Source organism: Gordionus sp. m RMFG-2023, chromosome 2, assembly GCF_954871325.1.
Source record: "Gordionus sp. m RMFG-2023 chromosome 2, tfGorSpeb1-WG-v2, whole genome shotgun sequence".
NCBI classification, from domain to species: domain Eukaryota; kingdom Metazoa; phylum Nematomorpha; class Gordioida; order Chordodea; family Parachordodidae; genus Gordionus; species Gordionus sp. m RMFG-2023.
This window is the reverse complement of record NC_088776.1, coordinates 34,108,262-34,169,209: the sequence shown is the minus strand read 5'-3', so window position 1 is coordinate 34,169,209 and position 60,948 is coordinate 34,108,262. Positions and strand designations below refer to the sequence as shown.

At 27.8% G+C, this 60,948-nt stretch overlaps 2 protein-coding genes and 1 long non-coding RNA gene across 5 annotated transcripts; 2 read left to right on the top strand and 1 right to left on the bottom strand.

Annotated features, from left to right (window-relative positions):
* Positions 1-3,175: 3,175 nt before the first annotated feature.
* Positions 3,176-25,607, bottom strand: LOC135925487 (E3 ubiquitin-protein ligase makorin-1-like). Of its 3 annotated transcripts, XM_065460840.1 has the most exons (10): positions 25,520-25,607; positions 25,173-25,298; positions 24,870-25,129; positions 19,210-19,401; positions 14,074-14,184; positions 13,241-13,443; positions 11,376-11,608; positions 10,240-10,350; positions 4,568-5,337; positions 3,185-4,468 (listed from the first exon to the last, which is right to left on the bottom strand). In XM_065460840.1, exons 1-9 carry the CDS (start codon positions 25,543-25,545, stop codon positions 4,575-4,577), a joined length of 2,025 nt encoding a protein of 674 aa, XP_065316912.1. In that variant the 5' UTR covers positions 25,546-25,607; the 3' UTR covers positions 3,185-4,468; positions 4,568-4,574. The 3 variants fall into 3 exon arrangements, with proteins under 3 accessions (XP_065316913.1, XP_065316911.1, XP_065316912.1); XM_065460841.1 differs by having other exon boundaries at positions 3,176-5,337; positions 19,216-19,401; XM_065460839.1 differs by having other exon boundaries at positions 3,184-5,337.
* A 12,519-nt stretch (positions 25,608-38,126) lies between these two features.
* On the top strand, positions 38,127-39,118 carry LOC135924822 (uncharacterized). Its single transcript, XR_010571419.1, has 3 exons — positions 38,127-38,624; positions 38,671-38,960; positions 39,004-39,118. It is a non-coding gene; the product is annotated as an uncharacterized LOC135924822 (long non-coding RNA).
* Positions 39,119-43,402: 4,284 nt separating this feature from the next.
* LOC135924278 (zinc finger MYM-type protein 6-like) lies at positions 43,403-44,008 on the top strand. Its single transcript, XM_065459332.1, has one exon. It carries the CDS (start codon positions 43,403-43,405, stop codon positions 44,006-44,008), a length of 606 nt encoding a protein of 201 aa, XP_065315404.1.
* Positions 44,009-60,948: the final 16,940 nt, after the last annotated feature.

Below are 60,948 nucleotides of genomic sequence, written 5' to 3'. Positions count from 1 at the left end.
TAAACATGTTTTTAATATTTATTTTAACATATTTTCTTCAAAAAAATTCATAAAACTTTAAAAATAACAATTATGACAAATGTCACTTTTCATTGGTACTTCTTCACTAAATTTATATTTACACATGTTATTAATACTTATTTTAACATATTTTCTTCAAAAAAATTCAAAAAACTTTAAAATTAACGATTATGACAAATGTCACTTTTCATTGGTACTTCTTCACTAAATTTATATTTACACATGTTATTAATACTTATTTTAACATATTTTCTTCAAAAAAATTCAAAAAACTTTAAAATTAACGATTATGACAAATGTCATTTTTCATTGGTACATCTTCACTAAATTTATATTTACACATGTTATTAATACTTATTTTAACAAATTTTCGTCAAAAAAATTCAAAAAACTTTAAAATTAACCATTATGACAATTGTCACTTTTCATTGGTACATCTTCACTAAATTTATATTTACACATGTTATTAATTCTTATTTTAACATATTTTCGTCAAAAAAATTCGAAAAACTTTAAAAATAACGATTATGACAATTGTCACTTTTCATTGGTACATCTTCACTAAATTTGTATTTACACATGTTATTAATACTTATTTTAACATACTTCCTTCAAAAAAATTCAAAAAACTTATAAAAGAACGATTATGACAATTGTCACATTAAAATATTATCCTTAAAAAGATCATATAAAATAACATCAAAAAAGTTTCATAAAATCCACCTTATTTAATAATAAATAGATAATTTTAAAAAAATGATAAAAGATTTCACCTAAAAGATTGTTTATTTATCTAATAAAATTTACAATATAATTCCTCAATAAAAGATGTATTTACAAAGAAGATTGTGAAAATCACTAATAAATTATATTATAAAGAATATTACATTTTTACAATATAGCAGCATATTATTTTTTTTATTAAAAAAACATGAAATAAATAAATTTATTTTCATTTCAAAATATAATAATATAAATAAAAAATATTAAATCATATCATGTTTATTTGTTGATAATAATAAAATATTTACATTAAATATAAATAAAATAAATTATTTTACTAAAATAAATAAATAATAATTAATGCTAAGCATCGATGCAGAATTTTGACTAATTTATTTTAGCCAATTTTTAGGCTTAGCCGATTTTTAGGCTTAGCCTAATTAGGTTTAGCCGATTTTTAGGCTTAGCCTAATTAGGTTTAGCCGATTTTTAGGCTATACCTAATTAGGCTTAGCCGATTTTTCCACCTAAAATCTCGGCTAAGCCGTTTTTAGTCGGCTAAAATTAGCCGATTACGCAACACTAGTTGTAATTGACAATTCATGAAAAACTAGGGAAAATCTGAAAGTGAGGAAGTGGGGGAGTTATTTTCTTTATGAATTTTATTATTTCACATAAATAATTTAAAAAGATTAAAAAAATTATATAAATGAATGAATGCAACAAAAAACACAAGGAGATGGGCAAAAATAAAAAATATGCCCAATAGAGAGTTGACTAATTTATCAAGGCTTTTTCTAATAGTAGTTAATAGGAATTTGATTGAGACTTACAATTTTGGACAAATTGGGGAATTATCCAAATTATCAAAAGCTCACATTAGGCATTCGTATCCTTTTTTTAAATTTTGAATTCCAGGATACTAGTTTTTTTAAACAATATAATTCTTTTTAAATATTTTTATCTAATATAATTTAAAAAATATGTTGAAAATAATATAATATAAAAAACTTGTAATATATTTTTTATGTGATAAGTATAAAAAAATTTCCTTTATATAATTGTAAAATATTCCATCATTGATCACTTTTTATATAAACTGAATAAATACTCATAAATTTGGTTTAAATCGGATATGCTCTTATACTCATATCGTCTTTTCATTTTTGCTACCAAAAGCCAATACCCAAAAAAAAAATTGGCCTATTATATTAAGGGATAAATACAGAAACAACCTTTATTTTTCATCATCCAAAACAAACAATCAATTTTTTATAAAACAAAAATATATTATTATAATATATAATAATACTATTAAAAAAAAGAAGGGAGATGGTGTGGCGCAGGGAAACAAAAATGAAAAAGGGACGTAAGTGTTGTTTAGGATAGCTCTTTGGCTAGAAGACTACCATTGAAACTGATATAATTAGCTTTGAGAATCGCTATGGATAGTCGTTGACGAAGAAAAAAACCCTCTCGAGGTTCTTCTGAGAGTTTGCTGATTTGTGATCCTAAGTTTTTGAAAAATGCTAAGGCGAGTTTGCCGAAGGTGCCAAGAGTGGTTGATATGATTGGGATGAAGCAATGATCGTTCATTATTTCTGTGTATTTAGAAGTTTTAAGTTGTTCCTCCTGGTCAAGGATGTTGATGGCGTGGTTGGATGGGGCCAAGGGGTCAATACAGGAATAGACCCATACCAAAAGTTGGCCTCTCCTCCATGGGATTTGAGAGATCCCGTCAGGACGTTTACCGTTGATTTTTAAAAAAATTTATCTACTAATTTATAAACCTATAAAAGAAAGTGTTGTTATTTTTTCCCCTATTTCTTGCGTCACTAACTTTATCATGAAGAATATAGATACAAAAAAAATGAATCAAATGAATAAAATATAACTTTGCCTTAATTTTTCAATAAACACATAATAGGCTAAAAGAAGTGGTCGGTTCATCTCTGGTATAAATTATAAATTTTTATTGGAGGGAGCGATTTTTTGGTTAACAACCCCTAACAAGAGTGTTAATATGACCTAAGTGCCATTTTTATAAATTTTTGAGAGAACTAAATATACTTAGTATGTTTGTGTATAACCAAGCGTTTTCTCAATAAATAAAAAATTTAGAACAGTTAAAAATAACAAATTATAAGATATGTTTTTGTATTATACTGTATTGGGCTTGGACAAAAGACGATTTTGGATTAAACAAAAGCAAGCCAGAAAAAACAATTTCCAATTTCTTTTTTTAAAATTGAGCCTAAATAAAAAGGTCACATTTTAATAACCAAAACAAATATAAAATTTTTGGTATTAAAAAGGTATGTAAATAAAGTTTGACACAATCAAATCAATTAATGACATTTATTATACCATAGTAAAAAATTTGCTTAAAACATAAATTGAAAATTTATTAAAAAGCCTTCAACATATTTGTTGTAAAATTTATTAAATAAAATATAAATGAAATCATTTTTTTGTTCAAATCATGTTTTAAAAAACTTCTAAATTTAAAAAAAACATCTACAATAAAAAGTTAATAATTTATGTCTAAAAAAACGGTGATCATAAGTTAAGGCTAAATTAAATTTATGATTTTGATGTAAAAGAACCCAAGATAATCTTTAATACAAAGGTATACATATATTTTTGGAACAAAAAACACAAATTTATAAATAAAATGCCAAATTATTTGTATATAATTTAACCATTATATTTAAATGAAATAAAAAAAAAATACGGGGCAAACCTAATAGGTCATGTGTAATAAATTTTAATAGATAAGGGATGGGACTGTTCATTTATGCGCACAATATTGGCTATACAAATATATTTAAATTAACAAGTTACAAGAAATTGGCGGCACAATCATTTGTATATAAAATTGTGTATGGTATATTATATTTATGAATCAATGTGTAGAATAATAATGAAAAATATTTTTATTAAGTATTGAGCTGTGAATAAAATTATATTTCTTTGAGGGAAAGGGGGGTGTGAAAAAATAGCAATAATAAATATAACAATTATTTATATAAATCATTCATTTTACAAGCTTTCCCCCACCCTTATTCTCATAGAACATATAATTTTGAGGATGAATTGTTTGAATATCGATTGAAAAAAAAATGTGATTAAAAATATTCGAATTTGCAAATTTAAAAAAAATTAAAAGGTATGATAAATAAAGTTTCATAAAAAAATATTTTTATTTATACAATAAAATTTATAGTATACTTATGGATCATAATGTTGGATAATAAATTTGTTTGATCTATGCAAAATAAAATTTTGTTATAAATGGCTATCACAGATGCGGATATATTATACTCATATATTCAGTATAAATAGGAAATGAGGTTAAAGTGAATTCATAATGTGATGAGTTTAGCATTGGCATAAGATTTTAAATACAAAAAGTGTCCAATTCATCTTAAATTATAAATAAATACTTAAATAATATTGATTAGATTAATCATGTCGAATTATTACATCTTCAAATATAATTACATATAGAATAAATTAATTTTTTTAAAATTTATAAATAAACGGGAGAGGGTAGATTGTGATTAATTACGAAGTGGGAATTTTTTGATCATGAAAACGAAGCGAATGGATGAAAGAGGTTCGAACGATTTTGAGAAAATATTAAACAAAATTTGATTATTTCGTTGGAGGAAAAATAATTATTCAACATCTAAAATCTGTTCAATTTTCGTTTTTGAAAAGGCTAGAGCGATCGGAGGTTAACGAAAATAAATTATATATATATATTATGTAACGTATATAAATTTCAAAATAAGACATTATAATAAAGGGTTCAAATAACTGTTTCTTCATCGTCTTTTCCTAGATTCATTATTCACACCGGAGCGGGTTAAAGTCGAATTACTATTCCTATCATTAACATTTGTGGGATTGTTTCCGTTATTATTATTTCTGTTATTATTCCGATTTCTACGGTTGCTTCCACCACCATTTCCTTGATAATTATTTACATTATTATTTCTCCTGCTATTTGAAGTGTTATTATTACCCGATGTTCTTGTTAAATTATTTCTGGGTGCATCATTGGATATATTTGCATTCCTGTTATTACTATTAATGAGAGAATTCCGCCGTTCGTTGTTCAAACTTTGGCCATTGTTTTCTCGGTCGTCATTATTATTTCTCCTTATATTTCCTTGATTATTACGATTATTGCTGGTGTTTATTAAAACCATCGCTTCACTCGAATCGCTCAAATTATCATTAGAATTATTGTAACCAAAATGACGATTAAAATTATTGAAGGCTGGGTAAAAATCTATGTCATCTTCCTCGCTTTCACTAGTAAAATCGTCTAAATTGTCTTCCATAACTAGATCGACAAAATTTTGCCCTAAAAGTTCAAGTGAATCAAATCTAGCAGCGAAAAAGTCCCAAAGCAGGAGTTCTGCAGCCATTGAAGATCGCCCACTCCGATTAGATGATCTGTGATAATTAGAAGAAGGAGCCCGAGATGCTAATGTACCGTCGGGATAGGCGTGCTTGTAAAAACATATGCTATTAAGTGGGCATTTACCAGAGCCCTTGAGGAAGTATTTGCAGTGCTTGTCACTTTTAATAAAAAAAAATATATATCAATCAGAGAGGAGGTAGAATTTTAGGCTCAGTTCCCGGATTTTAAAAAAACATATTTTTTTAGCATGGCTTATGTATCTTTGCCTGCAGTTTTTCCTTTTAATTTGGGATCATTTTAAAACCTTGTCTAGATTATTAAAATTTAGCTATTTTAAATTTTTTTAGCGGCGTATCGTAATTGTTAAAAATTCATTTTTAAAAAAATCTGACCTGGTCCCGCTTTTGTTAAAAAAAGAATTTTTTATGCTCGGCTTAATTTTGCAATTGATTTTTAAACCAAGCCTGCCATTTTTTATGAAACTTAATCATATAAATTAATTGAAAAAAAAGTGTTTGAAACTTTATTTGGTTTGGATAAGGAGTAGTCCGAGTTGTGTTTACAAACACCTTAATCGAACTCATATTAAGCTGAGCTTAGCGATCATAAATTTCCAAAAGACACACGAATTATTGTAAATACATGTTAACGCAAATTTACCATCCTCATCTTGTAAAGAATCTTAGGAAATAAATTTACAGTGTATACACAAGCCACGAGCGTCTCCTTACTATAAATTAGTTTTTCTGGTAGATCGCCACTCGCAATCAATCAAATTATTTTTTAATCGGCGCCATCTTTTGAGATGGTGAAGCGGAACGCTCTTGGTCTCGGACCTTCCCGGAAATAGTAAAGTCCCGCGATTAAACGAAAATTTGCTCTTCCACGTAAGGTGCTCTAACCCAAAATTTACAAAGTTTCAAACTTAAATTGTAAGTATGTGGAAGTTATGATTATATAAGTAGGCCAGAATAATTATGAGACGGGTATAGTGGCTTATGACATTCTTACGTTCGACACAGAAGAATAAATGTATTTTTTACTCATGAATATGGTATTTGATTGATTTAATAATATACCGAATATTGTCGGATTATTATAATGATTTTTTCAATTTTATTTATAATTGTATCCTCAAATAAAACATAATATTAATTAACGCCATCTATTTTAAAATGGAGAAAAATTTGAATTTTAAATTATAAAGTCTAATACTATAAACAGGCCCTTAAAATCTTGGTTATTATTTGACTATATTCAACAAGAATGCTATAAAAATTTATTACTTGGAAAAAGATTCTCTATGAAGACTGATTTGTAAAAGAATAATTAACTTGCATAAGGAGAAATAAAATATTAGAATTTTAATTATAATAAGTCATTCTTTTTGAAATTGACTATTGGTTTCATCAAAATAGGTACTTAATATCAGGGTTGAAAATAGTTTAATTCGTTTAAACCACTTTAATCGGCTATATAAATTTTTTGGGTAAAAAATTTATTGGATTTATCAAGTAATTAATTTATATAAAATTAACTAAAATGAATATATAAGTTAGAAAATAAATCATCTTGCTTTAATTTTTCGCGTCATAGATTCTTTCAAGTCTTGGAATCATTCAAGTGTAATTCCCGTTTCCTAAATATTTGCCTTCATTTTATTTGTAAGACATCGTTTTTTCATTTCTTTTTTCATGCAGACATATGTTATTAACCTATTAATGGTCAAAAATTTTCTGGTCGATAAAAATGTTCAATTATTTCAAATTATATTGATTAATGCCCAAATATGATATTCTAAAAAAATCAGCCATAACAAAATAGAAAATCTAGCCTGGTGCATATCTGAACCGCTAACAATTAAGAGGTTAAAAAAGATAAAAATTATGTATAATACCCAAAGAACAAAAAACAACAGGAATCTTTTTCTTTTTTTGTAATTCATAATAAAAAAAAAGAAAATGTTTATGAAAATTCTTGAAACATTTAATATGAAGTGAGATTTGACATGTTTGGCACATATATATTGAGTGTGTGTGGCAAAATCTGCATCTATGTCTTTTTCCATTCATAATTTTGGATAAATAATGTCCATATGAATTAGTAAGGTATTTCACTTTGTATTGCAAACTGGCTTGTGTGCCATGTACTTATTTTTTTTTCAATTTTAATTGGTGTTCAAAAGAGGTAGTTAGTAACTTCTCGCCTAAATACAAGCAAACTCTTCTTGTCATCTTGATTCACGAATTCCCAGATTTTAAAGAATTTACCAAGGCTAGATCGATAAAATTGGTGAATAATGGCCAACATCTTTTTTTCCCTTTTATTTTTATTCTATATGTAGATATGAGATTATCTCAGAGATTGACTCCACCCATGTGTTTGTTTTTGTTATAAGCAGTGATCATATTTGGCTGAGGAATTTTTATTTTATAAGATATTTTCTTGAAATACCTTGAAACATTAAGCGAAGAGCTGGTGTGGCATGTCGATGCCGGTCACCATCGAATTATCATTTCAACAAATAAATATTTTTTTAGATTTTTCGACAAGATATCTTCTCTTTTTTTTTTGCTACAGCCTTTATAGATTCAACTGGGTAATGCTCTATTCTATTACACTCATAGTTCCAGTTGTAAAATATCCCATTTGTTTTAAGTATGACAAAAGTTTAAATGAGATAAAAAAAAATTATCAAAATATATTTTATGATAATTTGGTTTTTGTAATGCAGTTAATAATTTTATTATTACAAGATTTATAAATATTCGATTTTTGTGAAATCATTCCATATTTCGATATTTCATTTTTATTTTCAGTGACATTGTTTAACACACAGGTGATTATTAGGATCCAAAATTGAAGATGCCAAATTAATTTATTAAAATATATAATTAATCAAATTCATTCTAAAATAACATAAATAAAATAAAAAGTAAAAATATAAAATCAAACAATCAAACTAAAAAATTATAAAACTTTCCTTTTCTTTTTCTTTCTTCAATTATTACATTTTTGATCTCAATATTTACTACTAAAATTTACATATCATCGATAATTTCATATAATTGTCATTTTTTATTACAAAATTAAAATTTAAACATTTCAATTACTGTCTATTTTTAAAATTATAAGTAAGTTTTCTTTTTCAATACATGTATTTGACAATTATGATTTTTAGGCGTGATTTTAGGGTTTATAATGTTAAAGAAATGTATTTTAAATTGTAATTTTATTTACAATTAGGAGCTTCCCTATAAAAGGGGATCGAATTATAATAAATTAATTATTGTTTTTATTATATTTGAATAAAAATTTGTTGCGGTCTTTTTGGTATATTCAAGGAGAACAACTAATAGTTAGTGCCGAGACCAAAGTAAGGAAAGAACCAATTTTTTTGATAATACATCATTTTTCGGAAATATTGTGGAGCACTGTGGTTATTTGAGGTATTAGTGGAAAAAATTGTGAAGCAGTTTACCGCGGTTATTGGAAGTGGTAGTAAAAAATTGTGAAGTGGGTTACAGTGGTGATTAAAAGCGTCATTTCAGTGTAATTTTATTAATTATATCATATTATTTAACTTTATAAATTGTTAAAATATTTTTGGTAATATTTTATAAATATTTGGAAGTAAACTATTTTGTAAAAATATTTGGTGATAAATTAAATTAATGGATATAAATTAACAAAAATTTTGGACCATTTTATTTTAATATTTTTACAAATTTTAATGAAAAGTTTTAAAATAACAAAGCACGCGGAGTTACAGTACAATGTATTGATGGGCAGTGGTAATATTACTGATATGATTGTGCCGTTTATTCTTTGGTAGGAAAATAAGGAGAAAGAGAAGTATTCGAATTCGTGGGCAGTCGTTATTGGTGGAGGGATATAATGAGAGAATGAGTGAATGATGAAAAATGAAAATGATGATGAGAGGTATGGCCGTTTATCGACGACATCGATAAGTATCACTTAAAGCTTTAGTAAAAACTTTCATTTAGTATTGAAGCACAGAGGGGTAGAAATATGATTTGTTAGAAATGTGGCGTTAGGGGACACATTGCGGTAAATTGCAGAGTTCAATGTTTTGAATGTGGAGAAAAGGGTCATATTTTAACATATTGTCCGGGTAAAAGAGAGAGATTACGATACGCAAGATTTGGGCATGCAAAAAATGATTGCAGAGTTGGAAAGAGATACAAGAGGAGGCTTTCCACAGAGGGGAGAAAGTTCGAATGTTACCAATGTGAAGTATAGCGGAGGTAGCAGCGAAAGGAGAAATGGATATCGAATGTAAAATCGTGTTTCAAATGCCAATAAGGGCATTGGGCGAGAGATTGTGATATGAAATGACTATATGGTTGTGAGAAAAAGAGTTCAGGCTGAGGCGTTGAGAACAGAGGGGGGGAAGAGATGGTAGTGAGGATGTTATAGTATTTATAAATTTAAGACTCTTGCAATTTGGGTTAAAAGAATCATCTAGTTATAAGGAACCCTTTTATATTGCTGAATTCTAATTCGTCACTAAAAACGACCTAAATCCACAGAGATCACTCCATTTTTCATATTGTATTTGCCTTTTAAAAAAATAATTCTCTTTATTAAAGAATAACTCATCTAATTTTTGCAATCTACTAGAGCGAGATTTTTGACAATAATCTTCCTGATGTAAGAATTCTATTCAATTACGATATTATTAAAATGGTGTAAAATATCCCTCTATATGTGTTTCCTTCGAATTCTTTTAAATTAGAAATAGAGGAAATATTTAAATATTCTTGAAAAATAAATACTTAATAAAATCCGCTATTTGTAATCAAAAATTAATATATCAAGTAAAATGGGTTCGGCTTTTACTCTTGGCAGGTAGAAATTAACCTAGTATGTAGAACCGTTTGTTTATATTAAAATTAAAGGTATTATTTATAGAAACTGATATTGCAATTTTTATAATTACCTTAAAAAAATGCATCACGATGTGTGATTAACAATTTGATTGAAGTTTGAAAAAATAAAATTCAATAACGTATTCAAAATATCATGCTTTTTTTTACCCCAAAGTTTTTTTGTATTCTTCGATCATTCTTTCCTTTTCCAACTTTTCTTCGACCCATATCCTACTTGGCATTATGAAATAAGACTGTATCCTACATTCAGGACATGATCTAAAAAATATTTTAGTCATTTATTTTATTTGCGAGAAAATATATATTATAGAGTTGACCCCCTCCCCAAAAAATAAACACGATAATAGAAAAGAATAAAATAAATTAAGGGAGAAATTTCCTCAAAAAATGACTAAATCTTTTGAAATAGAAAAATTAATATTTTTTTATTGTAAAATAATTTATTCTTTATTTTAGGATTAACATTATAAAATTCTCATTTAATTTAAATGGTCTAAAATGTTGATATATTATTTTATTTAAATTTTATATTTAGAAGATTTTTCTAGTAAAAGACCGTTTATTTTAAAGAATTTCGGAGTAGTTATAATATTTAGCATTTTTGATTTAACCCAATTAACCATTATCACATTTATGTAATAAAGGATTCATTTAAAAAATAAGCCCTAATAACCAGTAATTTTTTTTAGTAGGAACCGATTGGTAAATATTTTTTTGAAAATGTATAATCAAGAAGACTCTTAAAATCATTAGTGCTAAGAAAAAATATTTCATAGCAATTAAGTGACTAGTTTTTAGCATTCACATATATTTGTAAGTAATTCATTTTTCAATCTAAGACTTTTAGTTTAAAATTCGAGCAATCATTATTTTTTCTAAATTCAGTTTTTTTTTATCTGAGCTAAAGCTTAGATATAAATTGGCACTCTAATTCTACCTCTAGAGAAGAGTTTGACTCTGTTAGCGCTTCTCTATTTGTGTACTAAATTTAGGATTTAGAAGTTATTTACCATATTTCAGAAGTTAGGTTTTTCATAAAATTAAAGTATTTTACGAGTGTTAAGTTTTGTTTAAGGATTTTTTTAGAGTTTTAGTTTTAATTCTGATTTATTAAGTAAGTGCCTTATTTAAATAGTAATTTTTAAAAATTAAATTAACCAAAAGTTCAAGGTCTTGATTTAATAAAAACAAATTTTTTTTAATTTCTTGTTTACCCCCCTCCCATTTTCCGTCAAGATGGTTCGAGTTTATCTAACTTCATTTTCTGTTAATTAATATCATACCTAATGGTAGAATGATCGATAGTCTGATTCTTAGTTTTCCTCCAGTTCATGATACAAGGGAGGCAGTAACAATGCTGGCAATTTGGTAGTATACCGAAACGTTTGTCGGGATTGTTGTCGTAATCAGACGTCGACTCTAGCACTTTTTCGTAGCAGATACCGCACGTCTTTTCTTCACTCCTTTGCACCGCAAAGGAGAATTCCATCTCTAGCTGCATCTCTTTGAGGCACGCCTTTATATTTTGGTGAGGGGAGAGAGTTTAACATAATTATATATGAGTAACTTGTCCCTTTTCAATAAACGCCCGAATTTTTAGCCGAAAATATCATTTTTACCAAGGAGTTTGTATTAAAAATATAGCTGCTCAAATTTGAAAGAAACTAATATAAATTAACGCTTTAATTTTAAAGGATTTTCTCTGACACATGCCTGTAGATTGAGCCGAATTAGTCGATATTTAGCCATTACCCAACTATAGTGATAACAGATTTAATTCTATTTTGAGTCAAATAATTTTATTAATTCCTCAATTTATAAAAGCTAGTAGAAAATAGTTCTTTCGTTGCACAATTTTTAACCCCCAAGGAAAAAATTTATCCTAAATCATTTTCTACATCATTTACATAGAGGACGATAATCATTTTTAAATTAGTTATGATACAATCAGCACAAATTTTTTGTTTAAATCCAGCAAGCTCTTACTAAAAAGGTCATATTTCTCTTGCGCATATTTGTGACCGAAAAAAAGAAAATGTGGGCAGCTCCGAATTTTATAAATTTATTTTTAGACCACAGCTTTGCCCAGAATCTTTAATTAAAAAATAAAAATTAAGCGTATCTTCAATTAAATAAATTAAAAATAACGAATTTATTCGTCTTAATCACAGAGAAATTATAATTATCGTTACATCTTAATTATGAAAAATGTCAAAAAAATTATTTTGCCTTTTTCAGAAATGGCGTCTTTTTCTAATCAAAAAATTTCTATTTCCGAGCTACAAGGGCGCAGTTTATCTTTTCAAAAAAAAAAATTGTGTTAATGGAATTTCAATTATTAAAAATTATATGGCAATGCAACCACTCACAGCTGATTCGGACAAGTTACAAGATGAAGATATGTGATACATTGGGTTGGAAATTGTGCCCCAATTATATTTTAAAAAAGTGAGCACTTTAACTTGATCAATTGAATATTTTGCTTATAAAAGATATTCTATTTTTCTAGATTAGAGGACTAAATAGGCGACCTGCAAATTTTTCTTATAAACTAGAATTCATAGATATATGCCTACATTTTGGATATAAAAATTGCACTGATAAATGCCATGATAAATTTTGGATATTATTATTCCTTGTGTTGTTTGCCACCTATATGAAGTTTGTTGGGAAAAATAGAATATAAAGATTTTTTTAAAAATATTTTGTAATATTTAGGTTATACATTAGTAAATCTTTCAAAGTAACGAAGATTAAAATTTTTTTTAAATATATCTTATTAAATATCCCCTCTCATAAAAGTAAAAAACGAAACGATAAATTTAATTAACAAAAACCGGTTTAAAATCATTATTTAAAACCGGTTCGTAATTTAATTTACTAACCATATCTAGTTAACATTCTTATTTTAGGCTGTTAATCTCAGCAGCTCAATCATGTTTTTTTAAATTATATATAACCACTAGCCAGATATATTTTTATAACATCTATGTTCCTCCTTGATAGTTAGCGCGATAATTTAAAAATAAACTGGAAGAGGAAGTTAAAATTTGTACTTTATAACTGCTTAAATTTGATAAGTATGAGGCAAATTTTAATGAATAGGATATTATTATATAATATATAAATACTTTTTTTTAAAAATAACCTCTTGGTGGCTTTTGCTTTGTTCTTCGTCATAAGGATGCAGAACATTCTTCTGACATACATCACACAGCAGCCCATGCAAGTAAACGCATCTATCCTTCCCGAACATGCACTCACCTTCAAGAGAATAGGGACAAAGCGGTCTGGTGTCTAATGAAGGTGTGGTATTCTCTAAATTAGTCCGAACTGCTTCTGAATAACTCACTTTTAGAAATATAATATTTTAAAAATAATAATGCCTTCTTAATTTGATTAATGATTTAATTTAAATAAAAATACAAAAATAGTGAATAAATTTATTGGTCCTATATTATATTTCATCTGAAATTCCGATAATTACCATTATATCATATACCCTGTTTGTTTTATAAGATTTTTTTTAAACGTTATGAAACTAGCAATTGTAATATAAATTGTTAGAGATTAATAACTCTGCTTAGATGAAAATTTCAATTAATTTAAAGAATTTTATTTCAAAGAAAAGCATTTTTTAGAAGTTCTCTATAATTTTTAGACCTGTTTATTTTTATTCAATCTACTTTTCACAAAAAAAATATTCATATTAAAACAGTATAAATATCAAAACAAAATCAATATCCTATTAAAAATATAAATGTAAAACAAAATCAAATAAAGGTATGACTGTAGGAAATCAATTTTATAAGCAAAATTTAAATATTACAGATGTTGATCTCTCATCATAATTTAATGTTTAATAAATCCCACTTAAAAAAATGGGATCGGTTTAATTAAAATAATGTCGATCCAATATTTTCTTTAGACGGCGCAGCTCCAAATTAAAAAGCGGTATTATATCAATAATTTAAAGCTTACTCAATGTATTGTAGGCCGGATAGAATTCCTTGGCGTTAACGTTTAGAATCTTTTGTTTGATGGCTTTTTTTACTTCATCACTTTCTTCGGTGCCTTCCTCAATGATAGTTACTTTAAATTTATGTATGTTAACTCATATTTATATACAATTATAAGTTAACAGTAATAAATATCATATCAAATTATGAATATATATCATAAAGAGGCGATTTGACAAAAGAATGGGCATTCATCATCGTATATGGGATTGCTTAATGCAATAAACTAGGGAGTACAATTGGTTCCCAATTTAAATCAGGTTTCACGTAAATCAGAAATTTTAAAATAATATACATATATATATATAGTAAGAGAAAAGGGTTAATTGTTGTAGAATAAATAATAATTTACTACTACATATATATATAGGGGCCATTCTATTTTAAATGAGAGATAAAATTGTAATTTTCTGCCAACCCCTTTCGATTTCGATAAAAATTTGTAGACGTATTACATATCCTAGTTAGATTAAAAATTAAATTTTATCTAATTAGCAATTATTATAATTTGGGATAATATAGATTTAAGTTACAAAAATGAACTTTTTACCTCTTGTGGCTGTTAAATAATTAGCTATTAATTAAAAACTAAATAGAAAGAAACGTATAAGTGGCGCTATATATAAACGTCTCAACACAATTAGGGCTATTTTTTTATTGTTTAAAAGAATTTTTTTAAAAGTAATATTTTGTGTATTTATAAAATATGGCAAAAAAAATTAATCAATATGCATAATATATATAAATCAATTATAAATAATATTTAGATGGGTTTTAACGCTATAGCTTTTTTTTATTGCATTAAAAAAGTTCATTTGTAGCGGCATTTATACTTTTTAAACATTATTCGCAATAGGAATAAGCCGCCGCGCTAATTATTGAGGAAAATATTAGTAAAATAGAAACGATCAGTAGGAATTTTTTTTTAAAAATTGACATTTTAAAAATTAAATCATAAATCTTTAACTAGACATTAAATGACCATGAAAACAAAATTTTACATTTTCCCCATAATTATAAATTATTGGCTTAGTTATAAACATTGGCGTACGCAGCGGGGGGGGGGCAGGGGGACAAATCATCCCCAAAGCCAAAAAATGCAGATGCCGGATATATTTTTCAAAATATTAATGTTTATATTTATTTATATTTTTAATATTTATTCCTATCTCATATTAAATATATATTTAATTACATTTATTTATCACTTTCATCTATTAAGTTATTTTATCAATTAATTTCTATTTCAAGTTTTCATTGGCGTAATATTTACCTATTATTTTCAAATTTCTAGTGGTATAATATTTATCTACCATTTTCATATTTCTAGTCAAATAATAATTTTTCTGAAACTCCTTGTCCAACAGGGAGAAATAAAGTGCAAATTTGTCCGAGATAAAGTCTCCGCCATCAAGCAGTAACAGTTTTTATGGAGTTAGAAGAACCGATTATTAATGCTATTACTGAAATATCACAATAGCCTGAAAGAAATATTTCCTCAGAAGCAAGAAAATTATTGGATTCAATACTTATTTCAATTTTTTTTCTCTCATTAGAATGTATTATTTAATTATACAATTATTTTATGTAATGCTTTTCAAAAACATGGCATTGACTTGATTAAGAAGATGAGAATAGCGGAGAGCATTTTATTAGAACTCAAGGAAATTAGGGCTAATGTTGATGAAGAATTTCAATTTTATATGTTATCGTTGAGTCAAAAGGAGAGCTATACGTGTTTAATATTTGTCTCACTCGATTTGCAGCAAGGCAAGCTCATCGTCAAAACATTAGTATAAGATCAGTAGAAAAGTATTAAAAAACTATAATCCAAATAAATGAATGGTTTTTAATTCATCATGCAGCACTTACCAATCTGCAGATATTACTTCCACAAAAGCCTTCCCAATCTTTTTCAGATAGTGATAGAAAAAAAAAATATTTGTTTGATGCCTTATTAGCTGAATAACTATTTTTAAAAGATTAACTAAGATATAGTCTCAAAAAATGCTATGGATGCTTTGTATAAAATCAAACACAATTTAGATTTTATTCCCAATGTATTAAAATGATTATATATATATATTAGCAACTCTTCCCATTAGTAAAGTAATGAGAGAACATTCTCTTTTTTAAGAAGAATAACAGAGCCCTGCAGAGATACAATTTGCAGGGCTCGGCCTTGATTTTTTTTCGGTTTTCAGGCTAGGCCCGTTCTGGCCCGGCACGGATATTTTTAAATAAATTATATTTATTTTTGACTTTTATAGCTAATTTCATATATTTGGTTTTAAAAATATAACCGGGATGGATAATTTTTTTTAAAAAAAATCAGGCCCGGCCCGGGTGTATTTAAAAAATTAAAATACGGTCCCGCCCGGGAACCGGGCCTGCAGTTCTCTGAAAACATACCTAAGAAGTACAACTTCTGAAAGTGGATTGAATGGTTTGGATCTTTTAAATATTTATAGGCATTTGACGCCAAGCAAGGATGAGTAATTGAAAAATTAGCTCAATCCCAACGAAGATTGGATTTTAAATTGTAAATATTATACAAAATACAATTATTCCTAAGAAACATTTTGTGTATTAATATTTATATTTCCAACATTAAAATTTTTTACTTTATATATAAATTTTAAAGGCTCAAAAAATTCAAATTTCTATTTTGGGTTATTTAAGTGTTTCATATGGTGGTTATATTCACTTTATATTTTTTAATTCACATTTATTTTATAGTTTTTTATGTGCCGGTTTATATGTATAATTTTTTTATAATTCATATAATTTAAAATTGTGTATTAGAAATAGTTATTAGTCCTAATAAATTTATGCTTGATATTTTTAAAAAACAATAATATTTCTTAAAAAAATTTATTATCCCCCCCCCAGACCCAATTCCTGCGTACGCGCCTGGTTATAAAGTATAAAATTCAAGGTTCAAATTTATTTAGTTTATCGCGATAAAGGGTTTAAAAAAACTTGATTTTAACCTTAAATCTCCATTAACTCAAATAATATTTTTAATTTAATTAAAACATGATGCACCTACAAATCAAATTTTTATCGAAATTGAGGTAGGTAAGGTGTTTGATTAAAGTGAATAATAATTATATCTTGTATGAATGTATACTATATAATTTGGGAATAGACAAAATAGTCATTTGTTTGAAATGTTGAGACAATTATGATATTTCAAAATGATTAATTTAAATCTATCATAAGCATGAGTATCTAGATCTTCTTTAATATTGTTATATACTCCCTTACCAGGTTTTAACGTAATTATGATATTATTTATATTTCTTTTACTTATTCTATTTAAGGACTTTTGAAATGGAATTGGCTTGATTATGTCTTAGCATACTGTCCAAATAATTTGAGTTTCTTATAAGTTATATTATCTAATTTTATGGTAATATATTGTATACCTTCCAAAATCTAGAGAAATATATTGGTAATATTGTTTATGATTTATGTGTAATTCGTGATATTTCTCGACAATTGACTCATTAAAATTTGGGATTTTTTTAGATTAATATTTTTGTTGTCACAGGTTTCAAGCCCATGTGTTTGGTTTGTGCAGATCAAAGAAATACATGTTTTAAAGATATCTATTTATATTAAATTTACTTTGTGTTTTTTTAAATATTGATTTGATATAAGGTTAAGTCGAACCTTTATAGTCAATTTACACTCTTGGTATTTAGTTTACTTTGCAAATATTATTGTTTATTTTAATATATAATTTAAATATTTTAATAATACAAATATTTATGAGCAAAATCCATATATTTATCAATAAATTGTGAAGAAATGAAGCAATTACTCGAAATTAAAAAAAAATACCATACAAATCTCTGGAATATATATGCAATATATTGCAGCCAAATAATCCTATAAAAACTTTAAAAAAAATTTTAAATATTATAATTCAGATTTGTTAATGATTCTTTAAAGTGTATCGAATAACAATATCAATAAAAATGATTTAAAATATGTAGCACAAGATGTGTTTAAAAATAATAAGTGGATTATGTTTTATCTATTAACATATTTTCATATATACTCAATATTCATTAAACAAGCTAAAATTAATTTTCACTATTCTAGATTATTATTTATTTAACAACTATATTTACATATTTTTCTCTAATTAGGGCTGGCAACAGTACCAATTCTTGGTTGATAAAACGAATATCAATCCAATAGAAAATTAGATATATTGGTTTTTACAACGATTACTCAGTGCAGTGCCAATACCAATAGTGATAAATCGCTCCAATAGTAAAGAAATGATATATTATTTTAAAGGAATAATAGCAATATCATTCAAAAAATTAACTGATAAGAAAACCTTATATTTTTAAAGATATTTAGTGACTTTTTGTTAACACTAAAAATGTTTAATTAAATGTCTCATATACCAAGTGATATATTTGCTTTGAATTTACCACAAAATATATGGGCGCAATAATTATTTTATAAAATTAAATTATTCTCAAGAGTTATTATCTTCAGCGCTTATAATTTTGTGATTTCGTTAAAATATACTTTTCAATAGTAAAAAAAAATAGGATCGGATATGACTTAGACATTTTCTAAAATAAAAATTTCAAAACGTACATGGATCTTTGAAGAAGAAAAAATCTCGAATTGGATTGATAAAGCAAATCTTAAATTTTTTTTATCGGATCGGGTCGGACTTAAAAAAATAAGTCGGGCTCTATTTTAAATGATAATAAAAAATGATTTTTTAATTCTTCTCTTTGTTTTATGAATAGTTATTAAAACCAATGGCAACAATATAATATAGATAAAACATTGTTTAAATTATTACAAAAGTTTAAAACCGTAAGCCAACCCTAACTATAATTTTTAAGTTCGGTTTATGTGAAACCTGACTATTGGTTCTATCAAACCAGTGTACTATCGATTATATTGCATGTGTCCACTTTAAAGGGGATCGTCACCCCAGTACATGCGTTTTTTTATACTATAGATCAATATATTAAATAATCACTAAGTTCATACTAATAATTTTCTAAAATCGAAAAGTGAATCAATGCCAATATATTATGAGGCATTTATAAGAAACCTTCACTTTTTGTGATTGATGTTAGGTCTTTTCGGTCAAACGCTTCCTCTCTATATGCGTTCTCTATCTCGTTAATATAATGTCCTGGGTCAATTTGATTGGGCAGTTTGGTGATAGATTTATTAGTACCGTTATTATAATATACAGTATCATTGAGGACGTAGTAGGATGGCGAGGGAGAAATAGATAATGCTTTTAAAATTAATGATTCAAAAAAATTTAATATTATATTGAAAAGTTTGAGGTAACTAACATTAAAAATAAAACACGGTAGAATTATTTAAATGAAATAATAACAAATACTTTAAAATTTTAAATAATAACAGTTAAAATATACTCTATATGAGGTAAATAAATCAGCTTATATGTGACTAATTAAAGGTTTACTATATAAAAAAATCAAACGTAGACAATTAAAAATCCTAATTGATTTGATAAAATGGCTATTATTGGACCCCGCTCCAATCTGATATTGAATATCAGGATATCCCAGTTATAATATTCTCAAAGATAGTCTAGTAAAATTGAATATATTTACTTTAAATTAATCAGGTCGTGAACAGAGTTGTCACGTCTCCCACGTAGATTGGGAGATTATAGCAATTTAAAAAAAAAATGAAATATACAACATCATTGACCAAACTTTCACATATATCGCAGTTATAAAATTTCCATAAAATTAGAAAATCTCACACGTTTTCATTCAAAAATAAATCTTTTTAAATAAAATGTCTATTTATGTTGTACTATTTCCTTTTGATATAGCTAAATAAAGAAGGATATTATTTATTAGACCAGTAAATTCTGTTTTACCAGCTGTAAAACTTTATTAATGGCCTCATCGTCAATTTAAAAAACAACTAACCACTTCAACGCATCGACAGATTTTTATAAAATATTTTTTATCAATATATTTCAGATAAAATAAGTACATAAATAAAAGACACCATTAGTTAAATCTGGCCGAGGGCCAAGTAAAATATGGCCAAAAGTCGGCAAAGTGGAATATGGTCGTAACCCCCATGTAAAAATATAGTTAAAATTAAAATTTTTATTATCTGGCAACCCTGATCGCGAACCTAACTCATTTGGAGGATTTAGTTATCTAGTCCAACTTAAATAATAAAGAGTTTTAAGCAACTTTATAATTAATATTTTTAATGGGAATGCAAAGAAAATTTGTTTTAAGCCTCTTTAAACAAAATCATTAATTAATAATTCTCACCATCTAAATATGAATACTAGGGCTATTCAAAAACGAATCGAATAGTAACAAATACGAATAGTAAATTATTCGTTTCGTTCTAATATGAATTATTTAAATTAACAAAACAAATAATTTGAATATTCGACAAATTATTTGAAGAATTCGTTTCATTCATATCGAGTTATTTGGAATAATTATTAATATTAATCATTTGCCATTTTTATTGATAACCTAACAATCCGATAGGTAATGTGATTAACAAAAACAAGGTATACATCAACTTCTTATGAGAGGATATTCTTAATTGGAACTAATTTGCTTGCTGTCAAAAATCATAAGACTTATAAAGAAGAAACAAAATAAAAAAAATTCTTTGTCTTAAAAATTGGCTAGGAATTAATTAAATTATTAATATGCATTTTAATTTCGTCAATAACTTGATGGCATGTTCTTTATCGACAGATTATTTATTACAATAATTTTTTCTGTTTAAAATTAGATGTGCAATACAAAAATTTAAAAAAAATTTTGTCGATATATTTTTTTATATGAATTATTTTATACTTTTCAAAAAAACAAATTATCCGAATAATTCAAATCGAATGCAAATAGTAAATTTATCAATTCGTTTAAACGAAATGAATGCCAATAATGAACTATTCGCTTTTTGAATAGATTGTATTACGTACCAAATTATTTACTTTTTATAACTTAACTAAATATTTGAATAATTTAAATATTAAAAAGGTATTGTTATGAATGTATTGCACTAAATTTACCAAAATTAAATATAAATAAACTTCTTTAATATTTAAATCACTGAATTATAACCAGAACAAATCTAGCGACCGAAATTTGAAACACACTTATAAAATTTATAGGAATCACTCAAAACCCATTTTAAAATTTCCAGGAACCGGTTCTAAAAAGGTGCGTCATTTATATGATAATACTGTTTAAAATATTGTGTAATTCATTTTTGAAAGTTTACCTTTATTGTTTATTTTTTGGTTGCTTTAACAGTTTGGAACAAAAATCCTCAAAAATATGTCAAATAACCCAAAACCAGGGATCCAAACTGAAACAAATATCGGTTCGGTTCAGGTTCGGATAAAAATAACGGTTCAAGTTTTAGGTTCGGTTCGTAAAAAATAAATATATAGGTTTGGTTTGAACCTTTAAAACCGGGTTTGAACATTTTTTGTATTCAAATCTACATTCGAAGTATGTATAGGGAAGTATATTTTTTTATTTCATCATTAAAATAAAAAACATACATAAAAACTTCATTTTTATTAATTGCAGATTATAAAATAATATTTAAATTATAAATAATATAAACAATTATTAATTTTAATATGAACAATATTTAACTTTATTTACTTAAAAATTTTTTATTAGGCCATGCAATTAATATATTTTCAAGATTCGTCTCACTCATATTACATCTATAAAGAGATAGTATAAATTTAATTGTTTAAAAACATCTTTCCACAATAATTTGAGTAGTTGGCACTGCCAGTATGATATCAAACAATTTACATAATTCTGGGCATCGATTACTCTGATTTCTCTAATAGTCTAAAATGTTCATAGTTTGATTTAACTAGGTTTTTTTTTACCAAATACTTAAGGCTTATTCTGCAACATTAGATTTAATATTTTGAGAATTAATTTTAATTTTACCCACGTTTTCTAATATAGGATCAAGATTTTTTAAAACCTCTATCATCGATTAATTTGAATGGTCTGCCATTAAAAGTGACCAACTAGGTACAAGCATCGATTATTATTTTTTATTTAGTTTTACTGATATTGTTTGTTCTTTTAATGCTTCTTCCATCGTCTGTTGTCTTGATGACATCTCAAGCTTTTCTATTTTATTAGACTCCTGTTGTGATATTTTGTTAATTTTATCGAATTCTAGATGGTGGTTTTTTATGTGACGCTCAAGATTTATAATGGCTTTTCATATTTATTTAACAATCAGTAATATTACATTATGATGCGTCATTTATATTACTATTTGTAAATAATTTATATATTGGATTTAATTTATAAGCTTAAAAATATTGAAAAAATGCTATAAAATGGCAATATACTAAAGTTTATAAAAATTATGGCTGACACTTATCAATCAAATAAGAGTGATTATAATCTTTAAAACAATTCGAATATAATTAAAAATTTTGCAATAATTACACATTATTTTATAGGCATAAAATCATGAGGCTCGAACCGGTTCAGAGGCATTTTAGCTGTTCGGTTCAGGTTCGGCTAGAAATTTATTTAGCGGTTTAGGTTCGGTTTAGATTCGATAAAAAATACCAATTTTTAGCGGTTTAACGGTTCGGTTCAGGCTCCTGCCCAAAACCAACGTTTTAAAATTTTAAGTTCCAAAAGCATCTTTTTAAAAATATTCAGAACGTTTTTTTAAATCCAGTTTCTAAACTCTGCTTAACAAAAATTACATGAACTTGAACCTTAATATTAATGACCTAAGTTTTTTTAAAAAAAATTTGTCCTGCCCGGCCCGAATTCATTTAAATAATAGAAAAATTTAATTTTTTTTGCAAAAAAATATTCTACAAATAAAAAATATTAGCGCCTTGTTTCTTTCAAGAATTTTAAAATATATCATGACAAAATGTAATAATCATTTATAAAAATTCAAGCCCGACCCGACCCGGAACGAAATTTTTAAAAAAATATTAGGCCCGCCGACCCAGACCAACCAAAATTATTTTTTTTAAATAGACCGCCGGGTCGTAATTTGCAGATCTCTATTTAATTTCATGTGTGGACTAAAAAATTCAAAAACTATCTTAAAACGTGAGTGGTATTCCGAAAAGGAATTATTTGTTATTTGATTCGTATTATGAAAAAGAAAAATAATATTATCTGTCGAATAATTTTTTTTAACTATTATTCTATAGAATTATTCATATAATTTAAAATTATTCATATTATTCGAAATTATTTGTAAATATTTGAAATTAATTTAGTACTTGGGGATTTTTATTTTTTTCTCCACATCTATAAATCACTTTTCAAATTTAAATAATCCATTTTCATTTTTTAAAATATTTTTAAACAATTAAATTTTCGAATCAAATCGAATGTTTTTATTATTCGTACTATTCGAATCGCACGCATACGAATAATACAATTCGATAAAAAAGGAATCGAATATGAACATAGGAAATATTAGATTCGATTCATTTTTGATTTATAGTGAGTGTTTTAGCTTATTCTCTATGTTAAAACTGTTATCACACTGACATTTCAATATAAAGATTTGATGTTTTAAACAGTTTTTAAAACTTTAAAATAATTATAAATATAAAATTTTCAGGATTCAATATTAAATAAAAAAATTTTTTGTAAAGAGTGTCATAAATAAGAAAAAATTGCCTTAATTACTATATATAAAATTTTAATGCAAAATTCTATGTAAAACATTAGAGATGCCTGTATCAAATTTTTTCACTGTACAAATTCTGTATCCTAAAAACTTTTAATTACCTAGCCAATCTGGTACCATAAAAAATATTTATTAACGCTTTATATACATAGAAGGTAAATATAATTCAATTATAAATTGATTAATATATCATCAAGTTCAGCAGTAGAATAATTAATTAACAATATTCAATATTTATTCATATGTTTATAAGGTTCATTTATTTTAAACAAAATAATATTAAAGAAATAATTATTTTTAAATATAAATTCTTCTTTTAAAAAAATAAAGAATTGATCAAGGTCTTCAATGTCTGACTATTATAAACGAAAACTGACCTGATCAAAACATAGAAGATCCAAGTCCATACCAGTACATCTCTATTAAACATCTATAATCAAAATTCTTATTTATTTAATATTTAATAATTGTTATTAGATAAGTGAACAGCAACTGGGCCATTTATTATTATCTTGCATTGGTATAAACTTATTTTTATATAATTATTATTAGGTAAGTGAATAGCAACTGGGCCATTTATTATTATCTTGTATTGGTATAAACTTATTTTTAAATAATAATGTTTTTTTTAATCTAATAATTAAAATTGGCATTTTTCCTTCCCATCTTAAAAATAATTCAATAAAAATATATGAAATATTGTAGAAACATAGTTTGGCATAAAATAGCAGGTTAAAAATGTAGATCAAAATATTGCCAATATTTTTTGTAGTAGAAATTTGAAACTATGGGGTGTTGTATAAATATGCCTCAGTATAACATTAAAGGCAGTGGTCTGAAAATGGCAAAATTCTCAGGCCCAGCCCAGTAAAAAATTTAGTTTTTGCCCAGCCTGGAAATTTTTTGCTTGGTCTAGTTTCAATTCTTTTACTAAGGTTGACTAGCCTGGCTCGGTGGGAATTTAGTTTTTGCCTGGCCAAAAATTTTGCCCAACACAACCCAGTTTCGTTTATAACATATAAAATATACCATTGTCAATGTTAGTTATAAGGTTATCATTATTTGTAGGGGAAGGGGTTAGTTTTGATGGGGATTGAGGAATTATGGATGTTAAGGCAGAGGATATTGTGACAATATTATTAGGTTTATCTGAATCAATGAATATTGATGATTCTAAGATTGATTCAACATCAACAGATTGAAGATCATCATTATTTGAAGTAGCTTCATTTGTAAGTGCTTGGGTGCAAGATTGCTTAGTTTGTGATTGTGGTTTAACATGATCATACCTTGACATATTTGATATTGAGTAAAATTATCCAAATTATTTACCTGCATCTTTTTTCGAAGGGGCATTTGCCATTTAAGTAATATCTGCAAACTTGAGTTGGTTCACAAGATTTATCGTGTGAAAATGTGCACTGTGAACCCAAATTACAATATCCATATAAGAAATATCTTGTAAAATAAAAATTGTATATATTAAAATTAATATAAATTTCTATATCTTCAAAATAAATATGGTTTAAAATATTAAGAGTATACTAAAAATTACTAGAGTACATCTAAATCTAGGCTATTTGAATATTTGGTAAAATGCCAAAAAAGGTACATTTGTATAAAATATATGAAACATAACTATAAATTTTACTTTAAAAGTATAAATAAAAAAATCTTACCGACATTGGATTTTTTTCGTAGACATTAACAAACTCTCATCACTAATTGTTTATAAATTAAAAGCATAAGAAAATGATAATATTAAGCTCTCCTAGGAATATAATAGTAAAAGAAATAAATTATATATAAGAATATGTTGTAGTGGTGGCAGGCGCGTACGCAGCGGGGAAAAGCCAAAAAATGCAGATGCCGGATTATATTGTTCAAAAATATTATTGTTAATATTAATTTATATTTGTTAATATTTATTCCTATATCATATATATATATTTAATTACATTTATTTATCACATTCATCTACTAAGTTATTTTATCAATTAATTTCGATTTCAAGTTTTCCTTGGCGTAATTTACCTATTATTTTCAAATTTTAGTGGCGTTTTATTTATCTAAATATCTAGTTAAATAATAATTATCTCTGAAACTCCTTGTCCAACAGGAAGAAAGAAATTGCAAGCTTGTCCAACGAGATTGAGTCTCCGCCATCAAGCATAACAACTTTTATGGAGGTAGAATAGCCGATTATTAATGCTATTACTGAAATATCACAATGGCTTGAAAAAAATATTTCCTCAGAGGCAAGAATATTATTGGATTTAGTACTTATTTCAATTTTATTTCTCATTAGAATATATTATTTAATTATACAATTATTTTATGTAATACTTTTTAAAAACATGACATTGACTTGATTAAGAAGATGAGAATAGCAGAGAGCATTTTATTAGAACTCAAGGAAATTAGATCTAATGTTGATGAAGAATTTAATATTTATATGTTATTGTTGAGTCAAAAGCAGAGTTATAAGTGTTTAATATTTGTCCCCCTTGACTTTCAAGTTGCAACAAGCTAGCTCATTGTCAAAACATTAATATGATCAATAGAAGAGTATTATAAAAACTAATGTCCCATCTCTTAGATACATTTATAACCCAAATAAATGAATGGTTTTTAATTCATCAGGCATCACTTACAAATCCGCATCTATTACTTCCACGAAAGTCTTTCTGGTGATAGAAAAAAAAAAATATTGGTTAGATTTTTATCATGAAGATGTATAAGTATCTTATAATGCCTTATTAGCTGAATAACTATGATTAAAAGATTAACTATGGATGATACAGTCCCAAAAATGATATGGATGTTTTGCATTATTTCAAACACATTTTAGATTATATTCATGATGTTAAAATGGTTATATATATTAGCAACTCTTTCCATAAAAATTCTCTTTTTCAAGAAGAATAACAGAGCCCTGTAGAGGTACCATTTTCAGGGCACGACCCGGATTTTTTTTAAAAAAATTTTTAGGCCCGGCCGGCAGCGTCTACATGGCCGGGGGGGGGGGGGGTAGGAGACAAATGCCTCCAAAATATATTAGCATTTTTGGGGGTAGGTATCGATTTTAAGGGGTTGATATTAATTTTTTGGGGGTAGGCATTATTTTTTTGGGGGTAGGTATTGATTTTTGGTGGGTAATTTTTGATTTGAATTATAATCTTTTTTTAATCCATTAATTGATACGATTATGATGGTTATCGTTTGATTTTCTGAAAAATGTCAATTAAAGTAAAGATATTTGTCAATTAATAAATAATATAAATTTTCTTTGTCATTTAGCATTTTATCAAGTTAATATTTACACATTTCCTATTTGGTACTTTTCTTAGAGGTTAATATATTTATATTATGTTTTTTAATAAATTTATAGATTTTAGCAGGATAAATTTTAGGTAATTTTTTGAGTCATGCATAAAAACATATATCAGCAAGCAAAGAATAATAAAAAAAACATTTTATGTAAAAAATTATATTATAATTATTATTTCTTTCTAGATGCCAAGTAACAAAACGATATTTAAAGTTAAGTGCAATATTATAAATTGTAAAACTTCTAAAATAAGAAGTGACAAGATACATGAACATTATAAACATAAACATCCTCATGTCAAGCCAGCTGATATGAAATTTACAAAGGTAGCCATCAAAAGAGATAATAATAATTGGGTATCTTTAAATTGTGATATTCCATATAATATCACAAATGGAGTTGAAACCCAGTTGCAAAAAAAGACAATAACATCTTACTTCCAAAAAGTAATATTTTTATTTATTATTGTAACTATAAATTTGTGAATTAATAGAAACTGATTTAAAATTTTACCAGAATAATATTAATATTAAAGTAGTCAGGGTATAGAGAAAATAAATTATATATATTATTATTTACAGTTTTTTAACTGTTTATCACACTATTTTTATATCTATATATACTTTATAAAATTCAATTTAATAATATGTTTAATAAGTTAATAATAATAATTTAAAACCAAAGTAAACTTATTAAGTTAATATAATGTAATAAAATAAGGTAATGTTAATTTCTAGGAATTTTTAAATTTAAATCTTTTCATCTTTAATTGAATTAAGACTTCAAATTCTTTTACTTTTTTTAAATATAAATCTTATAAAATATGATTTGGATTCAACTATTTTCAAAATGTTATCTGTGTGAGTTTCATCCCCTTTATTTACATTATGTGTTATATTAGGTATGTTTATTATCATTGTTTTATTTAGCTATTAGAATTTCTTTAGATAATATACTTTCATCATGAATTTCACAATTTTATTTATACTTAATATTGTTTTTATTTTTATAGTCATTATAATATTGTTTTATGATTTCTTCATGTGATCGCAGTTTTATATTAATCTGCATCTATCATGCCTATGAATCTTTCAAGTATATTTTAAAAATGTTTTTACATGATCTAACAAAGTCATATTGATGTTTATGATTATTGCGTTCAAAATATGTGAATTCCCTTTGTATTCTACATTCACTTGTGCTTTACCTATTACTTGTATCATCTTTCCATTGTAACCTGATAACTTTATGTTGGACTTCATAATATTTTTAATACCTGTTTTCTCAATCATGTATTCATGTAGAATTAAAACATTTATTAAAAATTTAATTATAATGTAGTTAAAAAAAATTATCATTTGCCTAAAAATTTATTAAAAATATAGTTATCATAAGGAATGAAATTAAACTCCTCTTTATTTATAGAAAATCTCAGTTATTGAAGATTCACAAATTGTATTATCTCCTCATCCAATCCCCAGTTCCAGTGAGGTGTTTACTTTGCATGATGAGGTATTTAATTTAAATATGAATTATATGATAACTTTTGAAAGAAATAAATTATGATTATGAGGTTAATTAAATATTTCCAACCTTTATTAAAAACTTAATTATAATGTAGTTAAGAATAAAATGACCATTTGACTAAAATTTTATTAAAAATATAGTTTTTCATAAGTAAACAAATTATACTCTTTAACGCAAATCTCCAATATTGAAGATTCACAAATTGTATTATCTTCTCATCCAATCTCCAGTTCCAGTGAGGCGCTTACTTTGCATGATGAGGTATTTAATTTAAATACGAATTATATGATAACTTTTGAAGAAAATAAATTAGGACATTTAAATATTTCCAACATTTATTGATTAACTTAATTATAATGTAGCTAAGAATAAAATGACTATTTGGCTGAAATTATATTAAAAATAGATTTTCATAAGTAAACAAATTATACTCTTTATTTATAGCAAATCTCCAATATTGAAGATTCACAAATTGTATTATCTCCTCATCCAATCCCCGGTTCTAGTGAGGCACTTACTTTGCATGAGGCATTATATTTAAATAAAATTTATATAATGACTTTTGAAGGGAATAAATTATGAGGATATTCAAAGTCCAAGTCTTATTCAGCTATACAAAAAAAGGAACCAAATGACCCTTTTCACTTTATATTATTTAGGATGACAAATATTTTGATAAATTTCATAATTGCTGTAGGCCCTTGTCAGCCATGTACAAATAAATTTCAATATCCTGTTACTAACAAGAGGTTTTAAATAATATTTATTTTCATTAATTTTTACCCATCCATTATTTCTATACTGTTATAAATAGTTTTATTATTTTTTTTTTGTATGAGTCATGAAATATTTTTTTGTTTGAAATTTTATTTTTAATATTTTTTTTTAGTTTCGCGCAGTCATCTTGAACGTCATTATATAAATGTTTTTAATATTTATTATGTAAAAAAAAAATAAATAATAATTTAATATTTATAAAAAAAAAAAATATCTTATATAAACTAAAAAAAAAGTGGAAATTCATTATTAATCAATTATACTTTTTTTATATTTATTGTTTTAAAGAAAAATAAAACCATATATTCAAAAAAAAAAAAAGGGGTAAAAAAAAATATACTGTTAAGTTAAACGTTTCTGTACAGAGAAATTTTGAAATTGGTGCCGTGTTTATACAAAGCAACCTGGTTAGTGCGGTTGTCGTAATATCATATAGTGGTATTTGAGTCTTCGAGTGGAAAATATCATATAGTGGTATTTGAGTCTTGAAGTGAAGTGTACATCGTCTTCATCTACATCTACGGTAAAATATCATATAGTGGTATTTGAGTCTTCGAGTGGAAAATATCATATAGTGGTATTTGAGTCTTGAAGTGAATTGTACATCGTCTTCATCTACATCTACGGTAAAATATCATATAGTGGTATTTGAGTCTTCGAGTGGAAAATATCATATAGTGGTATTTGAGTCTTGAAGTGAATTGTACATCGTCTTCATCTACATCTACGGTAAAATATCATATAGTGGTATTTGAGTCTTCGAGTGAAAAAATATCATATAGTGGTATTTGAGTCTTGAAGTGAATTGTACATCGTCTTCATCATCGACATCAGCTGTCCATTTATTTTTTTTTCTTTTCTCTTCTCTCTCAAAATAAAAAAAAAAGTCTTATCGTACGGAAGTGCTGTCCGAATTTTACGAGTTGTAAATCTGTTACACAAAATTTGCCCAAATTTTTGTCGTATCTTCAGACTTATTAACTGTAGATGTACATGTGTATTATTGGGTTGTTTACACTATTAATAATATCATATCTATTAACATTACAAATAACAAAAATTTTTATTTTGAAATTAATTATAAATTTTTTATAAGGTCGAAATGAAAAGTTTAAAATTTGTAAAATACTGGGAAATACAGTATAATATTTTTGGGGCATTGGTTATATTAGTAATATGGATGTGTAGCTTAATATGGGGAAGAAAGTTGAGAAGAAGTCGAAGTGTGAAAATAAACGGGCAGACATTGACTATAGAAGGACATAATGGGGAAGAGGATGTTATGGGAAAGGTAACATGGTTCCCAGTGCAGGAGTTAATTAATGGGTGGACGGATAGCGAATTAGATAAATTAACCTATAGGCCTGAAAGGAAAGATTCACATACTAATCAGAGATTGGGGACATATAGGGGACCTAGAGAAAGTTCACAGGGAAGGAGAGGAGAAATGAGACCCAACTTTGATTCAAGAGTAAGGGGGAGAATGAATTGTTATAATTGCGGAAGACAGGGACATATGGTCAGAGATTGCCAAGAAACGAAATGTTTTGAATGTGGAAAATATGGACATATAGCCACGTTTTGTTTAGGAAGACGTGATAAGCTACGATGTGCAGGTTGTGGTCGATTTGGTCATAATAGGGAGGAATGCAATGTGGGTAATTTCAAAACTAGAGGCGGTTTTCCGCAGAGGGACATGGGGCAAAGTGCTCCAAATGTTAGAATTATAGAAAGTGAAAAAAATAAAGAGGTAGGAGTACCATTTTTGGCTGTGAATAAAGAGCAGAATAGAATCTGTTTCCGTTGCCGGAAGGAAGGACATGGGGCGAGAGATTGCGAGTATTTGTGACTATATGATGGCAAAGAGCATGCCGCAAAGGTCGGGGGGCTTTGGGCGAAAGAGATGGAAAGATTAGATTATAGTGAGAAAGATTGGGTATCAAAGGGCATATATATGATACAAGAGGAAAGGATACATGATCCTTGCCTTAGAGTTTGGATAAATTTGAATGGAAATATGGTATCCATGTTATTTGATACCGGGGCAGCCATATCCGTGATGGGATATGAGAAATATCAGAGTATTTGGTCGGAAGGGATAATTAAACGGGAGGACATCAAGATCCGTCAGTTGGATGGATCAGAAGTCGCAGTGATGGGAAGGGTGGAGTTAAAGGTGGTATTAGAGAATAGAGTGGAGATTTTGGACTTATGGATAGTAGATCGAAAAGTAGAGTCAGTAGTGGGATGGGATTGGATCACCCGAATTGGTCCAGATTGTGGTTTTTGGGGGGTATTCGCATGGTGTGGTGTATTTTTACCTGTTGCAAGATATAAAGAAAATAGAGATATGAATTTGTGGTATGGAGAGAGATTGCCAGGAATTGAAACCTTTTTGGAAGGGGAAAGGAGAAGAGAGGATAATAGGGTTGTTAGAGACTGTAGGGGAGGTTTTGGGGGGAACTATAGGGGAGGTTTTGGGGGGAACTATAGGGGAGGTATTGGGGGGAACTATAGGGGAGGTTTTGGGGGGAACTATAGGGGAGATATTGGGGGGAATTTTAGGGGAGGTATTGGGGAGAATTATAGGGGAGGTATCGGGGGAAACTATAGGGGAGGTATCGGGGGAAATTATAAGGGAGGTTTTGGGGGGAACTATAGGGGAGGTATTGGGGAGAATTTTAGGGGAGGTATTGGGGAGAATTTTAGGAGTTGTCGCGACTTTGGGAGAAAGGAAGAAAGAAATGATACTGAAGAACAGAAAGAAATTCATGATCAAGGAAAGTTTGAAGCGGTGCTGGAGAGATTGGCAGATGGGAAAATAATGTTGCCAGAAGAAGAGACTAGAGAAGATGATGATTTGGAACAAGGAAATACTAAGGGAACACATAGCCAACAAATGGAAATGGATGGAAAGGAAACGAGACGACGGGAAGAGAGGGAATTGCGGGATAGAGAGATAGAATTTGGTATGATCAAAGTACAAGAGGGAGTGAGAAACTTGATGAAAAATTACAAGGAGATTTTTGATGAGAAGTTGGGTTGTCTCCGAGATTATGAAGTGGATATCAAATTAAAGGAGGGATATGTGCCCAAGTTTTGTGCATTACGTCGGATACCGTTCGAATGGCGAAATGAAGTAGACAAGGAATTGGAGCAGTGGGTGCAGAAGGGCATTGTTTGTCCAGTGGAATATAGCGAATGGGCAACACCGTTAGTACCCGTGAAGAAGGCCAATGGAAAGCTTCGTTTATGCGCTGATTTTCGGGTCACGCTAAACCCGTGGGTTGTGGAGATAAAATATCCGTTACCTTGGATTGAAGAAATATTAGCTAATTTAAAGGGTAACATATATTTTTCAAAGGTGGACTTTTCGAACGCTTACTTACAATTGAAGGTGAAACCCGAGGTACAAAAGCTATTAACGATCACGACTCCGAAGGGATTGTATGCCTTCTGTAGATTGCCGTTTGGACTTAGCGTGTCGGCTCCAATTTTTCAACGAACGATGGCGGCAGTTTTTCAAGGACTAGAGGGAGTATTTTACTACATGGATGACGTATTAGTGATGGGAAAGACTCCCGAGCAACATGAACGAAGATTGGAGGAGGTGTTCAAACGGATCAAGGATAAAGGATTGCGGGCAAGCGTTGAAAAAAGTGTGTTGGGAGTATCAGAAATCGTATATTTGGGGCATAAAATCAATGGGAAAGAGATCAGACCTTTAGACAAAAATATGGCAAATATAACAAGCATGTTGAAGCCTAATAATAAAGTGGAAGTACAAGCTTTCTTGGGAATGGTGAATTATTATCACCGTTTTGTGGAAGGCTTCGCGCAGATAGCGGCGCCGTTGTATAAATTGTTAAAGAAAGGAGAAAGATTTGAATGGAAGATTGAACAGGAGGAGGCTTTTGAGGAGTTGAAATTGAGGATTGGAAGGGAACCAGTACTAGTGTGTTTTGATAACGATGTGCCAGTGATATTGGCCGTTGATGCTTCGAATAGGGGTGTGGGTGGAGCGCTATTACATTGTATAGACGAATTGGAGAGACCTATTTTATTTTTCTCAAGAATCTTTAGAGAGGCCGAGACAAGGTATTCAGTGATCGAGCAAGAAGCGCTAGCGGTTATATTTGGATTGACTAAATGTCGGGAATACTTGATCGGACGTCGATTTGTCATATATACGGATCACATTCACAAGCCCTTGGTTCATCTTTTCAGGAAGGACAACAAGGAGCTCATGTTGTCGCCTAGGTTGCAGCGATGGCTATTGCTGGTAGGCAGTTTCGACGTGCAAGTGAAATACCGACGAGGAAGAGAAAATTACTTACCGGATATTCTTTCTAGATGTGGAACGGGAGAGGATTGCGAAACGAGTAGGTCGAAAGATATGGATGAAGAGGATGAGCACTGGTTGATTAGAGCGATAGTCGGAATATCTAAAGGAGGACCAGTTGCATGGGAACAACTCAAAAATGCTACTTTAAAAGATCGCGAGTTGACGAGAATCAAAGCGTGCTTATTGGGTCGGAAGCAATGGCGAGATGGGGACAAAAAGTTCAAGCAAGTGGAGAAAGAGCTAACGATAGTGGACGAGTGTGTGGTACGAGGAAGTCGGGGAGCGGTGCCGTCCAGATTGCGGGAGGCAGTAAAGGCAATGATCCATGCTGGACATCAGGGTATGGAACGAATGAAACAATGGGGGCGGGAATACGTATGGTGGCCTGGCATGAATAAAGAAATCGAGAATATGGTGAGAAGTTGTGAAATGTGTAATTCATGGGCAAGTATGCCTCGAAAGGACAAGAAAAGTATTTGGCCTAGGGCTACTCAACCATGGGAAAGAGTACACTTAGACTTTTTCGACTTCGAAAATAAAATATATCTCCTCGTAGTGGACGCTTACACAAAATGGGTAGAGTATCAAGAAGTAAAGGGGTTAACAACGCAAGTAGTAATTAAGACGTTAAAAGATCTTTGGGCAAAGTTTGGGGTAGCGGAAATAGTCGTGTCGGATGGAGGACCCGCTTTTCTAAGTAAACAATTTAAAGTTTTTTGTACTGAAACTGGGGCGAGACACATTTTGGCGCCTCCTTACCACCCAAGCTCAAATGGGCAGGCGGAAAGGATGGTGGCGGTGGTAAAGAGTTGGTTGAGGAAGTCGAAATATGGGGGTGGAGAGATTTGGATAGCGATTGCGTATTATAACAATAGTCGAAAGGGAGAGGAATTGTCCCGGGCCGTAGAACTCGTATTCAGTTGGATTTCTTAAGACCCAAACCGGCGCAGGAGGAAAATTCAATGGATAATCAGTGTGAATTTGTGAATGGTCAGACTGTATGGGCGAGAATTTTTGGAGGTACCCGAAAATGGGAGTCAGGAATAATTATACAGAACATGGGGCATAAAATGGTGAGAGTAAAATTCGTGGACGGAAAGGAAGGAGTTAGACACGTAGAACAGATACGGAAGAGAGTAGAGTCTGAAAGATTGAGATCTAGCCATGATGCGGCGAAGAGAGAGGGATAGATATCTTAGCAATTCTCGAGTTAAAGCACATAGAAAATAATAATACTAATAATGATAATTAACCCAAGATGATAATACCTCCGCAGTTCCGAGATTAAATCAAATTTAATAAAAAAAAAAATCGATAATAATAATTAACCCAAGATGATAATACCTCAGCAATTCCGAGATTAAATCAAATTTAAAAAAAAAAAACGATAATGATAATTAACCCGAGCTAGTAATACCTCCGCAATTCCGGAATTACATCACATTAATAAAAAAAAACAAAATAAATACTAATTAACCCGAGATAGTAATACCTCCGCAATTACGGGATTAAATCACATTTAATAAAAAAAAAAAGGGGATCAATAATAATAATGGTAACCGGTGCTAATAATGTTGGAGGTTAAGGGGCTATATATATATATATAAAAAAAACTTTCGTGATTCTCGAGTTAAAGCACATAGAAAATAATAATACTAATAATGGTAATTAACCCAAGATGATAATACCTCCGCAGTTCCGAGATTAAATCAAATTTAATTTAAAAAAAAAAAAATCGATAATGATAATTAACCCGAGATAATAATACCTCAGCAATTACGGGATTACATCACATTTATAAAAAAAAATAAATAAATATCAATGATATCAGTTAGTCAATGATTTCGTGATTCGGGGAATAAAGCGAGTATTTTTTTTAAAAAAAAGGGGGAACTTAGTTAGAGTGCCAATAAATGATGCACAAAAAGTTAAAAATGTTGGGTATGTTAACCAAAGTAATAAATTAAAGTAAGGGATAATTTTGAGAGATGTCGGGATCGTAAATCAAAAGTTGGAAATAGAACTTGTAGTTAGAGTGCCAATAAATGATGCACAAAAAGTTAAAAATGTTGGGTATGTTAACCAAAGTAATAAATTAAAGTAAGGGATAATTTTGAGAGATGTCGGGATCGTAAATCAAAAGTTGGAAATAGAACTTGTATATAGTTGGAGAATAGAATAAAAAGGAGTGACAATTGGACTAGGAAACAAATAAAAAGTGGTTCCAAGTTGGACTGAAACACGGAAAAGATTTCGGCAATGACAGTTGGAAGCGAGACACAAAACAAGGAAGGTTCCAATAATTGGGCTTTAAAAGGGGAATTTTATAAATGCAAAATTATAATTTTTTTTTTGTATAATTGTTAATTTTGTTAAAGAAAATTTTCCTGTATTTATTCATTTTGACCCAAAAGAAAAGTGAGTGAAAACTTTTATTAATTTTTTTTATATTATACCTTTTTCTTAAAAAAGAATGTCGGGAAGGCATCGGTGCATATATTGGGAGAATTTAACCGTTAGAATAAGTATTTACAGAGGATATGTTAATGAAGATGGGCGACCAATCTCGCCTTCGATTTACCGAAACATAATAGACCATTCGCCTCCAATACGCCGAAACAGTAGATCGCCCCCGGTCCAAAGGGGAGTGTCCGGAATAATAACGAACAATTTAGATCACTCCGAATTACCGGAGCCCCGGGACCTCAGCATGCGCTCGAGGAGGAGACGTTCTTGTTACTTGTGTGGTTCGCCTAGTCATTTGCGAATGCGGTGCCCCCGTGGGCCAAATCGTAGGCAAGACTTAAATGATAATAGGGAAACGACGAGCCACAGAAGCCGAAGCCCGGGAAGGAGCGACGCACGCCCAGTTAGGACCATTTTGCCGCCTTTGACGATAGGGGCAATGCCGCAACAAGATCAATCCATAACTGCGATGGGGCGACCGGTGGGGATTATTGAGCCGTTTCGAGAAGAAACGCCGGAGGCGAGTCCCAGGGCCTATTACGCTTAAGAGTGGCCGATGGTTGATTTGTCGGCCTCTGAGATTCAGGAATTGTTGGAGGATGTAATGGGACCAGAATAAATTTTACAAATTTTGTAATAATAAAACAATTTTTTTTAAAATATCATTTTCCTTAATAGATTTTCGGGAATAATTAAAATATTTTACATCATATATTTATTTATATTAACATATGTAGAGAATAATAAATAATTACATTTTGATTTTATGTACAAAACCCCCTTGTTTATCTTTGTTAAACAACAATTTTAATTTTTTTTTGTATGTTCAAGGGTTTTCATTTAATGGGGGCGTGTTATAAATAGTTTTATTATTTTTTTTTTGTATGAGTCATGAAATATTTTTTTGTTTGAAATTTTATTTTTAATATTTTTTTTAGTTTCGCGCAGTCATCTTGAACGTCATTATATAAATGTTTTTAATATTTATTATGTAAAAAAAAAATAAATAATAATTTAATATTTATAAAAAAAAAAAATATCTTATATAAACTAAAAAAAAAAGTGGAAATTCATTATTAATCAATTATACTTTTTTTATATTTATTGTTTTAAAGAAAAATAAAACCATATATTCAAAAAAAAAAAGGGGGTAAAAAAAATATACTGTTAAGTTAAACGTTTCTGTACAGAGAAATTTTGAAATATACCAATATATTTTTTTTTACTTTTTAAACAGGAGCATTAATATAACCTATTATAGAAAGGTTAATATAGATGGTTCCCTCAACCCCAGAAATTGGCTATCTTATAGCACTACTTTAGACAAAGTCTTTTGTCTATATTGTATTATGTTTGGTGGCCCTAAGTCCAATACTTTTTGGACTCAACATGGGGTAAATAATTGGAAAAACATAAAGCGTGACTTAGAGAGACACGAAGCATCTTCTCTTCATAAAGATTGTGAATATGCAAACATGACTTGGCTTGCAAATAAACGCATTCAAGATCATTTGCTATCAAATAAGCTTGATATAATCATGGAAAATCGTAATATAGTTCATAATATTATCAATGCCATTATGTACCTTATAAAATGTAATATAGCCTTTTGGGGTTCTAATTCGAATGAAGGTAATTTTATGTGTCTCATAAAATTAATGGCAAAAACGGTTCCAACTTTACGTGCATACATGGATAACAACGAAAAATTGCGGAGAAAAAAATCAGATAAAATTTCGAGACCTTATATAAATTTACTGTCATATGGCCACGTGAAAAAAATAACTGAAAATATTAAGATAAAAATAACAAAAAGCATTATTCAAACAATTAAAGAGAATCGTGCCTATAGCATCATATTAGATGGAACATATGATGTGTCTAAAAAAGAATGCATAGCTTTGCTTGTACGGTATATAGAAGATGATCGGCATCCACATCCTGTAGAAAGGATCATACATGTTTTTACAACATCAGAAACCACTGGGGAAAATATAAAGAAACATGTTTTTTCTAAGTTTAATGATCTTGGTCTTCCTCTTGATTATTTGGTTGGACAAAGTATGGATGGTGCAGGGAATATGAGAGGAGTATACAAAGGAATGCAGGCTTTAATATTGAAAGAGGCTCCAAAAGCCATCTATATTTGGTGCCATTCACATCGGCTAAATTTAGTAGTTGCTCATGTTTGTGGATGCAAAATTGAAATGAAAAAGGCAATGGGAATATTAGATGAGTTATATAATTTTATGAATGGAGTTAGACGTCAAGGTGTGTTTGTTAAATATCAAATGAGAAAGTCCAAGAAATCTCTTAAAAGAATTAAAAACACAACAAGGTAAATAAAATATTTTTAATGAAACTTGAAACTTATATATTTTCAGAAATTGGTCATCATCCTACAAATCTGTAGAAATCTTTTTAGATGTTTATGAACATATTTTAGCATCATTAGTTGAATTAAAAGATTCTAATGACCCAAGCACCTCTTCCATTGCCGATGGGTTATTATCAAGAATTAAAGATGAAAATTTTATATTAAGTCTTTTTATTTTGAAAGAAATATTGAAATGTACACATGAGGCTTGTATTGAAATGCAGGCAGTTGGTAATGATTTGGCTTTGGTAACCAAATTAATACAACATACAAAAAATAAATTACAAAAACTAAAAGGTTAATATTAGTTACTATTTCTATAAATAATTTTAAAATATAGCTAATGGAGACAATATATTTTTAAAATTACATTCCTTATCTAATAGTTTTTTGAAAAAGAATAATGTAATAACTGATTTGTATAATATGAAATCAATATTCAAATTGGATCAAACAGAATTCAATAATTATGTTGAACAAAAAAAAACAAGTTGAATAAATTATAAAAATTTAAATTATTATTTATTATTATAGATATAGAACGGAAATATTTTTCCCTGTTCTAAATGCAATAATTAATCACCTAAATGATCGATTTAATTATGATTGTTTAAATTTTTTATCACAGATATCCATTTTTACTCCCGCTGGAATTATGGATAATGAAAAAATAGAAGGATGGCAAATATCCGAAATTTGTAATACTTATCAATTGGATGTCCAAAACATTGTTGATGAATATAATGATTTTCGCTCTTTATATTTGGAGTCTCAATCAATCATTTTTTGCGAAGATCTTTTAAAAGTTAAAAAGAATGACGCGTTATATATTGATGAAAGTAATTTATTGATATTTTATTTGTAATTGTATATAATTAAAGGTATTGCAAACGATCAAATTACCAAAGAAAATATCAACAGCGAAATCATGACTAAAATAAAAAAATGGATAAAATTTTCTTTTATATTACCATACCGACTTTTAAATCAATTAAATTCTTATTCTAATTTAAATTTATTATATAAATATTTATTAACCCTTCCTACAACTTCCTGTTCAGCCGAAAGAGCCATGAGTAAAGTAAAAATTAACAAAACTCGAATGCGGAATAAAATTTCGGACCCATTTTTAGAAAATTTACTGTTAATATCCAGTTGATGTTTTTGAAAAATTTACAATTGATGATATTATAATACAATTTGCATTAACATCTATAAGGTTATCCAGATTATTAATTAAGTAATGTATCTTTTTCACAGCGAATATATACGCTTTTAAAATATGTAAATTTAATTTAACATTTTATAATTTCAATGCAAAATATACTATAATTCATTTTATTCTAATATTTTATATAATAGCTCTATTTACAATACATGTTTTTAATTATGTGGAATCAAGCTAAATATACCTCTTTAAATTTATTCGTCTTATATTTTTTACAATATTTTAGATCTTTTTTATAAAAATATTATTATGTTATCTCATTTAATTCACTTATATATATTTTATGAAAATAAAGTGAATACCAAATTATGAAAAGATTGCATTATTTAAATAAAAGTTCATTATCACTTACAAATTTTTAATTTTTTTCTCCTTAAATAGGCTTGAAAGATTGTAAATAGAATTATGTTGTAAGGTTATAAATGGTGGCAGATAAGATTTTTTAAATAAAATCACTATACCATCGTAGGTCTGTAAATTTCGCGGCCGAAGGCCGCAGGATTTTTTTTAGGTGGGTATGGGTAGATTTTGGAGGGGTTTGCCTCCATCAAATTTTCTGCCATGTAGACGCTGCCGGCCCGAATTCTTTTAAAATTAATTATATTTATTATTGATTTTTATAGCTAATAATGGCGATTTCAAAAATTTAGTTTTAAAATATACAGCTCGGCCCGAATATTATTTTAAAAAAATTTTTAGGCACAGCTAGAGTGTTTTTTTTTAAAAAAATTTGAGCCCGGCCCGGATATGTTTAAAAAAATTATAATACGGTCAGAACTGGGGGCCGGGCCCAGCGTCTACATGGCCGGGGGGGGGGGAGGGGGTAGGAGACAAATGCCTCCAAAATATATTAGCATTTTGGAGGGTAGGTATTGATTTTGGGGGCATTAATTTTTTGGGGGTAGATATTGATTTTTGGAGGGTAATTTTTGATTTGAATTATAATCTTTTTAAATCCATTAATTGATACGATTATGATGGTTATCGTTGATTTTCTGACAAATGTCGATTAAAGTAAAGATATTTGTCAATTAATAAATAATATAAACTTTCTTCGTCAACCATTTTCATTGAACCATTTTATCAAGTTAATATTTACACATTTCCTATTTGGTACTTTTCTTAGAGGTTAATATATTTATATTATGTTTTTTAATAAATTTCTGGATAGGATAAATTTTAGGTAATTTTTTGAGTCATGCTTAAAAATATATATCAGCAAGCAAAGAATAATAAAAAACATAATATGTAAAAAATTATATTAATAATTATTTCTTTCTAGATGCCAAGTAACAGAACCTTATTTAAGGTAAAGTGTAATTACCTTAACTGTAAAACTTCTAAAATAAGAAGTGACAAGATACATGAACATTATAAACATAAACATCCTCATGTCAAGTCAACTGATAGGAAATTTACAAAAGTAGCCATCAAAAGAGATAATAATAATTGGGTATCCTTAAATTGTGATATTCCATATAATATCACAAATGGAGTTGAAACCCAGTTGCAAAAAAAGACAATAACATCTTACTTCCAAAAAGTAATATTTTTTATTTATTATTGTAACTAAAGACAATAAATATTATTGAAAATATACCTTAAATTTGTGAATTAATAGAAACTGATTTTTATTTAAAATTTTACCAGAATAATATTAATATTAAAGTAGTCAGGGTATAGAGAAAATAAATTATATATTTTATTATTAAATATTTTTTTTAACTATTTATCACACTATTTTTATATCTATATATACTTTATAAAGTTCAATTTAACAATATGTTTAATAGGTTAATAATAAAAATTTAAAACCAAAGTATTAAAAAAACTTATTAAGTTAATATAATGTAGTAAAATAATAAAAGTAAGGTAATGTTAATTTTTAGGAATTTTTAAATTTAAATCTTTTCATCTTTAATTGAATTAAGATTTCAAAGTTCTTTTACTTTTTTTTATAATATCAATTGGATTCAACTATTTTCAAAATGTTATCTGCGTGAATTTCATCCACTTACTTTATGTGTTATATTAGGTATGTTTATAATATTATCATTGTTTTATTTAGCTATTAGAATTTCCTAAGATACAATGTTATTTATACTAATTTTTTTATTTATAAGTTTACTATTGTTTTTACAGTCATTATAATATTCTTTTATGATTTCTTCATTTGTTCGCAGTTTTATATTAATCTGCATCTATCATGCCTATGAATCTTTCAAGTATATTTTCAAAATTTTTAACATGATCTTCCTAACAAAGACATTTTATTAATGTTTCTGATTAACGCGTTCAAAATTTGTGAATTCCCTTTGTATTCTACATTCACTGCTGTACCTATCACTTGTATCATCTTGCCATTGTAACCTGATAACTTTATGGACTTCATAATATTTTTAATGCCTGTTTTCTCAATCATGTATTCTTGTAGAATTAAAACATTTATTAAAAACTTAATTATAATGTAGTTAAGAAAAAAATTACCATTTGGCTAAAATTTTATTAAAAATATAGTTTTTCATAAGGAAAGAAATTAAACTCCTCTTTATTTATAGAAATCTCAGTTATTAAAAATTCACAAATTGTATTATCTCCTCATCCAATTCCCAGTTCCAGTGAGGCGCTTACTTTGCATAATGAGGTATTTAATTTAAATACAAATTATATGATAACTTTTGGAGGAAATAAATTATGAATATGAGGTTATTCAAATATTTCCAACATTTATTAAAAACTTAATTATAATGTAGTTAAGAATAAAATGACCATTTGACTAAAATTTTAGTAAAAATTTAGTTTTTCATAAGTAAACAAATTATACTATTTATTTATAGCAAACCTCCATTATTGAAGATTCAAAAATTGTATTATCTCCTCATCCAATCCCCAGTTCCAGTGAGGCGCTCACTTTGCATGAGGTATTTTATATAAATAAAATTTATATAATAACTTTTGAAAGGAATAAATTATGAGGATATTCAAAGTCCAAGTCTTATTCAGCTATACAAAAAGAAGGAACCAAATGACCCATTTCACTTCATATTATTTAGGATGATTAATATTTTGATTAATTTCATAATTGCTGTAGGCCCTTGTCAGCCATGTACAAATAAATTTCAATATCCTGTTACTCTAAAGAGGTTTTAATTAATATATAATTTTCATTAATTTTTACCCATCCATTATTTCTATACCAGTATTTATTTTTTTTACTTTTTAAACAGGAGCATGAACATAATCTATTATAGAAAGGTTAATATAGATGGTTCCCTCAACCCCAATTGGCTCTCTTATAGCACTACTTTATACAAAGTCTTTTGTCTATATTGTATTATGTTTGGTGGCCCAATTCTTTTTGGACTCAACTTGGAGTAAATAATTGGAAAAACAAGCGTTACTTAGAGAGACACGAAGCATCTTCTCTTCATAAAGATTGTGAATATGCAAACATGACTTGGCTAATAAACGCATTCATGATCATTTGCTATCAAATAAGCTTGATATAATCATGGAAAATCGTAATATATTTCATAATATTATCGATGCCATTATGTACCTTATAAAATGTAATATAGCCTTTTGGGGTTCTAATTCGAATGAAGGTAATTTTATGTGTCTCATAAAATTAATGACGGTTCCAACTTTACGTGCATACATGGATAACAACGAAAAATTGCGGAGAAAAAAATCAGATAAAATTTCGAGACCTTATATAAATTTACTGTTATATGGCGACGTGAAAAAAATAACTGAAATTATTAAGATAAAAATAACAAAAAGCATTATTCAAAAAATTAAAGAGAATCGTGCCTATAGCATCATATTAGATGGAACATATGATGTGTCTAAAAAAGAATGCATAGCTTTGCTTGTACGGTATATAGAAGATGATCTGCATCCACATCCTGTAGAAAGGATCATACATGTTTTTACAACATCAGAAACCAGTGGTGAAAATATAAAGAAACATCTTTTTTCTAAGTTTAATGATCTTGGTCTTCCTCTTGATTATTTGGTTGGACAATGTATGGATGGTGCAGGGAATATGAGAGGAGTATACAAAGGAATGCAGGCTTTAATATTGAAAGATGCTCCAAAAGCCATCTATATTTGATGCCATGCACATCGGCTAAATTTAGTAGTTGCTCATGTTTGCGGATGCAAAATTGAAATGAAAAAGGCAATGGGAATATTAGATGAGTTATATAATTTTATGAATGGACCTAGACGTCAAGGTTTGTTTGTTCAATATCAAATGAGAATGTCCAAGAAATCTCTTAAAAGAATAAAAAACACAACAAGGTAAATAAAATATTTTTAATGAAACTTATATATTTTCAGAAATTGGTCATCATCCTACAAATCTGTAGAAATCTTTTTAGATGTTTATGAACATATTTTAGCAACATTAGTTGAATTAAAAGATTCTAATGACCCAAGCACCTCTTCCATTGCCGATGGATTATTATCAAGAATTAAGGATGAAAATTTTATATTAAGTCTATTTATTTTGAAAGAAATATTGAAATGTACACATGAGGCTTGTATTGAAATGCAGGCAGTTGGTAATGATTTGGCTATGGTAACCAAATTAATACAACATACAAAAAATAAATTACAAAGACTAAAAGGTTAATATTAGTAACTATTTCTATAAATAATTTTAAAATATAGCTAATGGAGACAATATATTTTTAAAATTACATTCCTTATCTAATAGTTTTTTGAAAAAGAATAATGTAATAACTGAATTGTATAATATGAAATCAATATTCAAATTGGATCAAACAGAATTCAATAATTATGTGGAACAAAAAAAACAAGTTGAATAAATTAAATTTTAAATTATTATTTTTTATCACAAATATCCATTTTTACTCCCGCTGCAATTATGAATAATGAAAAAATAGAAGGATGGCAAATATCCGAAATTTGTTATACTTATCAATTGGATGTCCAAAACATTGTTGATGAATATAATGATTTTCGCTCTTTATATTTAGAGTCTCAATCAATCATTTTTTGCGAAGAACTATTGAAAGTTAAAAAGAATGACGCGTTATATATTGATGAAAGTAATTTATTGATATTTTATTTGTAATTGTATATAATTAAAGGTATTGCAAACGATCAAACTACCGAAGAAAATATAAACAGCGAAATCATGACCAAAATAAAAAAATGGATAAAATATTTTTTATATTACCATATCGACTTTTAAATCAATTAAATTCTTATTCTAATTATTTATTATATAAATATTTATTAACCCTTCCTTCAACTTCCTGTTCAGCCGAAAGAGCCATGAGTAAAGTAAAAATTAACAAAACTCGAATGCGGAATAAAATTTCGGACCCATTTTTAGAAAATTTACTGTTAATATCCAGTTGATGTTTTTGAAAAATTTACAATTGATGATATTATAATACAATTTGCATTAACATCTATAAGGTTATCCAGATTATTAATTAAGTAATGTATCTTTTTCACAGCGAATATATACGCTTTTAAAATATGTAAATTTAATTTAACATTTTATAATTTCAATGCAAAATATACTATAATTCATTTTATTCTAATATTTTATATAATAGCTTTATTTACAATACATGTTTTTAATTAATTAAAAGGTAATATAGATATGTGGAATCAAGCTAAATATACCTCTTTAAATTTATTCGTCTTATATTTTTTACAATATTTTAGATCTTTTTTATAGAAATATTAATATGTTATCTCATTTAATTCAATTATATATATTTTATGAAAATAAAGTGAATATCAACCAAATTATGAAAAGATTGCATTTAAATATAAGTTGATTATCACCTACAAATTTTTAAAATTTTTTTTCCCCAAATAGGCTTGAAAGATTGTAAATAGAATTATGTTGTAAAGTTATAAATGGTGGCTTATTATAAGATTTTTTAAATAAAATTACTATACCATCGGCCGCGGGATTTTTTTAGGTGTGTATGGGTAGATTTTGGAGGGGTTTGCTTTCATCAAATTTTTTGCCATGTAGACGCTGGCCGGGCCTGCAAGTCTCTGAAAAACATACCTATTAAAAACACCTTCTGAAAGTAGATTGAATGATTTGGATCTTTTGAATATTCATAAACATTTAACGCCAAGCAAGGATGGATTCCTAATAAACTTTTTGTGTATTAATTTATATTTCCAACATTTAAATTTTTTATACTTTATATATAAATTTTAAAGGCTCAAAAAATTCAACAATTTTGGATCATTTAAAGATTCATATCGTGGTTATATTCACTTTATATTTCACATTTATTTTATAGTTTTTCAATGTCGGTTTTTATATAAATTTTTTTGTAATTCACATTTATTTAAAATTGTGTATTAGAAAAGTTATTAGTCCTAATAAATTTATGCTTAAATTATTTAAATAACAATAATATTTCTTAAAAAATTTTATTATCCCCCCCCCTCCCCCATCTCCTAACTAAAATGAGCCATATTTGTTTCACTAACATAATCCAATGTAAATATTTAAGGATTTTTCTGTGCTAGAGTGGAATCTTTATTTAAAATATATTGATTAATAATTATCAATATATTTTAAACATAACATCAACATTTTATCTGGCATAGATCATTAAACATAAAAAAAAATACAGATAACCTTGATAGCTATTTTATTAAATATAAATTCTAATTTTAAATATCTATATTTTTTATATTATCATCCATACAATATATAGTAAAGAAAATACAAAAGTGGAGCAGAAAAACTTCATGATAAATCTTGTAAAGAACTTACGATAGTTGGTGAAAATCCAAGCAAATGTTGTCTTTTTTCAATATAACAACTACAAACTTATCAAAAACATTTTCATTTCTTGAAACTTCACCCGACTCTCCATTATGCTCCAAAAAAGGTGATATTACAATGTTGCCTGACATTCTAATTCATCCACATAAATTACATATTAAAAAAATCATCCATCTTTATATTTAATATAAGTATCTTCACCCATTATAAATTTTGGTTCATGTTTTAATAATATCTGATTTTCTAATACTCAAACCACAAATTTAAAAAAATTAGAGATATAACCTCTATTAAAATTACATCAACAATATGCTCAGAGACTACAGATTTTCAGGGGTGTCGCTCGCCTTTACAATCTCAGGTGGCTCAACTAAAAATAATTTATGTGAGGCTTCGCCCCCCCCCTTCCCCCCCCCCCATACCCCCCAATTTGCGGGCCTTCGGCCGGGTTTTATAATAATATATTATACTTTTTAAAAATTTGTTAACTCTGAACAATTATTCTGAATTTCATATTATTTCATTTATTATATTATACATACAAAATAAACTGGCATATTAATAATTAAAACAATACAAGACATTTCTAAAAATAATATTTTTTAATACAAAATCAATTTATTACAGTATAAAATATTTTCGATCGCTGATATAAAAAAATTTACATCTAAAGAATTACAAGTGATAAAAAAGATTAAATTCATACATATGCCTCAATTGATAATGGTTTTTAAAAACCCATAATGCAATAATATAATTCTTAGCAACTTTCATTGACAAAAGGTTATCAAACTAATATAACTCTCTGTTACCATTTTAGACAATGTTTTATTGAATGGACTAATAAGGAAAAATTTATAGGCCTATACCAATCCAACATTTTTGAAGAAGTGAGTATAAACGACCATCCAAATCTTAAAACTATATGGTGATTAGACTTCCTTTTAGATGACATGATGGAAGCTAGATAAGTAATCGAGAAAATTAATGTGAGATATTACATTTCTAAAAGATTATCTTCTATTTTAAATGATACATAAACGATTACAATCGATTATTGTTTATCCAAAATATACAATCATATGCTCTCAGCCGTTGTAGTAATAATCTTAAATTACATAGCAAACCAAATAATGATGCTGGTTAATTTGCAGTAATAGCCATGACACTCACGTTAATCACTTTTTGTGAATATCATTTTAAGCTAATAAAAGATATCCCCCTTAGTCCTCCTCCCTGACCCCCAAAAATGTATGCATATATCTTAAACAATAATTTGAAAGAAAGAATGTAAAAGTTGATATTTTTTAAACTAATAATTTATACAATTTTGGAAAAAAGCATTTATATATAAAAAAAGTAAACCAAAAATGTTTTATAATTATTAATAACTAGTAGATAGGTCAAAAATGACGGAGAATGAGAATTTTATTGTTTTTTAAAATAGATGTTACCTTTTATTTAAAAATCCTTTCCAATTTATATTATTTTTAAACCCCCTCCCCATTTAGGTCAAATCCAACCAATGTCATTGAGTCCAACCCATTAGGACTAAGAGTGGAAACTATTTTTTGAGTCAAAATATATTTAAATGAGCTTTTACCCAATATCATAATTATTTGTAAATATATTATTGATTACATAAGACTAATATTTAACATTAAAAAATTTCAAGCCAGGTCCAAGCTCATAATATTTGGAAAAATTTCCAAGCGTCCAAGACCTTTTAATTTTTAAAAAAATTTCTCAAGCCTAGCTTAACCCATAATAATTTTAAAAATATTTTCCGAGCCCGGCCCATAAAAATTTGTAAAAGATATTCCCAAGTCTGGTGCAAGCAAATATTAATCTTGAGGAATATTTTCCAAGCCCAGTCCAACCCATATTAATTTTCAAAACTTTTTCCCAAACCCGGAGATAGTTAAATTTCTAAATAATTTATCATCACATGAAGGGGAAATCTCGGATATACCAATTAGTGGGTTAACTCCTTTTATCAAAAAATTTGATAAGGGCTATCTATATCTTTATGTTAAGTACAAAAAAATGCTATCTATTTAAATTACAAAAATGCCATTCAATACTAATGAAACTTATATGCAATTTATTTATATATTTTTTAAGAAATTTGGTTTTCTTGCCATATAAATTTAGGTAATTTTTTAAAAAAATGATGAGGATTAATTATTATTTTGTGTGTCTGATAAAATTAAGAGCAAATCCTTTAGGACATTTTAATTTTTGATGAAAAAAGCGACAAAATAAATCTGGGCAGTCGTCTGCAGAGGAAATAATTAATGTATAATATCATCACATTTAGGGTTGTAGGTGAAAGTAATGAATAATGACGGATTACCAAAGCAGTGTACAACACCCGTTGAGTCCTGATAAAACTGAGGCCTTGGGCTACTGGTAAAAGAAAAACGCAAAATGATATTTCTGCCAAAGTGTCAGTTTTGGTATCCCCCTCTAAGATAGAATCATGAACGACATTGTCAACTCAACCATAAAACGGTCGTAAGTTTGTTATAAAGGCCATGACAAAACTACCGCATATTTTCCCATTAATAATGTTAATGAAATTGGCCGCACTACATTCACGTTTGAACATCCCTCTAAATATTCATGAAAGTTCCTCAGGGAATCGGATAAAGTATTATTTATACTAACTCCTAGTTAGGTGAATGATAGTGGAATTAAATGCTTATATTTGTTAAAAATTAGGCAGAGGTGGTATAGGGATTGTGGTAGTGGTGATAGAAATATCATTTGGAGGCAACTGGGTGAATATAAAATAAACATATAGATATAAAACATTAGATAAAAAACAAAATAAACCTCCAGAGGAGTTCACAGTTCTTTATTATCTTGGCCTCCAGTAACTCTAGAACGGGTGAGGCGTTTATTGAATCGCCATTTTTTCTTTGCTTATCTTTAATAATAGATTCATCATGTTTTATAACAATGTGAGGGATTAAGATTGGGTTAGCCTAGACAAATAAAGAAATCAGCCACAAATATAAATAAACTATTATTGAAATTAAACAAACATTAATATACTGTAAACCTGTAGAGGAGTCAATATTAGAAGTATATTTCTAGTAGTTGGGGGGGCTATAATCAAAAAAAAAATTTGGGGGAACTTATCAAGCCTATCATGTTCTTCTAAAGGTTTATTTTGCATTTGTTCATTATTAATGACTGATATATCAATATTTGAACAATTATAAAGAGGAAATAAGATGGGGATAGTTAACTAAAGTAAAAACAAAACAATTCTCAAGTTAATTTTATAAGGTAGGATTAAAATAAAATAACATTCGGAGAGTCCAATTGGCAAATTAAAAAAAATAGGAACCTTGTGAATAGATATAGAATAATTTAAATAATATAAATACCTTAGTATGTATTTTGTTTTGGAATAAATGTAAAATCCTAAAGATAGAAAACCCCGTTTTGTCTTTTTTATTGAGTTATATAAAAAAATTAGTAAGAATAAAAAGGAGTATTGTTAAAAAGGTAGGATCCTTAAGAATAAATATATATTTTAATTGAATATAAAAATATTGTAATATATATATCGATTCTTGAATAGATATAAAATCCTATATAAAATTATATATAATAAAAATAATGTATATATTTTTTGGTGAGTTATACAAAATAATCAGCATGGAGAAAAGAGCAATTGTGGATCTGACAAAAGGCAAGCTTTTAATAATGTAGGATCCTTAAAAATTGATATATTAATTTAGTTAAATACTAAAAATAATGTACTTTGGATATTTTTCTGTTATTTGATACAGGAGCAGCCATTTCGGTAATTGGATATATTGGATATCAGAGTATTTGGCCTGGGGAAAGGATAGAGAATGAGGGGTTGAGAATAAGACAGTTTGATGGAACATTGTTGGCAGCCATGGGTAGGGTAGAGATAGTAGCGACATCGTAGGAAAGAGTTGAAATATTAGATTTATGGATTATTAATCGGAATATAGAAGCGGTGATGGGTTGGGATTGGATCACTAGAATTGGTCCATGGTATAGTTTTTGGGGAGTATTTTCATGGTGTGGTATATTTGTACCAATAACGAGTGAGGAATATGCCGTTATGACCTTGAGAGAGAATGGGTTGCCTGGAGACCGTGTTTAATGAGAGAACCAGCGAAAATATTTATAGGAACGAAACAAGGAGCGATAATTTAAGGAGCGAAACAAGGAAAAATAACTCTAGGAGCGAAACAAGGAGCGATAATTTGAGGAACGAAACAAGGCAAGATAATTTAAGGAGCGATGATTTAAGGAGCGAATCAAGGAAAAACAATTCCAGGAGCGTAACAAGGAGCGATAATTTAAGGAGCGAAACAAGAGAAAATAATTCAAGGAGCAAAATGGAGGGAGGTGATTATAGAACGGAAATAAAGGGAATAGGGGTAAAATAGGGGAAAAGAATTCCAAGAGGGAGACAAAGGAAAATAATTCAAAAGAAGAAGTAGGTACAAATTACCCGGGGCACGTTGGAGCTGTTGAAAGGGGTCATGATATTAAGAGGAGGGAGGGGGAAGGAAAGGTGGAGAAAAGGAAGGAGGGGTCACAGCAAGAAAATCGAGAAGTGATGAATACAAAGATGAAAGGAAATCGAGAAGTAATGAAGGAAGGGACAATGCCCAGTGAAGAAGAGTTGATAACTAAGGAAGAAGAGGGAAGAAAATTGGCTATGACCCGAGTGCAAGAAGGAGTATGGAGATTAGTACAAAGTTATCAGGAAATTTTCAACAAAGATTTGGGATGCCTCCGAGATTATGAAGTAGACATTAAATTAAAGAATGGTTGTGTTCCGAAGTTTTGTACTTTACGGAGGATACCGTTTGAATGGAGAAAGGAAGTGGAGTTGGAGTTGGATCAATGGATACGGAAGGGTATTGTATGTTCGGTGGAATACAGTGAATGGGCGATCCCGTTAGTGCCAGTAAGAAAGCCAGTGGGAAACTTTGTTTATGCGTAGATTTTCGAGTTACAGTAAAGTGGGTAGTGGAGGTTAAATATCCCTTGCCGAGAATTGAAGAAATACTGGCTAGTTTAAAGGAAGTGTTTATTTTTCAAAAGTGGATTTCTCTCATGCATATCTGCAACTACGGGTAAGGCCGGAGGTAAGGAAGTTATTAAAGATTACTACGCCGAAAGGATTGTTCGTGTTTAATAGATTACCATTCGGACTTAGTGTTAGCTCCCATTTTTCATCGTACGATGGCTGCGGTTTTCCAAAGAATGGAGGGAGTTTTCTACTATATGGATGATGTCTTGGTGAATGGGAGAAATCCCGAACATGAACAGAGATTGGAGGAAGTATTTTGAAGAATCAAGGAGAAATGATTGAGAGCCAGCGGGGAGAAAAGTGTGTTGGGGGTTACCGAAGTGACTTATCTGGGGCATAAGATTACGGGGAAGAAGGTGCGGCCTGTGGAGAATTATGACCGGAATTAATAATATGATAAAACCTAGTAATAAAGCAGAGGTACAGGCATTTTTGGGGATGGTAAATTATTATCATCGGTTCGTGAAAGGATTTGCTCAAATAGCAGCGCCCTTATGACAATTATTAAAGAAAGGAAGAAAATTTGATTGGACAAATAAACAAGAGGAGTCCTTCAAAGAATTAAAAGGTCGAACAGGAAAGGAACCCGTTTTAGTGTGTTTTAACAATGAATTTCAGGTGATGTTGGCGGTGGATGCATCTAAAATGTGTAGGAGGAGGGCTGTTGCATTTTATTGATGGGGTGGCCGGTGATATTTTTCTCAAGAATTTTTAGAGCGGCAAAGACCAGGTATTCAGTTATGAGCAAGAAGCATTGGCCGTTATTTTAAGGTTAAAGATAGGCCGTGAATATCTGATTGGACGCAGATTTTTTATTTACACAGATCATAAGCCGTTGGTGCATCTATTTAGGAAGGACAACAAATAACTAATGCTGTCGCCTAGGCTGCAGAGATGGTTATTTGCTCATGGGCAGTTTTGATGTTTAAGTGAAATATTGACGAGGGAGGGAAAATTATTTACCGGACATTTTATCCAGATGCGGAGCGGGGGAAGATTTAGGGGAAAGAACAAGAGGAACGGGATGAAGAAATTGAACAAGGACTGATTCAGACTATGGCGGGAGTACCTAGAGGCGGGCCAGCAACATGGGAAGAGATTAAAAGGGTGACTTTGAAAGATAAAGAATTGAGACGAATCAAAGCGTGCCTTAAGGGACGGAAAACGTGGCGAGATGGAGACAAGACCTATAAATATGTACAGAAGGAGTTATCGATTATAGATGAATGTTTGGTGCGAGGAAATAGGAGTGTTATACCGTCCAAGCTAAGAGAAGCAGTAATGGCGATGATTCATGCTGGACATCAAGGAATGGAAAATGAAACAGTGGGATGGGAATATGTTTGGTGGTCAGGAATGAATAGAGATATTGAAAATATCTGTCGAACCTGTGTTAGATGTAATTCTTGGGCTCCGATGCCACGAAAAGATAAGGAAAGTGTGAGGCCGCGGGCAGCGTAGCCTTGGGAGCGCATCCACTTGGATTTCCTTGACTTTGAGAATAAAATATATATATTGGTGGTAGATGCTTTTTCAAAATGGGTAGAGTATGAGGAAGTGAAAGGATTAACCACTCAGGTCGTGATAAATGTATTAAAAAATTGATGGGCTAAATTTGGGGTCGCTATGACAGTAGTGTCGGATGGGGACCCTGCTTTTATTAGTAGACAATTCAAAATCTTTTGTGCAGAAACTGGAGCGAAACACATTTTAACGCCGCCGTATCATCTGAGTTCGAATGGACAAGCGGAGAGGATGTAGCGGTTGTCAAGAACTGGTTGAGAAAGTCAAAGGATGGGGGCGGAGAGATGTGGGTGGCAGTGGTGTATTATAACAACAGTAGAAAAGGAGGAGCCGTCGCCAGCGGAGAAGTTTTTGGGACGAAGAACTCGAATTTGGTTGGATTCACTGAAATCGGCCGGTGAGGGAGAGAAACGGTTCGGAGTGGAGAATGAATCGGAATTCATGGTAGGGCAAGCAATATGAGCAAGAATGTATAGAAACAACAAAAAATTGGAGCCGGGGGTGATTTTGAAAAATCTGGGAAGCAGGGTAAACAGGGTGGAGTTTTCTGACGGGAGACAGGGAGTGAGACACAGGGATCAGCTTCGCAGGCGGATTGACCCGGAGAAATTGAGAGGGTTCGCCAGAAGAGATCAAGTGGTCAATATATAAAGTATATGAGGCGGGGTTGAAAAAAAAAGAAATACTAAAAAAAAAAAATTTTTTCATCATCATTTGGCCTAGTTTAAGGAGGTTATCTTAAATAACAACAAGGAAGAAATTGTCCCTTTGCCCGGGAAGCGTCAAAATAAAATATTATTGCTGGGAATTGTAAAAAAAAGAAAAGATAATTACTGCAATTAATGTATATACCTCTGAGTAAATAGTTTGGCTTAATTGACGACTCGCACAAAAAACATTTTTGGTGAAGGGCAAAGATACTTTAAGTTAAAAAAGTTGTGAGATGTTCGCGGCAGGTGGAGGGAAATTTAATTAAAAAGGTTTGAAAGAAAAAATTAACAAGATAAAGTAAGAAAAAAAAATTAACAAGATAATGTTGATTAAGTTAAGAAAAATGCCAAGATAAAAGTTGCAAGGGAAAGGGTCAGGGGAGTAATAAATCAAAAGATTGAATTTTTTTTGGGAAAGTTAAGTTAGAGTAAAGTCGAAAGTAAAATTGAAAAAAATGATATGCCAAAAATTTGAGTTTTAGAGAAAAAGAAGAAGTTAAAAGGAGTCATAAATCAAGTTGAATAGTGAAATTGGTTGGAAAAGAAGAAATTTAAATTAAAATTAGATGGGAATTAAATAAAGATGACTAGAGATTTTGGGTGAGGAAAAGTATAAAAAGGGGTAAAGGAACAGTTGGAATTACAAAAGTTTTTTTCTATTGCAAAAATATCCAAGCAAGTTAATAAATTCGTAAAACGAGAAAAAAAAGGTTAAAAAAAGAAGTTATTATTTTATAGTACGATAATTTCTTTTTGGAAAAAGTTGAGTTTATGTTGAAATAGGGGAATTTTTGTTGAAATGAGTGAGTTTATATTCTTTTTTTGAAGTATTTGAGTTTGGGTTGAAATAAGGGAATTGTTATTGAAATAATTGAATGTATTGTGTTATGCATCTTAGTTTAATAAGTCGGAAATAAGGAAGTTAGAAATTTTGGTGGAAATATTTGAGTATATGTTGGTCATATGTATTAATTAATTTATTAAATAAGTAAGTTAGTTTAGGATTAGTTTTGGGGTAGGGGATAGGAATTTGGGGGGTCATTTTGAATGAAGTATTAGAGGTATTAGTTTTAGATTTTCGTGGTAAACCGTATTACAGGGCAGTGGGAATAGAGGGACCGGGGCAAATATACTATATATATTCAGCATGCCCATAATTATGAATAAGAATGCAGTATAATTGGATTTTCCGGGATTTCGAAGTGCAGATAACTGTGCGACCCGGCAGTGACTGGCGAGTCGGAGATACATTGGGGGGAAATCGCGTAGCCGAAGGATGAGCGGAGCGATGCTGGATAGGATAAAGGCAGAGCGGAGACGCAAAACAATGCAGGTGTCGGGGAACGGGCCCTGGAAGTCAACGAACAAGTCAATGAAGAGGATAACGAGACAGCGGAGTCGAACGCCGAAGAATTGAGAGTGTTGGAGGAATATCTGAAGCCGGAGTTTCTGGACTGGCTTCATTGCGGCGTTAGTGTGGCGGAGTTGCAATCGTTATTGGGGCCCGATCCGGATGGGCCGGTGTGATGAGACTTGTGGGGGTAGCGTGTATTTGGATAATTTATTGATTGTAATATTATTTTATGGTTTCGCGTAGATTTGATATTTTATTTATTTTAGATAGTATTATTTTATGGTTTAGTGTAGATTACTTATATTATTTTATTTTAGATAATATTATGTTGTTTTGAGGAGTTTATGTTTTTTTTATATATTATTTTTTTTTCGGCAATGTGAGGTAGTGGTAGGCAATGTAAATGTGAGATTTCGGCAATGTGTTATTTTTGTAATATTATATTATTAATAATTTTGTTTTTATTATTAATAATTTTTTTAAGATTAAAATTTTATTAGATAATTTATATTATTTTTTTAGATATAATAATTTTTAAATATATTTTTTTTAAAATATATTGAAAAAAAATATATTGAAATATATTATAATATATTTTAATTTGTTATATTAATTTTTTATATATTTTTTGATTGATATTTTTTATTATAATGGTTTTTTATGTTTTTTATTATAATGGTTTTTTATGTATTTATTTTTCAGGTAAATTTTTTCTTGATATATTTTTTGACTAAATATTTTTTTTATTTTTTGTGTTATATTATTTTTTTAAATATATTTTTTGATTGATATTTTTTTTAAAATAATTTTAGATAATATATTTTAATTTGTTATATTATTTTTTTATATATTTTTTGATTGATATTTTTTAATATAATGGTTTTTTATGTATTTATTTTTCACGTAAATTTTTTCTTGATATATTTTTTGATATCTAAATTTTTTTTTATTTTTTGTGTTATATTATTTTTTTAAATATATTTTTTGATTGATATTTTTTTTAAAATAATTTTTAGATAATATATTTTAATTTGTTATATTATTTTTTTATATATTTTTTGATTGATATTTTTTAATATAATGGTTTTTTATGTATTTATTTTTCACGTAAATTTTTTCTTGATATATTTTTTGATATCTAAATTTTTTCTTGATATATTTTTTGTGTTATATTATTTTTTTTAATATATTTTTTGATTGATATTTTTTTTAAAATAATTTTTAGATAATATATTTTAATTTGTTATATTATTTTTTTATATATTTTTTGATTGATATTTTTTAATATAATGGTTTTTTATGTATTTATTATTCACGTATTTTTTCTTGATATATTTTTTGATAGCTAAATTTTTTTTTTATTTGTGTTATTATTTATTTTATATTATTTGATTGATATTTTTTTTTAGAGATAAGATATTTTAATTTGTCATAATTTTTTTAAATATATTTTTTGATTGGTATTTTTTTAAAATGATTTTTATATAATTTATTTTTAACATAATTTTTTATCTTTTGATTCCTAATTTTATAGGTAAAAGTGACAAAAGGTATAATCGTAATTTTTGAACTTTTTTAAGTTTTTAAAAGCAATTTTCAGTGAAGATGTATTATAGAAAAGTGACAATTGTCATAATCCTTATTTTTGAACATTTTTTAGTTTTTTTAAAGTAAATAGGTAAAAATATGTTTTGTAAAAATGTTAAATATATTTCACTGAAGATGTACTATGGAAAAGTGACAATTGTCATAATCGTTATTTTTGAACATTTTTTAGTTTTTTTAAAGTAAATAGGTAAAAATATGTTTTGTAAAAATGTTAAATTAATATTTCAGTGAAGATGTACTATGGAAAAGTGACAATTGTCATAATCGTTATTTTTGAACATTTTTTAGTTTTTTTAAAGTAAATAGGTAAAAATATGTTTTGTAAAAATGTTAAATTAATATTTCAGTGAAGATGTACTATGGAAAAATGACAATTGTCATAATCGTTATTTTTGAACATTTTTTAGTTTTTTTAAAGTAAATAGGTAAAAATATGTTTAGTAAACGTGTTAAATTAATATTTCAGTGAAGATGTATTATGGAAAAGTGACAATTGTCATAATCGTTATTTTTGAATTTTTAAAGTAAATAGGTAAAAATATGTTTTGTAAAAATGTTAAATTAATATTTCAGTGAAGATGTACTATGGAAAAGTGACATTTGTCATAATCGTTATTTTTGAACATTTTTTAGTTTTTTTAAAGTAAATAGGTAAAAATATGTTTTGTAAAAATGTTAAATTAATATTTCAGTGAAGATGTATTATGGAAAAGTGACAGTCATAATCGTTATTTTTGAATTTTTAAAGTAAATAGGTAAAAATATGTTTTGTAAAAATGTTAAATTAATATTTCAGTGAAGATGTACTATGGAAAAGTGACAATTGTCATAGTCGTTATTTTTGAACTTTTTTGATTTTTTTTAAAGTAAATAGTTAAAATTATGTTTTGTAAAAATGTTAAATTAATATTTCAGTGAAGATGTACTATGGAAAAGTGACAATTGTCATAATCGTTATTTTTGAACATTTTTTAGTTTTTTTAAAGTAAATAGGTAAAAATATGTTTAGTAAACGTGTTAAATTAAAATTTCAGTTTAGATATGTTTTATATTATATAGACACTAACAGGAATATTAACATTAAAATTCCTAAATTCGCTATTATTTATATATTGAAAATTAAAGATGAATTATTTTCCTGTAAATCGTCAATGCCTTGATTTGATTAATCTCGTGATTTCAGCATGAATACATTAATGACCTCAAATGATAAAAAATTTTACTATTACGATTACACCTTAATCTTCATAGCAGCCGGAAATGTTTTTTAACATAATTTATAATAGTAGACCGATGTATAAATAAAATATTTTTAGGATTAATCTATTTTTTCCTAAAATATTTGCGAAATATTTAAATATGAATCCTGCATCGGTTATTTGTATATCAACTAACTATAATATCTTTGACTTATTTATTTCAATTCTGTGAGTAAATATATTTTAAATATTTATTCACTTTAGTGAACTATCTAAAATTACAAGTTAGAGCTATTGAGATGTATATCTATCACTAAATACATTTTCATGAATATATTTATAAACGAAATAAATTTTAGCAATTAACTATGTTGCAATATAGCGTACATTAAATACTATTAGCCCTTATATTTATTACTAAGATTATGCGTCAAACATTATAAGTTCATCTGAAATTTTAATTTAACATTTTTACAAAACATAATTTTAACTATTTACTTTAAAAAAACTAAAAAATGTTCAAAAATAACGATTATATTGTCACTTTTTCATAGTACATCTACACTGAAATATTAATTTAACACGTTTACTAAACATATTTTTACCTATTTACTTTAAAAAAACTAAAAAAAAACATAATTTTATTTTAACTATTTACTTTAAAAAAAATTAAAAAAGTTCAAAAATAACGATTATGACAATTGTCACTTTTCCATAGTACATCTTCACTGAAATATTAATTTAACATTTTTACAAAACATATTTTTACCTATTTACTTTAAAAAAACTAAAAAATGTTCAAAAATAACGATTATGACAATTGTCACTTTTCCATAGTACATCTTCACTGAAATATCAATTTAACATTTTTACAAAACATATTTTTACCTATTTACTTTAAAAAAACTAAAAAATGTTCAAAAATAACGATTATGACAATTGTCACTTTTCCATAGTACATCTTCACTGAAATATTAATTTAACATGTTTACAAAACATAATTTTACCTATTTACTTTAAAAAAACTAAAAAATGTTCAAAAATAACGATTATGACAATTGTCACTTTTCCATAGTACATCTTCACTGAAATATTAATTTAACATTTTTACAAAACATAATTTTAACTATTTACTTTAAAAAAAATCAAAAAAGTTCAAAAATAACGACTATGACAATTGTCACTTTTCCATAGTACATCTTCACTGAAATATTAATTTAACACGTTTACTAAACATATTTTTACCTATTTACTTTAAAAAAACTAAAAAATGTTCAAAAATAACGATTATGACAATTGTCACTTTTCCATAGTACATCTTCACTGAAATATTAATTTAACATTTTTACAAAACAATTTTTACCTATTTACTTTAAAAAAACTAAAAAATGTTCAAAAATAACGATTATGACAATTGTCACTTTTCCATAGTACATCTTCACTGAAATATTAATTTAACACGTTTACTAAACATATTTTTACCTATTTACTTTAAAAAAACTAAAAAATGTTCAAAAATAACGATTATGACAATTGTCACTTTTTCATAATACATCTTCACTGAAATATTAATTTAACATTTTTACAAAACATATTTTTACCTATTTACTTTAAAAAAACTAAAAAATGTTCAAAAATAACAATTATGACAATTGTCACTTTTCTATAATAAATCTTCACTGAAAATTGCTTTTAAAAACTTAAAAAAGTTCAAAAATTACGATTATACCTTTTGTCACTTTTACCTATAAAATTAGGAATCAAAAGATAAAAAATTACATTAAAAATAAATTATATAAAAATCATATAAAAAAAATATCAATCAAAAAATATATTTAAAAAAATTATGACAAATTAAAATATCTTATCTCTAAAAAAAAATATCAATCAAAAAATATATTTAAAAAAATAATATAACACAAAAAATTAAAAAAAATTTAGCTATCAAAAAATATATCAAGATAAAATTTACGTGAAAAATAAATACATAAAAAACCATTATAATAAAAATATCAATCAAAAAACGCAAGGTCTAAAAGTCGAAAGGCTGCATGATACGAAAGGCTAAAAAATAATATTGAAAATAAAAATAACAAAGAAAATGATTAATGTGTAATTTGATTGATTTATTGCTTTTTTTACGAGAAAAATATTATAATAATATTACATTATATAATATATTAAAAAAATGGAAATTTTAAGATCTTTTCAATTTTTTTACATTCTTTGAAATAAATTGCGGTTTTAATTTTATTAATTTTTAATTTATATTTTTAATTAAATTATATTTATTTATTTAAAAAAAATGGAATATAATATATTAAAAAAATGGAAATTTTAAGATCTTTTCAATTTTTTTACTTTGAAACAAATTGCGGTTTTATTTTTATTTTTATTTAATTTTTAATTTTTATTTTTAATTAAATTATATTTGGTTATTTTAAAAAAATGGATTATAATATTTCAATTTTTTTATTAATTCTTTGAAATAAATTGCGATTATAATTTTATTTAATTTCATTAATTTTTAATTTATATTTTTAATTAAATTATATTTGGTTATTTTAAAATAATGGAATTTTTAAAATTATATGTATATTCTATTTAAGTTTTTTTTCAAAACTAAATTGATAGTAAGTATAACGATATTGTGAGTACTGGATTAGGGAAAAGGCTAACATCTTATATGCAATTTTGAATATTTTTATATCATTCTACTCAGAATTAAATTTCCTATCCAATTATGCTTAGATGTATTTTTTTAC

Coding starts and splice junctions, on each gene's coding strand:
- LOC135925487 (XM_065460839.1), bottom strand. CDS start 25,545: ATGTCTACGAAAAAAATCCAATGTCG. Junction 13,444..14,073: donor TCCGGCCTACAATACATTGA/GTAAGCTTTAAA, acceptor TATTTCTAAAAG/TGAGTTATTCAGAAGCAGTT. Junction 11,609..13,240: donor AAAGCAAAAGCCACCAAGAG/GTTATTTTTAAA, acceptor CAAAATATAAAG/GCGTGCCTCAAAGAGATGCA.
- LOC135924278 (XM_065459332.1), top strand. CDS start 43,403: ATGGAAAATCGTAATATATTTCATAATATTATCGATGCCATTATGTAC.